Here is a 72,089-nt window from a genome sequence, read left to right on the forward strand (position 1 = left end):
ACCGTGAGGCTCCTCTGAGTGGTAGTAGAGTCAAGACCAGAAATCCACGGTTTCTGATTCTGTGTCTCATGTTCTTACCACAATACCACTAATAGGGATATGAGAAAAAAGCTACCAGGTCATAAAAATACATCACAGTAGCTTAGGGGGTGAGAACTTTGAGGAAGAAGTGACATCTGAATTAGGTTTTGAAAGGGGAACAGATATTCATCAGAAACTGAACAATCATCCGAGAAATATTCTCTCTTCTCCTCACTCTCAACATTTAGTTAAGACACTAAGTGCTGTGAATCTTAACTTCTTAATAAAAATAGTATTTACTGAGTAGTGGTGACTTGCCAGGAACAATACTAAGCTCTCTGCAGGCATTATTTAATTTAAGACCAGGGCAGCCCTGTAAGGGAAGGAAGCATTTAATCCCCTTTGCAGATGAGAAAACTGAGAATATTGATATTAAATAACTTGCCCAACATCACTCAGCCAAGTTGCCCATCCAGGCTTCTAACCACTGTAGTGGAGTTGCATGATTTATATTCAATTACTCTGCTTTTCCACTTTCCTGAATGCACCTGTTGCCCCCACAGCACCTCCCTGCTGGTAGGGGACCCCTCCCCTGTCTAGGGTGGCCTGTGCTCATCCCTCGTGATTCTGCAAGGGCCGCCAATCACGGGCAGACCCCATCAGCCCATCAGTTTTTCAGGTCCCAATGTTCAAATATCGCACTGAACATCCCCTCCCTGAAGGTTGGCTCACACCTTTGCATCCCCATGCGGAGCACACAGGCATTCTCCCAGCCAGGTTTGCACGTGGACACTGCAGGCAGCACCCCCTATTTAGCACATGCTGGAGAGCCAAGTGCTTCCATGGTCCCCACGCCTAGGGGTCACAGATTGGGCTCCCCAGGAAATGGACTCTGACCCCCACAGATTGAGCTTCCTGCCAGGAGTTTATCAAAAGTGCCCCAGAAATCAATGTCTGCTGGAAGCTAGAATAGCAAGAGGAACTTGCCAGGCAAGCTCTCAGGGAGCTTTGGAGCCAGAATGGACTCAGGCTGAGAGGGCCGGGCCTCTTACCCTGAGGCAGAACGGTTGTTGGATGGAGCCCCATGGGAGGGCCTGGTCTTGGTGGCATAGGTCTCTACAGCGGAGGCCATCCCTGGAGAGGCCATGAGAATGCCCACAGCAGCCAACAAAGCCCTTCGCTGAAAGGGATGTGGTGGCACATCACAGGATGGGGCCACCTCTGCATCTGTGGGCAGCGAGGACAGAAGAAATCAGCCAACTGCTTGTTGAAATGTACGGAGTGTTAATTTGCATAAGCAGTTCTAATTTAGAAATTAGGCTAAGAAATTCTGTTTCCAAGCCTGCAGTTTAACTCCAGGAACACACTTTCTGCCAGAACTTACTATGAAGAGGTTTAGGTTTGTAGGAACAAATGGCTTTCTTCTTTCTTTCCCTTCCTTCGTCCTTCCATTCTTCCCTTCCTCCATTCCTTTTCCCTTCCCTTTCTTCCCTCCTCCTTCCCTCCCTCCCTCCCTTCCTTCCTTCCTCTCTCTTTCTAGTGTGATAGATATTTTCTTGGAAATGTATGTTAAATAAGTTGGGGTAGATCAAATAAATGAGCCCCGCAACAAATCATGACAAATAAAAATAGTGGAGAATGTCTTCCATATATACCTAACCTCTATAAGTGTAATTAATATATAATTAATATATTTACACATAATAGTGTATGTTAAAATGTAGAGAGAAAACTAGAGGGAAACGTGAAGTTCCACCACTTACCTGCAGGGGGAGCACCGCCCCTTGGTGGAGCAATGCCTGCAGCAGAGATGAACCCAGGGGAGCTGCTAGAAAAGGCATGGCGCTGGGGCAGTAGGGGTGCTGGGGCAGGAGAGGCGCATGGGCAGGAGGGGCGCTGGAACAGGAGGGGCGGGGAGTAAAAGCGAGGGAAGGACCGCAAAGGCAAATGCAAAGTAAAAGAAGCAGGAACGGGGTCGAGGCATCTGAGACGAATGCCCAGCGCATCAGAAATGTGGAGGAGACTCCCCAGCACAGCTGGAAGTGTGGCTTTCAGGAGCTGCTGTGATACTTTTGCTATGGGGAAAAAGAGTGTTAAATGTTTAGTGCAACTGCTTCCTCTTCTATCAGAAGAGCAAATCCAGAGAGAAGCTCTGTACCTTAAGGCCGTATTCCAAATCTGTAACTGCCTGCAAGAACGGCCAGACATGATGCAAAAAGCTAACCATTTCTGCAAACCTCGAATTCTTGGAGCTTTCAGGGGCAGTTCCTTCACCTCTTACCCTGTTCCACTTTGGCCACTTTGCACTACAAGACAACGGAGAGGACGATGCACTGCTTGTACCTTTATCTAGAGAAGAGTGAATGAACTCTATTACATGCCTGAAAAAAATATTTTCCCAAATCGGATGCTAAGAAATCTGTTGTGAACAGTGCTGACAGTAAGGAGATCAGCACGCCTCGTCCTGCACGTCCGCACCTGATGCAGCACCTTCCGTGAATCACCCTGGGCTTTTTTTGAAATATTGGTAACATTTCTCCCATGACAGGAATGTGCAGGGAGAAAATGAAACAGGTGATGATGACCTGGCATACCCTGGGAACGGAGACAAGTGGCTTTCTCTAACCTGGGCCTTGAGACAGGGGAAAAAGATGAGGAGTTTCCCAGGTTGGGTTAGCTGGGGACGATGGATGGAAGGGCAAAGCGGATAGAGGAAGGTGGGGCACCCCAGGCCCCAGCGACGTGTGCAAGGACCTGTCGCAGCACAGGGCGTCTTCAGGACCCCAAGGTGCAATTCGGTGTGGCTGGAGAATATTGTTCTATCAAAATTTAAAACTTAAGTCAGATAAAAAGGATCAAAAGACACATACCACGTGGACTGAGAAGGATGGGGGAACAATGTTCAGTGTTTTAAGTGAAAAGGGAACTTATTCATTAAAAATCTTCCTTTCAGAAAGCTACTAGTGCTTTATAAAGCACAAAGGATTTCAAACAAAGTATGATTAAGATACATATCCAATAGTCTTGGATATGTAAGATACATATCCAATGAAACATGCCAAAACTGGTTTTTAAAGAAAATACAGGGCTGGGTGCGGTGGCTCATGCATGCCTGTAATCCCAGCACTTTGGGAGGCTGGGGGTGGGGGGGTGGCGGATCACCTTAGGTCAGGAGTTGAAGACCAGCCTGTCCAACATGGTGAAATCCCGTGTCTACTAAAAATACAAAAAATTAACTGGTCTTGGTGAAACACACCTGTGATCCCAGCTACTTGGGAGGCTGAGGCAGGAGAATCGCTTGAACCCAAGAGGCAGTTGCAGTGAGCTGAGATGGTACCACTGCACTCCAGCCTGAGCAACAGAGTGACTCAGTCTCAAAAAGAAAGAAAAAAATGCAAGTGTCTGAAAATTAAACATTTATGGAAAAAAGTTTCATCATCAAATCTGATGATTCTATAAACTACCAAAAGCAAACCTCCAGCGAAAACTGCAGAATGACTGGCCTCTGCATGCCACCGTCCATGCTCCTCCACGCTCCTGCCTCGACCCGGCCCACTAAGCTCAGGCCCTCTCCTGTTCCCCGGTTCTTGGGAAGCAGGTGTGGTGTGCAGAGGGCAAACCTTGCCCGATGCAGCTGTTACACTAGCAGGCAGAGACATGGCCAAGCACAGCGTGTGCTACAAGCAGGGTAGGAGTTAGGAACTCGCCCCTCGTCCCTGGTCTGTAGCAGAGCACACGTTGCCACAGGCAGGGCCACAACACAAAGTCCAATGACACATGCGGGGGGCAGCTCGATCTTACCTTGTTTGGGGGTTCATTTTCTAAGGGCAGCAAGATTCATTTTTGAAAACATGTATCAGGGCATACATTTCACATTCAAAAACACTGTCCCTCCTACCTCAGAGGCCTTGCTGTTTCCTTCTGTCTGCCACTCTTATTTACCCAGTGCACACCCAGGTTTCCTTGAACCTGAGGACACTTTTCCGATCTGACTTCCTCGGGGAAACTTTGTCAGCCTGGAGGTCCTCTGGACAAGTCTCTTGGCTGATCTTGTCATCTTGGTCTTCTTGCTAAACATAGAGATTTCTTTTGAAATTGCCTTTGAGGTTACTGATTTTGAATCATCCCATTATTTAGCCCTGCTACTGAATTATCTTAGGCCAACAATTTTTAAGTCAAAGATCGTTTTAATTATAACCTCTTTCATACAGCCTCTTTTAGGTTCAAATGTTACCTCAAATCTCGGAGTGGCATAATCAGGTTTGTCTGAATCCATTCAGGTTCTTAAAGTACCTTGGACTGGATAATTTATAAAGAATGGAAGTGTAGTACTCACAGCTCAGATAGCTGGAAGTCCAAGGTCAAGGCACCAGCGGGTTCAGCATCTAGGAGGGCCTGTTTCCTCATCAGCAACACCTCCTCACTGTGCCCTCACATGCTGGAAGGGGCAAAGCAGCTCTCCAGGGCCTCCTATAAGGGCACTAGTGACCTCATCAACTTCCAGAGGCCCCACCTGATTCCATCCTATGTGGGATTAGGTTTCGACATACACATTTGGGGGACACATTCAGTGCTTCACAGGTTTTTGTTCTTGAATTACCGTGTTCCCTAATTACATTTTCTTCAAGATCAGTTATGTGTTCATCTGTCTTTCGTGACATGCTATTCACTTTCCTTAAATGTCCGATATCCTTGTTGAACGTGTGCAACTCTGAATGCAGCATTAGGACAACTCACAAAGGTAGCTGCCCTTCCTAGAGCAGGGCGACTAGGCTGGGCGCCGTGGCTCACACCTGTATTCCCAGCACTTTGGGAGGCTGAGGCGGGTGGATCACCTGAGGTCAGGAGTTTGAGACCAGCCTGGCCAACAAGGCGAAATCCTGTCTCTACAAAAAAAATAAAAAATTTAGCTGGGCATGGTGGCAGGCACCTGTAATCCCAGCTATTCAGGAGGCTGAGGCAGAAGAATCAGTTGAACCCAGGAGACGGAGGTTGCAGTGAGCCGAGATCATGCCATGGCACTCCAGCCTGGGCAACAAGAACGAAACTCCACCTCAAAAAAAAAAAAAAAGAAAAAAGAACAGGGACATTGGGAGCATGGACTGCTCGGAGGGCAGGGGTGAGATTAGCACGCATGGACAGAGAACTGATGGGGAATCCCTCCCTACCCTATGCCACAGGAGGGCTCCAACTTGGGCTGGGTGCATTTTTCTCCAGGAAGAGCTGCCTCTCCTCTCCTGCCCCTTTCCCATGTCCTTCATGAACCACCACCACAGCAGAACTGCACAGAGGGTACCCCCTTCAGAGGCCCTGCTCCAGCTGAGCCTGGTGGGTGGGGCAAATTCACAGGACAGCCTTCTCCTGAACCAGATCCCCTTGCTGCAGACTTGAACCTAAGGGTCTCTCCAGGTTTAGGGTAAGGACAGCTTTCCCCCCCGATTGTGTAGATTCTCCCAGCTGCCTAGCCAGAAACCACATTCTCCAGGCCCCATGTCAGTGCTCAAGCCTGTTTACAGCCCCAAAGGTACCAAGCTCATACTAGGGGACAAATGTTGTGCCAGGTACACAGCGGTTTAAAAGAAAATCCCTGTTCTCATGAGCTCATAGTTAATAATAATAATAATAAACACATAATAAGCAAGACCATTTCCGAGTATGCTGAGATGAATAAAATAAAAGGGGTAAATGCAAGTGGGGGGGGGGGCAGGGACAGGGAGGAGAATGGACATCTCCCTTAGGTCTGGAAGCTTCTTTGAACATGAGACCAAAACAAACCAGCTTCATGCAGTTCTAGGGGAAGGACATTCCAGACAAGGAGGGGCAAATATCACATCTTGAGGCAGGAAGGGCTTTGGCAAGCTCAGGTGCAGAGGCTGTGTGGCAGCGGGCTGGCCCAGCTCTGGTGCATGGGCAGGAGAGGGAAGAGAGGAGGGGAGGAAGAGCTGTGGGCAAGCATGAGGCAGGGACTAATGGTGGCATCTACACAACTGCCCACAGGTTGTTATCCAACATAAAGTATAAAAGCACAACTGAATATCAACAAAGAGAGAATAAATGCTTTTTATTCATTTGTAGTTATCAGTAAAAGACCTAGCATTTAAAAAACTCCACTGTAAAACAAAGGTTACCATAAAAATGTATTTCATGGGTTAATATTTCAATATTTATTAACAGAAAACACTCATCACATGCAAAACTTGTCACTTCACATCTTCAAGTTTAATAAGTTGGTAATACATAATCAAAAAGTACATGTGAAAAGAAAGCTTTTTCATAGTTGAACTTGAAGTCATTTAAAATTATTCAATAAAATGGATGTAGTGCTGGCCTGGCACGGTGGCTCATGCCTGTAATCCCAGCACTTTGGGAGGCCAAGGCAGGAGGATCACAAGGTCAGGAGTTCGAGACCAGTCTGATCGAAATGGTGAAACCCCATCTCTACTAAAAATACAAAAATTAGCCGGGCGTGGTGGTATACAGCTGTAATCCCAGTTACTCAGGAGGCTGAGGCAGGAGAATCACTTGAACCCGGGAGGCGGAGGTTGCAGTGAGCCGAGATCACACCACTGCACTCTAGGCTGAGTGACAGAGTGAGACTCCGTACCACCCGCCCCCCGCAAAAAAAAGATGTATGTAGTGCTGACAAAAAAGTTTCATATTTGGCATTTTTCTCTTACCCTCCCAAATATTATCAAAAGGTCTGATTCTCTGGGTAACAGAAAAGTGACAAATTTCAGTTGCTACTGTTCGACAGTTTCATAAATTTAAAAAGCCACATCCTGCTATGCTTTCAAATCATTTCACTGAAACCTAGTTCCTATCAAATATTAAAAATAAATCATACATGTGATCCAGATTCCAGAGGGCCAGAACTATAGTGCTTTTAGAAAGTGACTGTTTACAGAGATGACTTACAAAGAAATGCATTTTATAACAACCACACTGGGGGACTGCAACAAGATTACATCTGCACATGGTGCTGTTTACTAAGACATGAAGAGCTGAAGGAGACTGAGATAGCAGCTCACAGACAGAGGGCAGAAATACACAGGGCTTCCAGGCTGTACCAGCCCAGTTTATGTCCTACTTCCTCTTGATGTTTACAGCTCAGTTTCACTTAAAATTTAAAAAGCCAGATTCTGTTACACAGCCTCAATCCTTACATTTTCATTTTCTCTACATGTTAGAGCCCAAGGAGTAATTTCTATAATATTTAGGCTAATATGAAATGAGAAACTGGCATTGCACAAGTCATGCAGTCTGCTCACTTACCGAGATCAATGAATTAGGTCTAATTTCTCCTTTTACTAATAAAGGTAACTTGTAGTAAAAAGTTGCAAATTAACTGAAATTATAAAGTGCAAAAACAGCATAATCCTAGCTTTACTTATATATAAATATGCATGCATCACTTTCTACTGTTTTTTCTACTTGCACATTTTGAAATATTTTGGTATTATAAATGTCCGTGACCTACATAATAGCAATAATGCTTTAACCGTATAAATGAGACTGCGGAAATTCTATTATTGGCTCTATTTTTAAGGATTACAATGAAATTATGAAATTATGTACAGTATATAAAGCTTGTCAAACTGAACATGGTCTTAGGCCATTACTACTATTTCATTCCAATTTGGATTTTAATACAATTAACTTACAGATCTGAAATAAAAGCACTGCTTAATGGTTTCAGATGCATTTTGGTACTGAATATGTTTCAAAGAATCTTTACAAATAATAAATTATAATGAAGAGAACCTACGACTAAAGCTGCTTACATGGACAACAGAAGGAATGACAATTGCAAATGTTATCTGTTATTGACAATTCTATGAATTAAAACTCATAACCACTTCTAGATTTCTTTAAAACAAGCAAAACTAAATAGCACAGACAAGAGTACTTTAATATAACCTTAATGGTCTAACAAACCTTCCAAATGGAAGGAAATACAAAATAAAGTTGACACATCAAATTTAACTTATACTAATGTACTTCAGTATTACAATTTTACCAAGTCATTTTGCCAACTATGTGTAGAACCACCTAATATCAAAATATACTATGGTGGGTAAGCTCTGATTCCAGAGGGCTAAAGCCAAGGTTTTCAAAGACCACACGTACCAGCAGCCACACACACAAAGGGTTGTGCGATCCTACGGTTTTATTGACACCTTTCATCATGCTCTTAACACTGATGTTTTCATGGGTTCCTTCCCTGTAAAGAAACTGTGTAGATAATCAATTTCCATAAAGAAATGTACAGTTAAATTAAGAATATTAAATCTTCCACACATGGGCTCAAATAGGAAGTATTTTGTTTAGTAAAATGAAAATTACTTTTAAAAAATATCTGCAGTGTTTTTGAAATGCAAGGCACCAATAGAGAGCAGACATTCCAGCTGAGTGATTGTCTGGGGGAAAAAAAAAAATGGAACCGGTCAGTCGTCTGTCCTTGTTGATGAGAATACTTCCTTCTTCATGACTATGCAACATCTTCCAGATAATCCGCAACATCACTGAGCTGGGATACAGTCAGGTCTTGTGTGAGGTCATCAAGCTTTGTTGTTCAAAAGAAAGAAAAGAATTAAGTGTCAGAATGTGAGTAGTCTTAAGTTATTTTAAAAAATCTAAACCACAATGAGATACCACCTTACTCCTGCAAGAATGGCCATAATCAAAAAATCGAAAAATAATATAAATGTTGGTGAGGATGCGGTGAAAAGGGAACACTTTTACACTGTTGGTGGGAATGTAAACTAGTACAACCATTATGGAAAACAGTGTGGAGATTCCTTAAAGAACTAAAAGTAGAACTACCGTTTGATCCACCATTCCCACTACTGGGTAGCTACCCAGAAGAAAATAAGTCATATGAAAAAGATGGCCGGGCGCGGTGGCTCAAGCCTGTAATCCCAGCACTTTGGGAGGCCGAGACGGGCGGATCACGAGGTCAGGAGATCGAGACCATCCTGGCTAACACGGTGAAACCCCGTCTCTACTAAAAATACAAAAACTAGCCGGGCGAAGTGGCGGGCGCCTGTAGTCCCAGCTACTCGGGAGGCTGAGGCAGGAGAATGGCGTAAACTCGGGAGGCGGAGCTTGCAGTGAGCTGAGATCTGGCCACTGCACTCCAGTCCGGGCGACAGAGCGAGACTCCGCCTCAAAAAAAAAAAAAAAGAAAAAGATACTTGCACACGCATGTTTACAGCAGCACAATTCGCAATTGCAAAAACATGAAACCAGCCCAAATGCCCATCGATCAACAAGTGAAGATAAAGACATTGTGGTATATACACACGATGGAATACTACTCAGCCATAAAAAGGAACAAATAGGCCAGGTGCGGTAGATCACGCCTGCAATCCCAACACTTTGGGAAGCTGAGGCAGGCAGATCACCTGAGGTCAGGAGTTCAAGACCAGCCTGGGCAACATGGTGAAACCCTGTACCTACAAAAATACAAAAATTAGCCGGACGATATAGCATGTGCCTGTAGTCCCAGCTAGTTGGGAGGCTGAGGCAGGAGAATCGCTTCAACATGGGAGAATCGCTTGAACCCGGGAGGCAGAGGTTGGAGTGAGCCAAAATTATGCCGTTGTACTCCAGCTTGGGTGACAGAGCGAGACTCTGACTCAAAAAACAAAAAAGTAACAAAATAATGGAATTTGCAGCAACCTGGATGGAATTGGAGACCATTATTCTAAGTGAAGTAACTCAGAAATGGAAAACCAAACATCACATTTTCTCATGTACAAGCAGGAGCTAAGTTATGAGGATGTAATGGCATAAGAATGATACAATGGACTTTGGGGACTCCAGGGAAAGAGTGGGAGGAGGGTTAGGGATAAAAGGCTCAGATTGGGCCCAATGTATACTGCTAGGGTGATGGGTGCACCCAAATCTCATGAATCACCATTCAAGAACTTATTCATGCAACCAAACACCACCTGTTCCCCCAAAACCTATGGAAGTAAGAAATAAAAAACTAAAAATTAAAAAAACTGTTGCTGTAATTAAAGTATTACTTTATACTTCATAAACCAACTCATATTTAAACCTGTGTTGAGAAGTGATTTGCCTAAAATCATGTCTAATAAGTTAGTACAGTCGTTTGGGTTCAATGTTTTATGATTACTCTCAAATATTTCAAGTGAAAATTTAAAATAAAACACATCTTAGACATTATTCCAATTTAATCTAAGAAACAAATTAGTGAAAAATTGTATTAAACTTCTTTACCTGAGCATAGTCCCAATGTATGATTCTGTTCACAGTATCACTCTATGAATTGCTAACTCTAAAACCATAATTTACTCACATTAAATTTCACAAAAAGTTACTAAAATATATACTTTGGAAACTACCCCTTCTTATGTTTTCATATGATGGTACAGAACATTAAGTTTCTAACATCAAGCTCGATATAGTGTGACACACTTTAACACTGTGCCACCTGAAGCCAGATCACGAGTCCTTTTGGAGGCTGAAGTGAAAACAGAAGGGCAGACAGGACGGCCCATGGAGTCTCAGACTCCCAGCCCCGGGTTCACAAAGTGTTGTAAGAAATGACTGATTTTTATTTCTGTTTAAACTACTTGTAAACTAGAAAGTTAACCTATTAGCCAACTTATACCTATTCATTTTATAAACAACTTATGATGATGGAGAAAGGAAATATTAATAGCTATTTAAGCATAATGCAGGCTGAGAAAACATTATTTCTTAAGTAAGGAAAAACCTTACTTCAGTAAGGGTGAGGATACAGGCTCCAGAATATTGAACATACAGCTGGGCAGGTCCCACTGACAGCTGAGCAAGGACAGAACCCAACCTTTCCAGTCCCACCTAGACTCATCAATTGTGGTGACAGACCAGGGGACAGCCACAGCCACACTCTTAGGCATCATCTATGGCTGTCCTATCCCTACAATGGCAGGGTGGAGTAGTTATGGCCTGCAAAGCCTAAAATATTCACTCTGTGGCCTTTTAGAGAACAAGTGTGCCAACACCTGGGCCAGATAGTAACACACAAGAATAAGAACATCTTGTAGAGATGCCACAGTTCCATCCTGATATACTGTGAGATGCTTTTGTCTGTTAATCTGCCCCCCACATATCCTCTCATTTTGTTATTCTTCAGATATTCAGAAATTTAAGTTATAAGTAAAACCCTTTTCAACAAATAAGTCCTTGCCCTTCCTCTTGGTCCAAACATAGTCTTGCTGTAAAACTATCTCACAAAGAAAATTACTAGGAATCTTAACTACAGTTCTTATGCATTCAATTCAAATTCAGTTTACACAAAAACTGAAGGGTCAGAAAAGCTTGCAGACAGATTATAAAACAGACTCTGATACCTTGGAACTGTATTTTCTCCTCCCATCATTATTACAGAGTGAAATCAGTAAGGTATTCCATTTCGTTTACAAAGTAACTGAGTGTTGTATTCACACGAATGCTAAACTACAGACAAGAGTGAATACAGGAAAAATCGTGGATTGAAAAGGATCTTAATCTAGATAATTCAGTTATTGGAGGTCATTAATTTAGTTTTGCTTTAAGGCAAAGAAAAGACCACAGCAACAACCAGAATCTTCCAAGAAGAACAGCTTCATTTAAAGTAGTTACCAAGAAAGAAAACTGAATGAACAAAAGCTAACTAGAAATAAATGGCTATTTAATAAAGCCTTTCCGCCAGGTGCGGTGACTCACACCTGTAATCTCAGCACTCTGAGAGGCCAAGGCAGGGGGATCACATGAGGCCAGGAGTTTGAGACCAGCCTGGCTAACATGGGTGAAACCCCATCTCTACTAAAAATACAAAAATTAGCCAGGCGTGGTGGTATATGCCTGTAGTCCTAGCTACTCAGAAGGCTAAGGTAGAATTGCTTGATCCCAGGAGGCAGAGGCTGAAGTGAGCCAAGATCCAGGCATTGCACTCTAGCCTAGGCAACAGAGTGAGACTCTGTCTCAAAAAAAAAAAAAAAAAAACAAAACTAATAAAGGCGGCTTTCATGCCTCAGTTTTAGAATAAGAACTTAAAGTGGGCAACTCAGTTCAAAACTATAAAAATAGATTTTATATCACAAAATAAAAATATCTAAAAGGTACATTTTGAGTCTTGAAAGGGAAATAAAGGATCCCTGTGATAGCAAGCTTCATACAAATCGACAGGAATTTTTTGTAAGATTTTAAAAAGTTTTATGAAGTGTAAATGTTGACGTTTGCTGAATTAGATTGCTGTGCATTAACAGAAACCTGGGATGCACACTTATGTTCTGTCCCTTACAAACGTGTGGCCCTCTTCCTCCAACGTCTGCCTATGTCTTTGTTCATGCTGGCTCCCGTGCAGAGACTACCCTCCCCAGGGCCTCAGGTTCAAAGTCACCTTCTAACAACCCTGCTCCTCCCAACATTCTGTCTCTTCACACAGCACCCTCCAGTGAAGCTCTGCGTCAGGGCGGCACAGACACGTCCCCGGATCTCCCTTCTGTTCTCATGGCGCTTACCATGTTCCTCCTCAGCCCTCACAGAACCAAGTCAGAGTCATCTTTCAAAATCCCGATCAAATATTAGTTCCTGCTTCTGAATTTTCACGGCCCATGAATGACTGGCATTTTATGGCACTTGTCACTATAAAAAGTGATTACTATAAAAAGTGTCACTATAAAACTTGATTTTCCTGTTTGTGTACATGGCTTTTCTCTCTCTGATCCTGCATAAATTTGAGGGGAGAAGTCTGTATCTGTGCCTACGACAGAAATGTCTATTGTGACCATAATCAATAATAGTATTAGATACTATTTATTGAATGCCTATTCTGCTAAGCACTGAGCTATATGCTTTACACGTTTATCTCTAATTTTCACAACCACCATCTCTCTTGCAAAATAGATGTGAGACCCAAGGACCCAAAAGTTAAACAACTTGGCCAAATTTGTGAGTGGTAAGTAGCAGCTCCAGGACTCAAACCCAGATGTGATGAACTTACAGAACTTACCCATTCCACTGAGCTATCTCCTTCCTCACACCCCCATATCCCCAGCCCTGTGCTTTCTAAATAGTAGGTGCTTAATGGACACTGGTTTTGGTCACCTTGGCTGAAAGGTGACCAAATTGCTGTATTCTTACTGCAAAGAACACAAATGCTTTTGTGTTCCCCAAGTGCCCAGTATCAATTCTCTGCACAGAAGGCTTTAGAAAATGCTTCCTGATGAAGTACACTGACTGTCAAAGTCCATTCTATGTAAAAGGCTGCTAATAAATGGCAAAATTATCTAAATTTAAGCTTTTAAGTGAAAATTCCTAAGAACATTGATATGCTAAACCCAGTGAGTAGGACCCAGTGAGAAGCAGCCTAACAAAGCCCAGACTCCTGGACGCCATCCAAGGCCTTCAATGGCAAAGGGATGCCACGCCTCCTCTTCAACCCACATCATTTCACAAATCCTAGTTTAACAGTCATTTATTCGAGTCCTCTACCTCACATTTAAAAAATTCTTCTATAGTTTCTTTGGTATAACTTTAAAGTAACATTTTTCAGGCCTCTTCAGGATGACGCAGGGTGAAAAGAGAAAGCTAAATTTATAATTATAAGGGTATAATACATCAGGAATTAGAGAAGTGTTTTACATATTATCATTTAACCTTCAAAATAATCCTATCACATAGGTATTAATACTTCCATCTTACAAGTAAAGAAACTGAGGGTCAAAGGTTAAAGCTTAACTAAGAAAATATATGAAAGAATAAGAATGCAAACATGGATGTTGCTGACTTAGATTGTGTGGTTGCATTGTAAACGCTACCTCTCTCAAAGGCCTTCTCCCTGTGTGACGATCACAATGCTTAGAGAATCCCACCTCGTTCTGGAAAGCAAGTCCCCTCCCAGCCATGGCAACCTCTGACCTGACTGATAAACTCATCTGAGCTGGGGACAGCTTGATGTGGGTGCTGACAGGTGACTCTGCAGTGCTACAGATCACCATCGAAGGATCTTCTGTTCTCTGCCTACATAAAAAGGTCAAGTTTGGATCTCAAATACGGACTCATAACTTTATGGTCTACTGTCTTGTCTCCTGTGGTTTTTAGCCCAGCGTGGCTCGCATATTCAGATGTTGCAACTGGCCAAGATGACCACACTCTCTGCACTCCAGGCTCAGCTTCATCCTGTGATCACAGTACCCTATACCGACTTCCATCTATGATACCAGGTGGTTAATTCTCACTAGGCCTGACCCACCCTGATCCCTCTTAATCCACAGCAATTCCAGTGCCCCAGGAATAATCCTCAGGTATTTCAGCAGCGAGACTTGGGTACCAAAGGAAGTGACAACCAAAACCAATCTTACACATTCATCAAAGACATTCTTTATAAACTCGAGCCAGGACTGTGTCATGACTTTTCATAATTTTCAACTGTTTTTCTACTAATTAGTATGAATTTTTGAAGTTTTACAGTAAATCAACAAATAGGTTTAAAAAAAAAAGCACTCTATGGGAAATGCAGAACACCACACCTTATCACTGGTATTGATGTCATCTATTTCCACAGAAAGGTCTTCTTCAATCTCTTCACCAATACTTATCTCACTTTTCTCTGAGCGATGGCTGGTACTAATTTCAGGAGGGGAAAAAAAAATAAGAACTCTTAAAATAAACATTTAAAGAGATTAACTACCATTCTTTAAACATTCAGATATTTCTTTTCATCCTTTAAGTAAAATATAACATTAACTATAATTAATTTCATACATAATGTCTTGCTTGACCCTTAAAATAATGTGGCAAGGGCAGCAGCAGTCAAGTCAATGTAACAGATGAGGAGACGAAGGTTCAAAGCAGTGACTTTGGTCACAATAGCAAGAAAGAAACCAACCCAGATTTTTACAATTTCATCTACTACATCATGCTCTTTCTCAAAAACTGTATAATAAATTATAAAAAATACAGACTTCCAATTGGAAAGATAATCTGTCAACTAAATAAAATTCTCAGGCATCTAATTTAAAATTTCGAATCATATCCACAACAAATATTACTTCTACATTACGTATTATATTTCTGTGTATAAGAAAGGAATCAACGGGCATGGTGGCTCTTGTCTGTAATTCCAGCACTTTGGGAGACCCAGGTGGGTGGATCACTTGAGGTCAGGAGTTCAAGACCAGCCTGGCCAACATGGCAAAACCCTGTCTCTACTAAAAATACAAAAATTAGCCAGGCGTAGTGGCACGTACCTATAATCCCAGCTACATGGGAAGCTGAGGCAGGAGAATGGCTTGAACCCGGGAGAAGGAGGTTGCAGTGAGCCCAGATTGCGCCACTGCACTCCAGCCTGGGCAACAGAGTGAGACTCTGTCTCAAAAAAAAAAAAAAAAAAAGAATGGCAATCTTACTAGGGCAGACCACATATTAAGAAATGTGATCTGAGGCCGGGCGCGGTGGCTCAAGCCTGTAATCCCAGCACTTTGGGAGGCCGAGGCGGGTGGATCACGAGGTCAGGAGATCGAGACCCTCCTGGCTAACACGGTGAAACCCCGTCTCTACTAAAAATACAAAAAACTAGCCGGGTGCGGTGGTGGGCGCCTGTAGTCCCAGCTACTGGGAGGCTGAGGCGGGAGAATGGCGGGAACCCGGGAGGTGGAGCTTGCAGTGAGCCGAGATCGCGCCACTGCACTCCAGCCTGGGCGACAGAGCGAGACTCCGTCTCAAAAAAAAAAAAAAAAAAAAAAGAAATGTGATCTGAATCAAAAACCTAATTTGAGAGCGTCATTATTGTAAGTCAAATGGAGACAATTCCTGCCACAAAAAGGTATGGAAGGAAGAGAAATTCAGCACTTATGACATGGCAACTGTACTGCTTCTAAATGACTTCTCAATTAATTCTTCAATGTTTCTCTTCATCTCATTCTTACCACCAAGTTTCCTGAACATAATGTGTCTACATTCTAATGTAAAATCAAAAACATGCTCTAAAGTCAAATATTTAATTTTGGATTAACTATCTTTTCTTCACCTTCAATCAATATGAACAACAGAATCAAATACACTAAAATAAGCACCAAATGTAATTTTGTCTGGTTTGTGTTTGAAAATTGTTTACAAATATGTATATATTTGCCCAATAGTTTTTCTTACCTGTTAAAATCATCCACATAGTCATCGTCTTCTCCAGTTCCTGATAAGTTTAAGAAAAGATATGTTATATCTAATACACATCACAATTTACCTACCATTAAACACATATTTCCTTTAAAAAAATTAATTATATTGCATCATTTAAAAAGTCCTGGACTAGAAATAACATTTTTAGCATATATAATATGAAGACAAATGACAAATGAAATACCTAAGAAATAATAAACTGTTACAAGTGACTATAAAATGTGGTTAACACCTCATCTTTACTCCAGGTACTCTAAGGCAATTAACATGGGGCACGCTCACGATTAATAAGGTCCCTTGACTTAATGGCATATAGCAATAGCTAGTCATCATCAATCCCCTCTAGGTACTAGAGGAACTACTGAGAGTTTTCAACATGCTAATGGTTTCGTTATAAAAGTTAAAAACACGAAGTGTGAAGAGGCCACGGAGCACAGCAAAAAGGGCACCTTCAGTCAGACAGAGCAGGGCTCAGCTGCCACTCAACAGCTCTGCCACCTGAGAATGTAAGGTGCCTTTTCTTGGCCATGTCCTCAGCTCTGACATACAGCCAAAGCCACACCAATCAGAGTTAACACAAGGATTCAGGTACATGGTGTGCTTAACAGAGACCTTGGTCCACAGTAAGATCTTAATAAAAGGCAACTGAATGAAGGTGGGATGGTGAATGGTGAGGCAGTGTTACCAGTTTCTCAAAGTGCACCACAAGCCTTTGATAGAGAGGGCACCTTCAGATCAACTTAAGGCTATAAAGGACAAATTTGCAGATCAGCAGCCCTTCCCTCCCAGGACTTCTGAGGGCTAGATAAGGAAAAAGCGTTGTCAGCCTCAAAGCAGACTTGGAGGCACAGGAGAGCCAACTTAAAATGTGAATGGATGGCCTACGAAAGACCCGGGAATTATGTACAGCCACATGCAGAAGATGTGGATCACAAAAGAAGACCTGGCGTGACAGAGAGCCGTTCAAAGATCCTGTGGGCCTTGTCCTCGATCCTCCCTCAGGTAAGGCTGGACTGTCTCTAAATCAGTCGGACTGCTGAGGGGATTCAAGCTCTGTCCAGACAGTTAGACAAGGTAATTCTCTTATGGTCAAATCTTATGATTAATTTATCAAGCAGATGAGTGATGACTAGGTCCCCTAGAGGTATAGCAATGACTAAGATGGTATCTCAGATCTCAAGGAGCAAACACTCTAGTGAAGAGAAACAGCGGAACAAACCAAATACTGCTAGTGCAATTGGGAAGAACTCCAAGGATGCAACTGAGTGGAAACCTAGGTTGCAGAGGTACAAATTATTGGGGACAGTGTGTTCCAAGAAAAGGAAACATGTGACAGGCCCTGAGGTGGGGAAGGGTGCGGTGGTTTGAAAAACCACCAGTGCAGCCCAGAGCAGTGACGCACATCTGTAATCCAGCTACTTAGGAGGCCAAGGCGGGAGGATCACTTGCACTCAGGAGTTTGAGACCAGCCTGGCATTGCAAGATCTACCCAAAAATTAAACATTTATTTTATTTTTAAATTTTTAAAATACCGTCTCAAAAAAATTTTTAAAACCACCAGTAAGGGAGTCACACAACCATAAAACAATGAATTTGGGGAACAGAATGGGTGGAGGGAGAAAAAAGGAGTCGTGATCAGAGGGGTTGGCAGAAGCCAGATCATGAGAGCTTGGCTGGTCGCAATAAGGATCTTAGCCTGGATACAAAGGGAAGCTCGTCTGGGGTGGGGTGGGGAAAGACAGGAGTGACAAAGTCCAGGGAAGCACTATCTCACTTCTCTTTTCCCGGAGATAATCTTACCACCGCAAGAAGAAATGTGCTTACAGGACAATGAAAGTACGGAAAGCAGAAGGCAGTCAGAAAGTCCAGGTCAAAGATAACAGGGGTAAAGGCTTGGGTCAAGGCAGGTGTCCCACAGATAAGACAGATGGGTAGATGATACGGGGTGGGAAGAATATCAGCAAACAAAGTAAACATGAATCCTTGTTACTGCTACACTCAAACCTTGCCCAGTAATGAACTGCAAATCCCTGACCATAAGCAGTCAGGAGGGACGTTTCCAGCTTCCTCTCCTCTCATTAGCTCTTGAGAGCCTCACTTAGCCTCAAAGGTTAAAGGGCTGCAAGTGCTTGACAGAAACTAGGCACTGTCAGGGCAAACTAGGCACTGTCAGGGCTGAGCAGGAGAGGTGGAAATCTGATTAAACAAACTGCGTATGTGGCTGGTTTGCAAGTGCTAAATAAAACCAGCAGTGGCAGCTACTAAAATGTCAGCCTGCAAGGACCCATCATGGTGTTCCTATGTATGAAGGCCAGTGAGGAGAGCAGAGGTGGACACCGCGCTGAGACAGCGAGGACAGCTGTGGCTGCAATGTGGATTTAAAGGAAGCTAACTGGATTCCCCACCTGCTAGCATTTGTAGTCAATTCAAAACACAAGGTATTTACTGCATAATGTGCTATAACACATTAGATTCTGACTTCTTGGTTATGTATTGTTTAGTATTAACAATAATTTAAGCCAGTGTCAAAATGATTAACAGAATACATATAGGTTGAGCATCCCAAATGCAAAAATTTGAAATCCAAACTTGAATGAAATCCAAAACTTTCTGAGTGCCAATGTGATGCTCAAAGAAACTGCTCATGGGAGCATTTCAGACTTTCAGATTTTCGGATTTGGGAGGCTCATCTGGTAACAAAAACGCAAACATTTCAAAATCCAAAAAAATCCAGATTCCGAAACACTTCTGGTCCCAAGCATTTGCGTTAAGGGATACTCAACCTGTACTACATTACTTTAAGGGTCAGCAAATTTTGGACCTCAGGCCAAGGATTCTTGTTTTCTTCATTTTTTGACAGTCTCTCCTCCCCATCCCATACCCTCTGTCTTATCTGCCCTTACCCCAGTTATCTTTGGCCCGGACTTCCTGACAGCCTTCTGCTTTCCTTACTTTCATTCTTGCCTCTGGCTGATGACCTGCTTTTTTTCAGCCTGTAAACTAAGAATGGCTTTCACATTTTTAAAGATTGTTTAAAAAAAAAAAAAAAAAAAGACCATATGAGACACAGTACCTGCCGTCAGCAAAGCCTAAAACATAGACTATTTGGCCCTTTACAGAAAAAGTTTAGTAACTCTTGCTTTAAACATACAAAGTACCTATCTATAAACACTCCATTTGGGCACTTTTAATTAATATTTGTCTGCCAAACTAAAATAGATTGTGCTCTAAAGCTTTATTTGTAGATTATTTCTTTGGAACTCAGAATTTATGTTCCCATTGAAACGATTATTTCAGTACTGTCTAAATAACATACAGGCAGTAAAACACAATGGTGAGGGCTCTGTGTGATGCAGCAGGACTCTAAAAGCAGCATGACCGTGGGCAAGTTACTTAACCTAGATTCTTCATCTGTAAAAATGGAGATAGTAATAAAACCTACCTCATAGGATATGAATTAAATAAAATAATTCCTTAGTACAGCACCAGGCACTTATCACTAACATCATTATTATCCTAGGCTAGTCCACTAGCATCTCTCTATGTATTACTCAAAATACCTAGAGTACTGTATATTTAAAATGTGAAAAACCCAGACAGAACACAACATTGTTGCAAAACTAAATAAATCTTTATTTCTACTGAATCCTAATGCCTAGCTAAATGACAAACATCCAGCTAGTGAACTGGTAGTTCTCACCTGCATAACCACCCCAATTCCAACCCGAGGTAAGCCTAAGTCCCGAGAGAGTGAAGTGAAGGAGCACACCACCCTCCTGCCTGTACCCAGCAACTCTGCAGCCCCAGCAACCACATTCCCTTCTAAGGATGAGAATTCTCAGCAGCTCCCCACTCAGAAACAGGCGGGAAAACCCTCACTTTGGTAAGAGAACAGAGCAGTCAAGAGAAAAAAGCTAAAAGGTTTGGCAACAGAGTGAAACACCATAAAAGTGAAAAAAACAACACAAAGGGGACAGGGCAGCCATCACGGTGCAGAGATCAGGAGTAAAGTCTCCAGTGGCAGTTAGCCATTGAGGTCGAGTGGAAAAGAACATCTAATGGCAACCACAACCACAGCTGACAGGAAAAGCACAAGGGAGGGAAAGGGGGCAGGCCCACCTAGCTGGCCAGCCAGCAACCAGGACGCACAAAGAGCAGAGGGCAGCACAACCAGCAACTCAGTTACCAGGACTCCAGGGCACTGTGTGAACAAGAATCCAGGCGGCTCAGGGAACACTTACTCTTCTGCAAATGGGGGAACAAAGTAACATAAAAAGAAAACTAACATTTACTAGGCACCTACCATGCCAGGCACTGTACTTTAATTTACGTATGAAGAGATATTTAAATCCTATTTACTCTTTAAAACAAGGCAGATGTTACCAGTTCCACTTAACAGATGAGGAAGTAGCAGTTTAGTTTATCTCCCTACGCTACCCATCAATCAGTGCCACATCTGAGATGTCACTTCCATCCAACTCCAAACCCAAGTTCTTTGCACTATCCAAAATGTCTCTCCAGAAGAGGGAAGGGCATTCTTGGAGCTGCCCCTCCGACAGGGCTGGGTTTTAAAAGCACATGGGACACAGTTTTCTTTCTCCTCAACCTGCCTGTGCAGCTGTCTTTCAATGCTTCCATGTGTGAGTGATTACAGACCAGGAAGCGATGCCAGCACATCCACAGAGAGCATAGGAAGTGGCCATTGAGAACCTGGCTGCACCGATTCCTTCAGGTCAGCAAGTTTGCCTTTACATAAATGAGTTTGCCTAAAGTATGCCTGTCACCCTGCTACAGTCTTATACAGAACAGAACACTCAACGAGAACTGTGCTCTCAGCATATTGTCCAGGGCTCAGTAATGTTCACACTGACACTCTTACTTCCATAGGAATGAATGTACTTACATGGCAGGCTTACCAACTTCTGCTCCATAGAACAGAACTGAACACATCTCACAATTTTTCTTTCAGTAAGTCTGTTTCCCCATTAGACTGAATTCTCCGAGGCCTGGACCATGTACTACCAGCATCTAGCAAATGGCTCTGCCTCTGCACAAATTTTTCTATCTGAACTGAAATATCTTCCCTTCTCTCTTATACATCTACTTAACCATGAAGCTTCTGCACAGAAGTCACTTCTTATAAAAGGTCTTCCCTGAATGCCAAGACTGGACAAAGGTAACCTACTAGCCATTTCCATACAAATATATACTGACCCTTTTATACTCAAATATCTGTAGATGCCCATTTAATGTTCATATTCCTGACCAGAATTCAAACTCCATGAAGACAGAGGTTCATGAGGACATGATGGCTATTGCTGTAGCCATCTCTCGCATAGGGTGTAATCCTGAACACGTAAAAGCCATTCAAACACCTGCTGAATAAGCAGCGGCAGGATGGTGTTCAGCGTAGGCAGACTGAGTCACTTCTTTTACAACCTTACCGTACTAAAAATAATCACTTTAAAACGATCAACACAAAAACTGGAAATCTAGTTACCTAATCCAAGTGATCCAATTTTATCACTGATCAATTTCAGATCTTTCAAAACTGTATTTCCCCTTTTACCTGTGAACAGGAGAAAATTTTAGCATTAGAGTGACTTTTAGAATACAACAGTCTCTAAACCACATCAATGTTTGTTGTTGTTCAATAAGAGGGCTTCTATATGACAGGAGCATAATAACCTAAAACTAAGGAAAAAATAAACTGTGATTAATGATGCTTAAACTATGCATTACAACCCTTTTTTTGAGACGGAGTCTCACTCTGTCACTCAGGCTGGAGTGCAATGGCGCAGCCTCGGCTCACTGCAACCTCCGCCTCCCAGGTTCAAGCGATTCTCCCGCCTCAACCTCCCGAGTAGCTGGGACTACAGGCGCGTGCTACCACACCTGACTAATTTTTGTATTTTTAGTAGAGACAGGGTTTCCCTATGTTAGATAGGCTGGTTTCAAACTCCTGACCTTGTGATCCACCTGCCTTGGCCTCCCAAAGTGCTGGGATTAAAGGCGTGAGCCACTGCGCCCGGCTACAACCCTTTTTAAACCACAAACAATACTACTTTATTGGAACACAACCACCAAAAAATATTTTTGTCTAATTATAAGACATCACTTTCCATAAACAGCCCTGTTAGGTATGAATTCATAGACTACTGTTAATTATTTTCATGAATTTTATTTTTCCTTTGAACTTCTAAATTTTTCCTCAATGCAACTGCTATTTCATTTACTAAAGTGACAATCCTCACTGGTTTTTGGTCCTTCGTTCTCAACGTCCTCTCTAAATGATCATTCTCTAATCAGTGTCAGAATGACACGTTCATGATATCCTGGATTCCTTTCTTAAAGGTGGCAGTAACCACAGGAAAGAAGCAAATGGGAAGGGATACGAACCTTATAAATACACGGCTGGTTTAAGAGAAGCAACAGGTCGGCTGTCTTATGTGCCCTAGGAAGTCCCACAGTATATCGAGCAATACAAAAAGATTCGGAAGGACAATTATGCAAAACTCATCCTGCAAATTCCTAGTGAATCTACTTTTGGAAACTTTCCAAAAGAGGTACACGTGCTCTGAAACACTATGCTAATTAAATACAACATTTACTATGGGTTTCCAAAGGACCTCTGCCCATCCTACCTGTTTAGAGCTATGCTTTTTAAATTCCTATCACTGTGTGTGGGGAGAGATGGGAAAGTAACTGGTGCCAGAGCTAGACTATTCCACATGTAATCAGTGCTCTTTAGCTCTGCTGCATTTATAATGACATGTCAGGTCATTCTTCCTGAAAATGATCTGCAGAATAGTTTTTTATTTAACATTTTATGATACTTACTGTGGTATCACTGAACAAATTTTTAAAAATTAATTGAAAGCAAATCCGACTCAAGTCACTGTAAATGTCCAAAAAAGGAGAGATGATTTAAAAATTATATTTCTATAGATAATACAAATCAGCTAAAAAATCAACTAAAAAGTATTCCAATGGTATGCAGGTATAGGAAGGGGCAGAATACAAAACAACATATAAAATATGACCACATTAGAAGTAACAAAATATTAACAGGAAAGATTTCCGAGTGATAAAATTATAGGTTATTTCAGTGATTTTCCTGGAAAAAAAAAAATCAACAATAATCATATAGTGCTTAATTAGACAAAAAGTATCCCGAGTATTCAAGCCCACATCTTTGGGTACTTACTCTCAGAGTCTTTTAAGGAAGGGGCTCCTGCGAGGGAGCTGAGTCCACTTTTTAAGGGGGGTGCATCCGAGAGCGAGGCCAGGCTTCCTGGTTGCTTCCTAGGCTCATTCCTCCTAGCAAGAAGCAAAGACAGTTAATCGGTGCACTTATGTTCTGCCACTAAACACTTTTATTCTGCCACTGAAACAAAAGCAACTTAAAGATACTTTATATGCACAGTGGCTGGAAATCAAGAATATAGACTTTAAAAATTCAAAACCATAAAGTATACCAAGGGAGTGCAAACTACAGATCAACCACAATCAGCACAGCCAGGGTATAAGAAATCAGCTCACCTCTCTTTAGAATTCTGTTTGATAATCTTATAAACTAAATTGACCTCTGCATTGTGATTTTTTTCAGAAGCCCTTTTCCATCACCCAGACATGCAGCCAAGGGACAATACAGGAGTTTACTAGCAAATAAGTGCCATCTCTCAGATTAAATATTGTTTACAGAAGCCACAAACAGCCATGCTGAAGAACTCCCCTTAAAGTCATGACCACTAACCTCAAGGGTGCCTTTAAAACTGCCCAACAACCCCCGGGTTTCCACAGTCCCCTCTCGCCTTCCTTTGTTATAGAAAGATTTCACACTTTCTCCACTCTCTCCAAATCTCCAACCTCCGTCCTCCATCCTCACTCAACTATGAACTAAGGTGACAGGTGCACAGGTGCCACCGTCATATCCACCCCCTGCCTACAATGGGACCCACACGCTCTCCACTTTTCCAGCAAACACAAGCCCCTGCATGGGATTCCACTGCTGTGCAGCCCTCCAGGAGTTCTCCTCTCACTCCCTTACATCATTAATTCTTCCATCTTTAAAGCTGAGCAGTTCTCGTCTGCATACAAGCTGTTCTTTCTCCCACCTAAACACGCTTTTCAGCCCTAAATCCTACCCCTCCAGCCACCATCCTGTTCCTCTGCACACGTTTACAACTCATCAGAAAACTATTTGTCATCTACAATCCTTTCCTGTCTTGAATGCACTCTAATTCTCTCACCTGCCTCACACCCCCATTCCAACAAAACTGTGTCAAGGTCATCACTGACCTCCAGATGGCTAAATCCAATGGCATCACACAGCTACTCCTCCCTACCGCCACCTCCAAAGACACCACTCTCCTGGTTCCATCTCCTCCACTGCTTCCAGCTCCCTACTCTGGCCTCAAGGTGTGCAGGACCTGCTTCCTTGGTGATCCTCTGTAGTCTCCCACACCCACATTATCTACAAACTGAAGACGCCTAATTTACATCTCCAGCCCAGACCTCTCCATCAATCCGAATTCATATACTCAATAGCCTACTTCGGATTTCCACTAGCAATCTTCTCTAACTTAGCACAGCGACAGGGGCCTTCAGGCTTTCATGCCACCTGTCTGTGCAATCCACTCTTCCTCTTGCCATTCTTCATCTAATGGGTTTCCAACCTTCTAGTTTTGCAGGCTAAAAACCATGATGCCACTCTGGATATTACTTTTTTCTCTAGCACTTACTGGTAAATCCTTTTCCATCTAACCTCAAAATACTTCCAAAATCCACCTATTTCTCCCCACCACTTCTATCACTTCTCACCTGAATAATCATTAATGGCCTCCTACCTGGAAACTCCAAGTCCAACCTTCCCCAGCAACCCTGGGATCCTTCTGTAATGGACGCCGGATCAAGATCCTCAGGGCTTCCAGTCTCAAAGGAAAGCCATCCAGCCCCTCATCTCTGAGTCCACCTCATCTGATCCCCATCTTGCTCTCTCTGCTACCCCCCCACTCACCTCCCTGCTTTCTGCTGTTTCCTCTCCCCAGAGCTCCATCAACCCATGGCAACTCCCTCATCTCCTCTAGTTCTTTGCTCACTGGGCAGCTCCAAGTGAGGCCCCCTCCAAATTGGACAGCTGACATGCACCTGCCCTGACCACACACTTGGGCTTCCATCACTGCTCTGCTCTCATCACATGACACACCGCAGCATAACCCTCATTGCCTGACTCCGTTGCCAGAGTGGGAGCTTCCTGAGGGCAGGAGTCTTCCCTCTTCTATCATTGCTGTACCCCACCCTGGAACAGCCCTGGCAAGTGGCTGACAATCTACATTTACCTGTTAGAATAAATCATGTCTAGGTTTTTCTAAAATCTGGGGTTGTTTTACAACATGAAAGGCATTAACAATGCATAATCAGATTTATGGTTCCAATAATTATAAACCATCCATAGTTCATTATTTTTTAACTACAAAATGAAAACATTTATTTTTAAACCCCCAGTCTCGTAGTTCAAAAACTATTTACTCACAAACCATAAGTTTTCTCTGGCTTGGGAATGGGATCATCAAAGAAAGAATCTCCTTCCATATCATCTTCATCTGGACAAAGGCCAGCTTTGTCTTTGCCATCTAAAGTTTTGTTGCTTAGAAAAGATCCAATTTTTGTTTCATGGGACAGTAAGTGAAGGTTGCTTTTGCTCTTGGGTTCTGACAGGGAGACACTTGTATCACTCTGATTGGCCTCATTGTTGGCTTTCTAGAAAGAAAGAGAAAAGGCCTCCTTGGTGAGATAAAACTTTAAGATATTTTAAATAATAAAAGAAGTCTCATGAGCATAAGGAAACCTGTGTTTGTGTGTGTTCAACCTCTGTGTGTGTGTGTATGTGTGTGTGTGTGTGTGCGTTGGGGGCAGCTCCCAGCAGTGTGAACTGCAGAGCAATGCCATGATTCATCACTCCATCCCCAGGATTCCTAACATGGCAAACTTTCAAAGGGGGAAAAATATTAGAGAAATATATTAATACCATTCCTTTCCTCTTTCCCTAAATGGAAATACCTTTAGTATACCTATCCCATTTATAAACACTTTCCCATTGAGAAACAATTTCCCATCTCCTCTTCCATATGTCATTGCTTCATAAACTATCTTAAATTAATACATTTTTCAACTTGAAAACAGGAGAGACCATTACTATTAAAGGAGAAAAGAAAGATTACATATGAATGAACCAAGCATTAAAGTAGTCATCCATAAAAATAGCCATTTTCCATCCAGTGCTAAACACAACAGGCATCAAGGTGAAAGACACCTGCCTTCAACCACTAGTGTTTCTGACATAAACATTTGCTGATTAAAATAATTATCTCAATTCTGACTTCCAGGGTAACTTCCTAACCTATACTTATTTTGATGTCCATGGACATATATATCTGTGTGTGTGTACGTGTATATTTCTCTATGTATCTTAACATCAACATTATAAAAAAAATTCTGAATCATCCTTATCCATGCCCTTGGATATAGAGTGATGTTACCACTTTTCTTGTTTTCAGGGAGTCTTAACCTTCACAGCTGACTTTCACTCCATTCTTGGTCAGATTTCTTTCTGCCCTTAGACGGGTCTATGTTAATAATAATAATGAAAAAATAAATAATGCTAGCAATAATAAAAAACAGCTAACATTTATGGTGAACATTCAAATGCTTCACTTTATCTCATTTAATCTTCAAAATGGCCCTATGATCTGGAAATAGCTTTATCTCTGTGGATATAAATAAGGAAACACAGAGACAGACATTTATGTCACTTGTCAAAGTCTCCAGGTAGTTAAGTGGTAAGGTCAATATCAAAGTCAAAGCCTGATTCCAGAGGTTAACCCAATATTTATGCTATTAGGCTAAATTATAATGAATTTGTGGGCTTTATGGGTTAAAAATGGCAATTTCCCAAAATTCAGTCTTGCGTACTAAAGAGAGCAGTATTGTGTAAAATACCTGTGGAGTACTAGAAAAAGCACTCAACTGAAACAAAGAATCTGGAATGTAGTCCAAAATTATTAACTGCATTTTTTTTTTTTTTAAGAAACAGGGTCTCACTATGTCACCCAGGCTGGTCTTAAAACTCCTGGGCTCAAGCAATCCTCCTGCCTCAGTCTCCCAAGTAGCCGAGTTTATGAGATTACAGGCACAAACTACACCCAGTCGTATAATCTTTTTTTTTTTTTGAGACAGAGTCTTGCTCTGTCACCCAGGCTGGAGTACAGTGGGGCGATTTGGGCTAACTGCAACCTCTGCCTGCCAGGTTCAAGCAATTCTCCTGCCTCAGCCTCCTGAGTAGCTGGGATTTCAGGCGTGTGCTACTACGCTCGGCTAATTTTTATATTTTTAGTAGAAATGGGGTTTCGACGTGTTGGCCAGGCTGGTCTCGAACTCCTGACCTCAAGTGATTCACTTGCCTTGGCCTCCCAAAGTGCTGGGATTATAGGCATGAGCCGTGAGCCACCATGCCTGGCCCATATAATCTTAAGTAAATTAATTTCCTAGGCATGAGTTTCCTCAAGAATTGAACTAGATTCGTATTTTTCAGACCAAATTATATCTAGGAGTTAAGAAAGAAGGGATGGATGGCTGAGAAAGAATTAAAGAGTAGTAACTACTGAACCATGGTGACCAAAGTCTGGGTTAGACATCATTAAACAAGACGCTCTTGAAGGATGGTTTCACTTTCCATATGGGTACAGACAGAATGCATTATGCATGTCTTATGATATATGTTTACATCTTTACACCAGGTAGAGGTCTTGACTAGTTGACGGTAGGCAAGATACATGCTGTGCAAATTTAGTGCCTTCTAGAGAGCTATACATTCCATTTTATTACTATAAATTAATGATTATAAAGAGATGTCTGAAAAAATAAATACCAAGTTATAATTTTAGACAACATATTTTCAAAGAGGCAGAAACTTTCAAAAATTTCCTAACAACTTTCTTGATGTTTTCCTGGTATTATCAAATATAGAAAAGTATTATGTAATTCACACCAGTTGTAATTTCTGATTTTCACATTGTTTTAATAATGGATTTATTTAAAAGAATATGCATTTGGAAATAAATACTCTGATGTGACATTTGTACAATGACATATGTACAATGACAGAGCCTGTGGCTATGACAGATTCCCCTTCTAAACACTCATGAGAAAGTGCCAAAGAATAACTGGCATGAAAGAAACTGAAAAATGTAAATGTAAAGCAACATTATGAGAAACAATAATTATTCTGATTTCCCCAAGAATTCACACTGCCAACGTAACTTAAATCCACATAATGAACTATCTAACATCAAAGCTGAACAACTAATAGGTATCCATGATTATTTTTTGACAGGTTTGACCAATATTCCTGCTATAGACAGAAAGACCAGTTTTAGGAAGACAAGTTTTACAGAGAATTACTGTATTACACAACACATACTTGTAAACATAACACAATTATTTTGTTTTAAAAATATAGTTCTCTTAATCCAGGAAGTAAAAATAAATTCTGAAACAATCTGCTTTGGAACTGCTCTCAAAATCAAGTTCTCAATCACACAGGAACATGTTACTGCTTTATAACTATGGCTCATTTTTGCCAAAAGATCATTACCCAACTAGGTTATTAATGAATTCACTAAACTTAATTCCAAATAAACTTCACTACTTAAAAAATCTACACAAAGAGGAGAAATATTTGTCATCAACACATTTTGCAGATTAAAACCAAAGTACTGAAAACGTTGAGAGCAGTTTCAATGGGTCCTCCAAGTATACAGCAGATGTATGTGTGTACACAGATGTGCAACCCACAAAAGGCCTTACCTGATAAACCGTCAAGTGAAAATATCACAAAGTTGAAAATGGGCACTTCATAGACATGATGAAGTGCAAAAACACAACATCCAAAAAATGTTGGATATTCATCCCCTGGCATCAGACTGCCTCATGACCATGTGGCTGACTGGAAGCCATGGCTCAACGTCACTGCCCGGCCCCAAGAGAGAATCGTACTACCGATTACTGTCCTGGGAAAAGATCAAAACTCAACGTATGGTATCTATTTAATGTATATCACTTTTGTATCATCATAAAGTCGAAAAAGCATAAATCAAACTGTTGTAACATCGGGGACCATCTGTATACGTATGTATACCCTGGAATCTGCTTTAAAAACCCTTACCCTTATCATGAGTTAAGACGAACTTATATTACATACACAAACTTCAGTTACTTGGGTTTTATATCACCTGGATTTAGCTAAGTTGAAGATTCAAAATGAAGCTAAATAACTAAGGTTAAGTATTGTTTAAAAACTAAAAAATATGATTTAAAAACAGGTGTGAGCCGCCAAGGCCAGGCATGGCAGCTCACACCTGTAATCCCAGCACTTTGGGAGGCCGAGGCAGGCACGAGGTCAATAGATTGAGACCATCCTGGCCAACATGGTGAAACTTGTCTCTACTAAAAATACAAAAAAAAAAAAAAAAAAAAAATTAGCTGGGTATGGTGGCACACACCTGTATTCCCAGCTACTCAGGAGGCTGAGGCAGGAGAATCATTTCAACCCAGGAGGCAGAGGCTGCAGTGAGCCGAGATCACACCACTGCACTCCAACCTGGTGACACAGTGAGACTCCATCTCAAAAAAATAAATAAATAGAAATAAATAAATAAATAAAAAGTATATACACTGGCTGGGCCCGGTGGCTCATGCCTGTAATCCCAGCACTTTAGGAGGCTGAGGTAGGCAGATCACAAGGTCAGGAGATCCAAAACCATCCTGGCCAACATAGTGAAACCCCGTCTCTACTAAAAATACAAAAATTAGCTGGGTGTGGTGGCAGTGCTGTAATCCCAGCTACTCAGGAGGCTGAGGCAGGAGAATCGCTTGAACCAGGAAGTTGGAGGTTGCAGTGAGCCGTGATTGCACCACTGCACTGCAGCCTGGCAACAGAGAGAGAATCCATCTCAAACACACACACACACACACACACACACACACACACACACACACACACACACACACATATCATGGCAATGCCTTAGAATTCATTCTCTGGACAAGCACAGAAGTTATGGGTCAAACCGTATCCCACAAATGAAATACGTTGAAACCCCTAACTCCCAGTACTTCAGACTGTGACCTTATTTGGAAAGTGTCACTGCAGATGTATTTAGTTAAGATGAGCCCATTCAGGAGTAGGGTGGGCCTAGGTCCTAACCCAGTGACTGGTATCCTTGTTAGGGGGAAGAGACACAGAGAAACACAGGGAGAAGTCCATGTGAAGATGGAGGCAAAGACTGAAGTAATCCATCTACAAGCCAAACAGCATGTGAGTCTAGCAGCCACCAGAAGCTGGGAACCACACCCCTCCTGGCACCTTGATTTCACATTTTTAAGCCTCTAGAACTGTGACACAATACATGTGTTGTTTTAAGCCACCCAGTATTGGTACTTATATTACATCAGCCCTAGGAAACAAATCAACTTATTTATAACAAAAAACTAAAACAAGTTTTGTCTTTTCACAAAAGTGAAGGACCTATTGCACAGCACTACAACGGTCATTAAGTTCTCTTGGCTGGAGCTCAAGACTACTAATAAGCTCTATCAGAAATTACAGTGCAGCCATAAGAAAGCTTTAGTATATATTTAAATCATCCAACAGTACACTCATATAATAAAGAAGCCAATCATTTCTGGACTAACAAAAAGGCAGCACTACAGAAGTTTCACAGTGAAAAACCTTAATTTTTCAGTAGTCAAAAACTGAATTGTATCACCAGACTGTCTTAAGAACCTGAAAAAAAAAAAGAATTTTTTTTTTTTTTTTTTTTTGAGACGGAGTCTCGCTCTGTCGCCCAGGCTGGAGTGCAATGGCCAGATCTCAGCTCACTGCAAGCCCCGCCTCCTGGGTTTACCCCATTCTCCTGCCTCAGCCTCCCAAGTAGCTGGGACTACAGGTGCCCACCACGTCACCCGGCTAGTTTTTTGTATTTTTTAGTAGAGACGGGGTTTCACCGTGTTAGCCAGGATGGTCTCGATCTCCTGACCTCGTGATCCGCCCGTCTCGGCCTCCCAAAGTGCTGGGATTACAGGCTTGAGCCACCGCGCCCGGCAAGAATTTTTTCCAAACTGTTCATGTAGGAAACATCAGTCAAGGAAATACTATGGTGTTGCAAAAGTATTCAAAAAATTCATGCAATACAGTTGTCCGTCAGTACCCAGGACCCCTGCAGACACCAAAGTCTGAGGATGCTCAAGTCCCTCATATAAAATGCTATAGTATTTGCATATAGCCTACACACATCCTCCCATATGCTTTAAATCATCTCTAGATTACTTGTAATATCTAATAAATGTAATGTTATGTAGAAAGCTGTATACCATTATTTTAAAATGTGTATTATTGTTGGCCAGGTGCGGTGCCTCACACCTGTAATCCCAGCACTTTGGGAGGCCAGGGCAGGTAGATCACGAGGTCAGGAGATCAAGACCATCCTGGCTAACAGGATGAAACCCCATCTCTACTAAAAATACAAAAAATTAGCCAGGCGTGGTGGCGGGCGCCTGTAGTCCCAGCTACTCCGGAGGGTGAGGCAGGAGAAGGGCGTGAACCCGGGACGCGGAGCTGGCAGCGAGCTGAGATCACACCACTGCACTCCAGTCTGGGCAACAGAGAGAGACTCCATCTCAAAAACAAAATAAATAAAAATAAATAAATAAATAAGTAAAATTTGTATTATTATTTTTTAACCATTTTCCATCCACACATGGTTGAATCTGCAGGTGTGAAAGCAATGGATGTGAAACCTGCAGATATGAGGACTGCCTGTATTTAATTCTCTTCCCCACCCATGCCTCTGTCCCCCACCTCCCTCCCTGCCAATGACAGTTTCTGATCCATGACTTACTAATGAATTATTTAGGGAAGTAATTTTACTACAGTTCTAACAGACATATATTTTGAAAGTTTAATTTGCTCACCTAGAAAAGTAAATACTGCAAAATTCCAGGACCACAAAACAAACCTTTCTAAAAACTCAACTGCTTCTAGAGAAACTCTATCCTTTCCATCTATAAACAATCTGTAATTCCTACAGATCACAATAGAACCATGATTTTCTAGCTTTAGGAGTAAGACTTAAAGAGGACCCTACAAATAGCTTTTCTACTTTCTACATCCTCAGCCCTCCCACCCTACCCAACCAGCAGCTCATGGAGTTCAGTTAACAAGTGGTGCCAAGATGTCAAGTCTAGAGTCTCTAATGGTTAGGATTACAGAGCTGACCAGGCAGAAATGGAAGGGCTAAGTGTGGGAACATTCATGTATCCATGTATCCATTCATTAAGGATGGTGTGGGCGTGTGATAGGGAATGATAACATCTGGTTTGGAAAATCCTGAGGTGAGTGCCAAAGATACAAAAACATATGCTCCAAAACCTACATGTAATGTGAAAAAGCATCTCAATACATATTAGTTTTAAAACATCTGCAAACTGGGCCAGGCACGGTGGCTCATGCCTGTAATCCCAGCACTTTGGGAGGCCGAGGCAGGAGCATCACTTGAGCCCCACAGTTGAGGATCAGAATGCGCAACCAGAGCAAGACTCCTGCCTCTACAGAAAAACATTTTTTAAAAAATTAGCCAGGTGTGCTGGCATGCACCTGTTGTCCTAGCTACCCAAGAGGCTGAAGTGGGCACCTGACCCCAGGAGGACAAGACTGTGGTAAGCCATGATCACACCAATGCACTCCAGCCTAGGCAACAGAGTGAGACCTTGTCTCTAAAAAGAAAAAGACACCTGAAAACTATTTGTAAGAAGAAAGGATGATCTTTCATATTACATTTGGTATAATGATGAAGAGCAACTAATTCTAAATATTAAAAACAAAAAAAATATAAATCTTACTCAACATTTCCAAATGGTAAAAACCTAAGCTAGTAGGGCCTATCAAAAGTCTGTTATAATTTTCTGATACTTTTTTTTTTTCAAACAATTACGATGTTTGGTACAATGAAATGGTATACAATGAGATAAATTATCACAGATGATACTTTGGAAGTCAACAAGTGTTAATATATATTTCAAAATTATTAATTCATCTAAAAATTGCCCTCCCATTTCGTATTTATACTCCTTGTATGCCAAATCTTTTATCTGTAACCTTTATTTTTATCTTTATTGTCTCTCAGCAACAACAAAAATAAGAACTTCAGTTTTGCCCAAGTTACATCAGTCCAAAAACCCTACAAATCAATTCTAACTATACATATTAATGATTTTTTAAAGTTTATTTATAATATGAATATAGCTTCCCTGAAGAAAGTGCCCAGGGTCTCTGAATGAACCACTAGTACTTGCCCCCTCCTGCATTCGAAAGCAATTGGACACATGCGACACTCCTGATCAGTGCTCCAGAGTTCCGGGAGCAGTGGTACCCTTGGCCCTCCTGCATCGCATGCCCAGTTCACGTCTGCAGGACAAGCGGGGCTCCCACGATGGCTTTGCACACCTTGGGAGGTGCCACTCACCTACCATGTGAATGGCTCCATCTGGAGTCTTGCTGTGTACAACCTCAACCACATGCAACACAGCATCTGGATGATGAAGATGTTGAGAATGTTAAGGCTGCTAGGAACTTACTGCATGCACAAGGCAAAGCAGAAAGGCAGGGGAACAAAGAGCTAAGGGCTTACCCATATAAGTAAGACTGGCAATAGGCCACACAGGGTACAATACAGACTTCTCACAAGGCAGTTCAGAAACAAGATCAGAAATGTACAGGGAAAAAGATTTCCAAGTAATTGAGGAAGCATCCTGGCCTCCAGGAACATAACAATGAAATAGAAGAGACCCAAATTACGGACTAAATCCTGGGATATGGGCCCATCTAGGTTCTTCAATCCCCTCTCAAATCAGGGCACACACTACACTCTGCCCAAAATACAGCGAAAGCAAAATCTGGCCCATCACAGTTATATCACATCACACAAAGTGAAAACCACATCTCTTAGCATGCCTAGGCTCTATGTATAAACTTCTTGAAAATGTTTCAGTTGTTTAAAACCCACAACAGCAATAAGATTATAAAGGCTTAATACTATAAAATATGCTTTTAAATTTTAGAAAAGTCCAAGAAACTGATTTTTTAAATCTATTAAGAAGTTTTACATCTTACTTAAGGTATGTCTCATCTCTCCAATTAAACTATAAACTCCTTAAGTGAGAACTGTTACATGTGTTGCCCAAAGCACTGACACACAATAACTTTCACTATGTAAATGTTAAAAAAAAAAAACAACTTAATCATTATTTTAGAGCATCTTCTTGTTTAATAATGCATAAAGAACAGTGTGAACAAAGAGAATACAATAATAGGAATTTACCTTTGAAACTACTAGAACTAAAGCCAGCTAACACAACAGGTGGAATTTTTAAAAAGCTTTAATGTTGAAGATTTTCAACTTAGTGAAAATATCTATACATAACCGAAGCTCAACACAGGACTAATGAATCTCACAGAACTGAAAATTAAACATTTTGTCTTATCCTAAGTAGATGTAAAAACTGTACTGATAATGTTTCTAAAACTTCTAATATTTAAATTTCATAAGCAGCTAATCTATCAGATTAGTCAATTTTTGCAATCTTTAGGGGAGGAGGAAAAAGCAGCCAAGGCCTTGGTGGTATGCAGCACTGGCCCCCAGCAGTCTACTGTGAGCAGGGGCCCTGAATAAAGGGTCACGAAAGTGCAATTGTCTGAAAAATGACAGAACACAAAAATGTCTTGGAGGAAATAAGTTTATTTTTAATTTATCAATGGGAACTTATCCAAAAAATAGTTTGATGTTCTATTTTCCTCAGATAAAAATCAATGTTAATAATATGTGCTTAATCATCCATTCAAAAGAAAAATCCTTATTTTCAACTTTTTTAATTGCCAACAAAACAGAAATTTTCAAAGTAAAACTGAGAGCATGGTTTTAAGATTCGACAGTATGATTTTCACCTGGATAAAAGCTGACAGTGAAATTTACTTTTTATTTCATGCCATCCTTATTTTTTTGTGTTTTTAGACAGAGTCTCACTCTGTCACCCATGCTAGAGTGCAATGGCACGATTTCAGCTCACTGCAACCTCGCTTTCTAGGTTAAAGCGATTCTCCTGCCTCGGCCTCCCGAGTAGCTGGGATTACAGGCATGTGCCACCACCGCCAGCTAATTTTTGTATTTTAGTAGAGGCGGGGTTTCACCATGTTGGCCAGGATGGTCTCGAACTCCTAACCTTAAGTGATCCACCCGCCTTGGCCTCCCAAAGTGCTGGGATTACAGGCGTGAGCCACCGTGTCCAGCCTCAAGTGACATTTCGTAAGAAAACTGAGAACCCAACCTGACAGGAGCCCAGCGCTCCAGGAGGCCCCAGAGTCGAGACCTGATGCCCACAGGCTGCTTTTCTCCTCTGCCCTCATGCGTGTTACCTTGTCACCAGCCTTCTGCCCGCTTGTCTTCTTCTTACCTTGTCCTTTATACCTTGGTATCTGAGCATGAGAATAAAATGAGATTTTACCACAAAATAGAAATCTTTAAAAATAAATTAACTCATTAGCAAACAAAGATGCCTATTGAAAAATGTCTCAGAAGTGCAACATCTAGTGAATATGTTCTGTGAGGCCTGCTTTTTTGGTCCTTTCTTAACTCTATTCCTAAAGTGATCTACGTCATGTTTACTATTTCCAATAGTTACTAGGTCAAACACAGATAGTGTAGCCTCCACCTGCTCAGCTTCTACTGGGAGGAGAATCACCTCTTTCATGCTACATTTTAGCAGCATACTAAATAAGACTCACTTGAGTTCCTAGGAAACTTCCTTGAAGACTTGTCCTGACCTCATCTGATCTTTCTCAGGAACACACAAAGCTGGTTCCTAAAGGCTGGGTGGACGCTACTCTTGGAGAGTTTCTAGCATTTCCCATGGGCCCTCAAGGCTGATTAGGTGCCAGTAGGAGGTAGCTAGCAAGAAGAGGGTAGGGAAAGTACTGGATCCCAAATCCAGGTCCTTTAGTACTACAGAAATTGCATTTTACGTGTCAAAATAAGGGTTTATCTTAGAACAGATGCAACCCTACACAAGGACTATCTAGGGTGTTTCTGAAGCGGGTTTATGAGGTCAACTGAGAAATGGGGATTCAACTAGAATAACGGGATGGCAGCAGGAGAAGCAGAGACAGCTGTTAGGACAAACGCTGTTCTCGAAAGCAGCCTCAGGACAGTCCCCGCTTCTCTGGAAAAACTCACAGCATCATTTCCTGACTGACCTAAAACACTGAGATTCTCATTTTAATTCTTAGATCTCATTTTAATTCTTAGATCTTTAATTCACTTAGATCTCATTTTAATTCTTAGATCTCTCTACATACTTAAAATGTATGTAGAGAGAATAAGAGTACATAAAACAGACTTTAATATTTTACCCAGAAGACATACTCTATATGTAGAAGGTTAGGATTGCTAATTTGCTTTAAACATAGTAATAATTTGCTAAAAAGAGCTTCCAAATAGTCAAATGCTATAGGTACTGATAAGTATTTTGGAATATTCATTAATTTTAATTTTTCTAAAGCCAGATATTTTCATGAAAAGTAAAGCTTACTTACATAGGCTGTTTTATTTGCAATTAATTTAAAGAAATTTTAAAAACTTACTCATGACCTTATTCTGTCTTTGGGGTTATAGCCTCCTACGAGTATTTAGGAAAAAAAAAATTTTAAAAAAGGCCTTCCCTACACCAACTAGAAATCTCAGAAGGAGCAACTATAAACAATACAATAGTTGTTCCCTTGGTTAGAAATAAAGTATAAAATTCCTTTAGTTTTCCAAACTTAAATAAAAGGAGCAACAACATCAAAGAACAAGCAAAAAATAACAGCAATTGTTCAGCAATGTTCTGTGCCTAGACATTTAAAAAAGAAAGGAATCTTGTAGTATAATCACTACGTTCTGGAATTTCATCTATTTAAAAAGATGCAACTATATCTGAGGGTCGATCCAGCACCATAAACCCACATGGGGCCTCATCTTTTGGAATGGACTGCACGGCATCACTCTGTTCTTATGGAATGAAAATCAAAGGGAAAGTCAAAGAATACAAACCTGACCTGTCATGGACTGCAGGTTTGTGTAGTCTACAAACCCCCAGCTCCTATGTTGAAATCCTAACCCTCGATGTGATGGTATCAGAAGGTCGAGCCTTTGAGGGGTGAGCAGATCATGAGGGTGAAGCCTTTGTGAATGGGATTAGGGCCCTGACCCCAGAGAGCTCTCTCACCCTCTTTCCACCACATGAGGACACAATGAGAAGGCAGCTCTCTGTAACCTAGAAGAGGGACCTCACCAGACCTAACCACAGTGATGCTGTGATCTTGGACTTCCAGCCTCCAGAACTCCAGAGGAAAAATGTGTTGTTTGTAAGCTGCCCAATCTATGGTACTTGGCAGCCTGAACAGACTACGACAGACCCAAACCTATCCTTTGATAAGACCGCCCGGGACTACCAATTCAAGCTATACTCTTGAGAAAACAAATTTCCTGACAATCATCTTTCTATCCATTCCTACATATCCTGGATCTTAAATTCAAAGTGTACAGCTCATTTTTTTTCTTTATGCTTAACTTCTGAAATCAAGTCTTACCTTTAACAACTCATAAACACACAAACAGATGCACACATGCATACACACATAAATGTAACCAAAGTACATATATTTTCTTAGAAATTCTATCAAAACAGCCCATGTATATTAAAAGCCATCATGATTTACAATTCTGAATCCCATCACCCATCTAGAAGTCTAAAATATTCATTCAATATTATATCCTGTAATACATATTCCCAGCTTAATATTCTCAAGGTAGGAATTTATAAATGAAAAGTAAGTAAATCTCCTTGTTAATAGGAGAAAAACGTCCAAAGTACCAAATAAATCCAAATATTCTGATTCTGTTACTTACCAGCACATTCCTTTCTACGATACAAATGTCAAACCACCACCAACAAAGCAAAAAAAAAAATTTTTTTAATGTATACTTAATGGAAAAAAAGCACCTTCAAGAAACTAAAGAGCCCATGTGTTATAAAAAACAATACAACTTGTAACAAGAAAGACTAGAGAGAGAAGAGCAGAGCCCTCTGGAGTTGAGTCCAGACATGACTTCTGGGTTCTGCAGCTCACTCACCTTACTTGGTATTGTCTGTGCACTTGTTTTTCCCTCTGGTGACTTTGGCGGAGGATGTGCATCAGATAGATCTAGTGCACCCTAAAATATTTTAGTTTAAAATTAAAATACATTTAAAAATAAAACACGAATATACCAACTACACTCCAATAGAATTTTAGCATTTAGAAACACTATACAATGTTGGTATTTTATTTCTTCTTTATTAAAGTAACCATTCTTTTTAGATTTTCCTCTAATTTTACCCCCTCAAAAACCTTCTACACATCCCTAGATTCTAATTACCTGCAAAATATTTCATTCATTCACTTTGAACAGGATACTGTCTCCACTGAAATCTGTCCCAGGTCTACCATTCCAGCATTTACTTCCTCACTTCCCTTCTCCCTAGTCTCCAGATAAATAATATCCTGTAATTCTCTAAGATCTACTTTTTGCCCTCCTTGAATTTGTTTCCCTACTTCATTTTATCTCAAGAAAAAATACCAAATAACAATTTTCTTTTTTTTTTTTTTTTTTTTTTTTTTTTTTTTTTTTTTTTTTTGAGACGGAGTCTCGCTCTGTCGCCCAGGCTGGAGTGCAGTGGCCGGATCTCAGCTCACTGCAAGCTCCGCCTCCCGGGTTCACGCCATTCTCCTGCCTCAGCCTCCCGAGTAGCTGGGACTACAGGCGCCCGCCAGGTCGCCCGGCTAGTTTTTTGTATTTTTAGTAGAGACGGGGTTTCACCATGTTAGCCAGGATGGTCTCGATCTCCTGACCTCGTGATCCGCCCGTCTCGGCCTCCCAAAGTGCTGGGATTACAGGCTTGAGCCACCGCGCCCGGCGTAACAATTTTCATTAAAAATACTTTACCCCTTCAAATAGTAGTATACTCTTCCACTTTTCTACTTCCACACCTGTTCTAGCCCAGCTTCCACAGGAGTCATCTGTGTCTGCTGCCTAGTGCCTTGTCACCACAGGGTTCTGAGCACTGTGGTTAAATCACTTCCTACAATTCATCCACGACCAGAACAAGCTCTATGACACTGTGTACATATTAAATATTGGCTGTTTGTTACAAAAATCCTTTTATGACTGACAGTAACTTTTTAAATAGGAAAACGTGCTGCTCTTCATAACTTCAGTTCTCCCTCTTCAGTCCCATTATTTCTGATGGTAATACTATCTTCTTCTAGGCTAAAATCCTTAAACTGGCCTTTGAGAGCTTTTCTTTTCTCATATTGCCTTCTATGACCCTGCCCCAGGCCAAAATATTAGTTTACCAAGTCTTCTTGATTCTTAAAAGGTCATCTTAATCTATCCATTTCTTTTTCTTTCTTTCTTAATCTTTCTTTTTTTTTTGAAACAGGGTCTCAGTCACCCAGGCTGGAATGCAGTGGTGGATCTCGGCTCACTGCAATCTCCACCTCCCAGATTCAAGTGGTCCTCCCACCTCAGCCTCTCAAGTAGCTGGGATTACAGGAAGGCACCACCACATCTGACTTTTTTTTTTTTTTTTTTGAGACGGAGTTTCATTCTTGTTGCCCAGGTTAGAGTGCAATGGCGAGATCTTGGCTCACTGCAACCTCCGACTGCCAGGTTCAAGCGATTCTCTTGCCTCAGCCTCCAAGTACCCAGTTAATTTCTTGTATTATTAATTAATTAATTTATTTTTTGAGACAATCTTGCTCTGTGGAGTGCAGTGGCGTGATCTCGGCTCACCACAACCTCCATCTCCCAGGTTCACGCAATTCTCCTGCCTCGCCCTCCTGAGGAGCTGGGACTACAGGTGCACGCCACCATGCGGGTGGATCACCTGAGGTCAGGAGTTCGAGACCAGCCTGGCCAACGTGGTGGAACTCCATCTCTACTAAAATACAACCTCGGCTCACCTACGGCTGGGGAGCATCCAATAAAATCAAACCAAAGTCACATTAAAGCGGGTGGGGCATAGCAACTTAATTCTTGAGGTGGTTAAAATGCAGTTGTGGTAAAAAAAAAAAAAGTATCAGTAATTTAGTTCAGTGAACTTAACCTATAGCTACTTTTCTACAGCCAAAGTCAAAAGCTAATAAAAGCTCTAATTTTTTATTTCATTATAAATGACAGGTTTTCTTCCAAAGTAATAGAAAACACTAATAAATAATGAAGAGCCAAAACATACATCTTTGAGGTCTCTATTTTAAGTATTTTATCTATCTGTTTATATACATACACACAAACTATTAAAATTAAATACCCAGATATTAGGAAGGGAAAACTAGCAAAAAATGGAGATGAGATGCCCAACTTAGTGGTTCAGCAACTTGGGGGAGTAAAACAACTACCTTTTGAGGATACAGAATTCCTATCGTGGGTCTATTTGACAGAATCACAGCTACAAAAAAGTCCAGACAAACTTCAGGGGAGGCCTCAAATCCACAAGTCAGAATGGAGTACTGAAGAACAGCAATTCTGTGTCCATTTTCACATCACACCCACTACACAGGAATGCTACTGGGTGTCATTTTGAGGTATACATCTTATCCAGCAGAGAACAGAAAGCCCTCCAGCAATTACTCCTTCTTCCACAGCCTGTTACCAAAGCTACTGGGTGCAAGGTGGAGAGTGAATCCTTCCTGACAGAATAACTGAATCTAGAGCACATGTGAACAGTCGGTGCTTGGGATGAAACCAAGGAGTCACAGGAATAGAATCAATGAAAACAGAGAAGCGAGCAGGAAGAACTGGAAGAGGGTTATTTGCAGGGAGTAAGGTGGGATTTGCTTTTGTCTTTATGTTTTTACTTTTTTAGCAGTAAAGAGAAGAAAGTAAGTTTTTCCACACAGGATTCGAATGTACTATTGGGTTATCCAGGGAGGTATGTTTTGTGAAGAGCTGGAAATTCTAGTTTGGAGCTAGGATAAAGGACTGAGCTGGACTTAGGCAGACTGCACTGAACTTAAACAGTCATCCATACAATAACAAGAAACAGTAATACTAATACAGTCGTCCCTCAGTATCCACAGGGGATTGGTTGTAGGACTCCACTGTGGACACCAAAATCCAAGGATGCTCAAGTCCCTTATGTGAAATGACATATTTGCATATAACTTATGTACTTCAAATCATGTCTAAATAACTTATATCTAATACAATGTAAATGCTATAAAAATAATTTTATACTAGATTTGCATTCTTTTGTTGTACTGTATCTGAACATTTTTCTTTGAGATGGGAGTCTCGCTCTGTCGCCAGGCTGGAGTGCAGTGGCACAACCTCAGCTCACTGCAACCTCCACCTCCTGGGTTCAAGCAATTCTGCCTCAGCCTCCCAAGTAGCTGGGACTACAGGTGCACACCACTACGCCCAGCTAATTTTTCTATTTTTAGTAGAGACAGGGTCTCACCATGTTGGCCAGGATGGTCTCCATCTCTTGATGTCATAATTTGCCCACCTCGGCCTCCCAAAGTGCTGGGATTACAGGCATGAGCCACCGCGCTCAGCTAATCCGAATATTTTCAATTCACAGTAAATTGAATCCACTGATGCCTACTATAATGACACACAGAGTCCTCCGTGCCAAGCACTGTGCTCAAAGCTTCACACATCTTGCTTCCTTAGACCCCCTCCAGACCTGCAGGCATGATACTTCTGTGACCTCCATGTTGCAGATAAGGAACCTGGGCACACAGAGGCTGAGTGACTGCAGGCTCACAGAGCTAGAATGTAGCAGAGCTGGGGTTTCACCCAAGTAACCTGGTTCCAGAGTCCACGCTAGTGGTATGTTAAGGAAGAAAGATCAATCCAGACACAAAAATGTGCATAAACACCACTGCAATGAGGTGAGCCAAAGCACAACTACTAAACAGAAAAGAAAATGAAAGGGCAGTTAGAAAGAGAAGAGAGTTCTTCAAGGACACAGAAGCCAAGAGGGGAGAGCCAATAGAGGTCATCATGACCTACAGATTGCTGGCCCCAGGAGACTGGGTTCTTTAGTTTGTTTTTGATTGCCTAGTCCCCAGCACAGTATCTATCAAATAAGCACACAATAAAAGCTTGCTGAATATTGATAAATGAAGGAATGAAATTATATGCACAAGCTGAAGTGATAACTTGTGCTCTGGGCGAGCCACCTCACTCCCAGCCAGCCCGGGATCTGGCTATGCTCTCCTGCTCCCACACTTGACTGGCACTGTTCCAACTTCTCGGAACACCCTTCCCAATCCTCGCCCCACAACTGACATCCTACTCTCACTTTAAAATTGACTCCAATAAAATTTTGGCATGTGACAATCGCTTCCTCTTCTAAACTATTCATAACATGTTTGCAAATAATGTGTTAAATGACAATTCCTCCATAATCTTAAACTGTTATTTAAATGTTAATTTCCTTATTTGAGCACATTTTATCTAAAATAGCTATGCGCTCTTCAGAGACATAGAAGTTTCTTATATTTTATCTTATGGTACCCACAAAGTCTATTTACCATGCCTTATATATATTAGTACTCAGGCAAGCTTTATCAATTTTCAAAAATTCTAATAGAAAGTATCCTCTGAGATTCACCAAAGAAAATAAGTAGGAAACCTATATAGCCCTCCACATTCTTACCTATAAATTGGACTAAAAGATCACATTTAATCAAATATCTGTAACAGTTACAGATGTTACCTATGTCTATAAAACAGAGTATCTTTATGTAAAATTAATGTATGAAAATAAAAATTAGATCATTCATCTCATTAGCACAATTTCTAAAAAAAAGGTTGAGTATGGGCCGGGCGCGGTGGCTCAAGCCTGTAATCCCAGCACTTTGGGAGGCCGAGACGGGCGGATCACAAGGTCAGGAGATCGAGACCATCCTGGCTAACACGGTGAAACCCCGTCTCTACTAAAAATACAAAAACTAGCCGGGCGAGGTGGCGGGCGCCTGTAGTCCCAGCTACTCGGGAGGCTGAGGCAGGAGAATGGCGTAAACCCGGGAGGCGGAGCTTGCAGTGAGCTGAGATCCGGCCACTGCACTCCAGCCCGGGTGACAGAGCAAGACTCCGCCTCAAAAAAAAAAAAAAAAAAAAAAAGGTTGAGTATGAAAAGTACTACTAATCAAAAAAGTATAAGTTTGAACTGTTTCTAAACAGTTTAAAGCAAAATCAACAGCTTAGTTTTAAGCTTAAAGAGGTCTTTAAGTCCAAAAATTTATTAACTAGCCTATAAATCAGCCCTTTTATATTTAACTAAGATGTTTTAATAAAAATACTAGCAAGTTGAGTGCTTCTGCTGGCTTATGCAGAGAAGTCTCAGAACACTGAGGTAGGGCCTGGTAGAGCCCACTTCATACACAGTATGAAATGAATGGAGGATCAAGCGAGGCAACGAGGAGTTGGGATTTGTTCCAGACAGTTTAGTTCATGACCCGACACTCTTGAGGATCAAAAACCAGAACAGATATGCCACAGAATCAAGAGTCAGTACATTCCTAATTTTCATTAAAATTTGCATTGATACAATCTGAATGCATTTCATTTCGTTTTTAAGGAATATCTTCCAGTATGAAAACCTTAATTTACTATATATGCACTAATCTGCATGGCTAAACTAAGTAGCCAATAATTAAAATAGAAAAAGATAACACAGAATTCTACTTACTTCCCCAGTGGTTGGCCCTTTTTCTTTCTGTTGACAGCGCCTGATCACTTCTAATAATAAGGGTCCACCCACAGTACCTTCTGCTTCAATTATACCTAAATCTCGAGCTAAATTCTCTCGACCTTCGAGACCTTGCAGCTAGAAAAGATGCAAGTGCACAAAAAAATAGCAGAAGTTATTTTCAAAGAGTAAAGAAAACATTTTCAGAGTTTAAAAACATCTTTAAACTCAAAGAGACCGTCTTAGTAATGAATTAAATGTCTATTTTAAAAAATTATGCCTATTTCTTTTACAGAGCCTCTACCTTCAAAGTTTCCATTAACAGGTGCAATCTAACATCATACCAAAATTAACTCTACAGTAACACTTTTATTAGCAAGCTTTCAAGTAACACAAAGCAGCAACACTTGTGCCAGCTATCTGAAAGCTCATATGGCTTTTAAGAAAAACAGATAATCGGCCGGGCGCGGTGGCTCAAGCCTGTAATCCCAGCACTTTGGGAGGCTGAGACGGGTGGATCACGAGGTCAGGAGATCGAGACCATCCTGGCTAACACGGTGAAACCCTGTCTCTACTAAAAAATACAAAAAACTAGCCGGGCGAGGTGGCGGGCGCCTGTAGTCCCAGCTACTCGGGAGGCTGAGGCAGGAGAATGGCATGAACCCAAGAGGAGGAGCTTGCAGTGAGCTGAGATCCAGCCACTGCACTCCAGCCTGGGTGACAGAGCAAGACTCCGTCTCAAAAAAAAAAAAAAAAAAAAAAAAAAAGAAAAACAGATAATCAACTACCAAAAATAATCTAAATGTAAAAAACTATCAGTTGTCAAATTCTATTAACTTTCAGCTTAATATTAACTCATTTGTATCAAAGAAGGTTTCAAAGGATAGATGTAAAAATCATTATTCTTACTGTGCTAGTTTCAGGTTGAAAAACAGCCAAAGTAAAGTCAAGGTTAAAAAACTGAAGAAATTCTGCAACAAGACTAGCCACTAAACGACCTATAAAGATCAAGAAAAAGGTAAGTAAGCAAACCTTTAAAAACCAAATTTTTTTAATTACCATTATGAAATAGATACACTAAATTATGGAAGAAAGGTTTCTAAATTTTTTAAGTTACAAATTTCTTCTTTGAATAACATGATTAAGTAATGAAAATCTCAATCTCCTAATTTTTTCACTGGGATCATCAGTCTGTAACTAACTGTAAGACAATCATCTCATAGATTTCAGTGTTTCGCTTTTTAATAGTTAATATTGGCTTTTTGTAGTAAAACTGGCTTTAAGCAACATCCCAAGTATGAAAATATGTAATAGCAACACAATTGTTGTACAATGAAATATTATTTTAAAATGAGGACCTATAAGAATTGCAGACTTAAAGAAACTCCCTGAAATTTCTGATTTCTCCCAAATGGTATCAAGATTCAAAAATTCAGAGATAGATAAACAAGAACAAGCTGAACATCTTACCGTCTTTGGTATTTAAAAACTTTTTCAGGCTCTCATTGACTAAAGGAGTTTTGTTCTGTTAAAAAAAAAAAAAAGTTAAGTGTCCTGTGTTTACCCTAAAAACAACTACAAAATATAAAGTTTAACGTTTTCATCGATAAAATTATGGTATTACAAAATCCATTCTATAACTGTTAATTACTACAGGACTTACTTTGTACTATTTAGTAATTTCTCAAAGTTAATATAACAAAACCATATATGAAGATTTGTATTTATTTTTAATTTTAAATGTTTTATAAACTGCTTTTGAAAATATTTTCAAATACCTGTGTGAAATAAAATTAAATGTCAACAACTGTTTATTATTTCAAATATATGAAGTTTGATATTTTGTCATCTCAGGTATCTACCATTTATAGCATACTTATTATGAACAGGAATTTAATTATACACTTGTAATTCCCAGTTTATCCATGAAATGTGAGATGATCTTATGTGGCCCATAGGCCAACGTATTTTTGTAATTATACATTTATTTGAATAAGTATGGAAAAAATACTTCTAGACCATCAAGCCTCTGATTGTTGCTGAGAACAGGCTACAATAGGTAGCACATGGTAGGGTTCCTTAAGACCACATTAATTGCTGCTACAGTGGCAGCCTCATACACTGCTGATGGGAATACAAAATGGCATAACGAGTTTGGACAGCAATTTGGTTGTGTTTCTTAAAAGTCACAAATATTCCTAGTATGTGACCTAGTCACTTCACCCCTACTGATTTTCTCAAGAGAAATCGCAGATCCAAGCAAAGACTTGTACATGACTGTTCACAGAAGCCTTACTTGTAATACTCAAAAACTGGAAACAGCCTAAATGTCTGTCAATAGCTAATGGCTAAACTGTCATATCTATACAATGTATTAATGAAATGATTTATTAATACATATTACAGTATGAATGAATTTCAAATGCATTATGTTGAAGAAACCAGACCAAAAAAAAGAGCACATACTACATGATTCCACTTATATAATTCTTAAAAAGGTTTGGGGTAGGGGAGAGGGTTACAAAAGGGGCACAAGGAAAACTTTTGAAGGTCATGGATATGTGCAGTACCTTGATTGTGGTGATCATTTCACAGCTGCATAAATTAACTATTAAAAAATCAAACTGTACATATTAAATACTTTAACTTTATTGTAGGTCAATTATACCTCAATAAAGTTGTTAAAATAAAAGACAAGGAGAGGAGAGATCATAAAGGTAGTTGGTAGGCTGGTTTAGGGAATTCTAAGATATTAAGTCAACTGAAATATTTAAAGAGAATGGAGGGACAAGATCAGATGTGTACTATAAACAGCCAATCTAGGAGCAATGTGGAAAAATGACTTCAGGGAGATGGTGAGGGACACCACGGAAAGGGAGGCTGGCACGTAGGAAGGAGATAAAGCAATCTGGAAAAGAAAAAACAAGCACAAAGGAGGGAGCAGAGCACTCCCTTGGGGCCACTTCAGATACACACCTGACAGACACAGAGCCAGGTGATGACTGAGCAGGAAGTAAGAAGAGCAAGGCTTAAGAAACACTTAGATTTCTTGCCAGATAAATGATGGTCCCACTAAGGGCATAAAATAGTGGGCAGTTTAACACACAGGTCTGAAGCTCAGGAGAGAAATATGCATGCAAGTTACAGGACTGGAGTTATTGGATGAATAAGGTTAGTCTGTGAGAGAGTACAGAATGACAACTGTGGATAAGTCTCAGTCAGGTGTACAGGAAAAAGATCATGCTAAACAAACCAAGGAGTGTTCAAAAAAAGAAAAACAGAACAGAAAAAGGTCTCAAAGGTCAAGGACATTTTCAAGAAGGAAGAATCAAGAATGTCAATTACAGGCCTAGCGTGGTGGCTTACACCTGTAATCCCAGCACTTTCGGAGTTTGAGGTGGGAGGAATGCTTGAGCCAGGAGTTCGAGACCAGCCTGGGTAAAAGGAGAGACCCCATCTATATGAAAAAAATTTTTTTTAAAAACTAGCTGGGAGTGATGGTGCATGCTTGTAGTTCCAGTGAGGCAGGAGGAACTCAGAAAGCTGAGGCAGGAGGTTGAGGTTTCAGTGAGCCATGATCATGCCACTCACTCCAGTCTGGGTGACAGGGTGAAACTTTGTCTCAAAAAAAGAATGTCAAATGCCACAATCATCAACTAGGATAGGTAGGAACTAAAATATGCTCACAATTAGGAGACTCCTCTTGACTGCAGCATAAGAAATTACTTAGGGTGGTAGTGGTAGATTTAAGATTTTTTTTTTTTTTTTTTTGAGGCGGAGTCTCGCTCTGTCGCCCGGACTGGAGTGCAGTGGCCAGATCTCAGCTCACTGCAAGCTCCGCCTCCCAGGTTTACGCCATTCTCCTGCCTCAGCCTCCCGAGTAGCTGGGATTACAGGCGCCCGCCACCTCGCCCGGCTAGTTTTTGTATTTTTAGTAGAGACGGGGTTTCACCGTGTTAGCCAGGATGGTCTCGATCTCCTGACCTCGTGGTCTGCCCGTCTCGGCCTCCCAAAGTGCTGGGATTACAGGCTTGAGCCACCGCGCCCAGCCAGATTTAAGATTTTAAGGGATTGGCCGGGCACGGTGGCTCACGCCTGTAATCCCAGCACTTTGGGAGGCTGACGTGGGTGGATCACGAGGTTAGGAGTTCAAGACCAGCCTGGCCAAGATGGTGAAACCCCATCTCTACTAAAAATACCAAAAACATTAGCCAGACACGATAGCAGGTGCCTGTAATCCTAGCTACTCGGGAGGCTGAGGCAGGAGAATCGCTTGAACCCCACCCAGGGGACAGAAGGTCCAGTGAGCCAAGATCGCACCACTGCACTCCAGCCTGGGTGACTGAGTGAGACTCTGTTTCAAAAAAAAAAAAAAAAAAGATTTTAAGGGACTAAGGGGAGGCCAGGACGTAATAAATGGAATAAGCTTGCATATTCTTTTAAAATGTGGTTGTGCACGCCTGTAGTTCCAGCTACTCCAGAGGCTGAGGTGGAAAAATCAAGCCCAGGGAGTTGAGGCTGCAGTGAGCTATGACTGCACCACTGCACTCCTGCCTAGGCAAAGGAGTAAGACCTTGTCTCAAAAAAACCAAAGCAAAGCAAACCAAACCAGGTTTTGAAGGAAAAAAACCACAGTGGTATTAAAAGCAGAATGTGAGTAAAGGAAAACAGTTTACTCCTAATAGTTACTTAAACACGTTTTCATGCTCAAAAGAAAAGCCACCAGAAAAGGATAGAGTCAAAGATACAGTAAATAATTAAAGACTTGAAAGTATACAGAAGACAGAATGATTATTCTTAGGACAGAGCCTCTTCTAAAGCAGTAAGGAAAGAGGTACAGATCAATATAGACACAGGTAAGCATTTCCACAGGTGAGCAATAGATTGAGGGACAGGAGAGGAGGACATAAAGTTAGGATCTAATGGCTTCTACCTTCCCTGTGGAGGATGCGACAAGACCAAGTGTTCAGAGAGAAGGAAGCAGGGGTGACACAGAAGGCTACTGCACAGGTAGGGTGAAGAAGAGAGCTGCTGGGCCTGCTCAGGACCTAACCAGGTTGGTACCTGCCAATTTGCAACATCAGCAATCCACATGGTTGACTGACTCTTCTCCAGGAGCACATATGTGTAACATGGGAAGAGAGTTAGTTTGCTGGGTTAAATGATCATTGAGATTTCTTCCAGACCCCGTATGACTGTAAGGCAAGGTAATTAGGGGTCCAGACCCATAGGATCCAGAACAAAACGCCGCCAAGAGAAGACTGATGCCTGCACAGACATGGAAAGGGCAAATAACTGAAGATTTGATGAAATTCGAGATTAGGTATACAGGTCTAACGAAGTGAGAGGACAGGAGACTGATATGTCATAAAGCAAGAGTTTAAGACTTTGATGATGGTTCTATTCTTGTTGACAAATTCCAGAATATTTACTCAGGATGGTTGGTGGGACTCAGAAAAAGTTAAATTACCCACGTAAACACAGAGAAGTGGTTGCACTTTTAAAATAATCACTGTCTTTTTCATTGTCAAAATAATTGAGTGGTCAGATAATTTTGGGAAAAGTTGCATACTACATACCCCGTTTCATAGGAATTAATAACATATTAGCTTATTAAAAGATCTGAGTGGCCGGGCGCGGTGGCTCAAGCCTGTAATCCCAGCACTTTGGGAGGCCAAGACGGGCGGATCACAAGGTCAGGAGATCGAGACCATCCTGGCTAACATGGTGAAACCCCGTCTCTACTAAAACATACAAAAATCTAGCCGGGCGAGGTGGCGGGCGCCTGTAGTCCCAGCTACTCGGGAGGCTGAGGCAGGAGAATGGCGTAAACCCGGGAGGCGGAGCTTGCAGTGAGCTGAGATCCGGCCATTGCACTCCAGCCCAGGCGACAGAGCGAGACTCCGTCTCAAAAAAAAAAAAAAAAAAAAAAAAGATCTGAGTGAACCTGCACTTAACACATTGATAATGAAACCATTTCTTCAAGAAACTCCTATGAACTTTTGTTTCAGATTTAGCATTGGTATCAGTTACTGTGGTACCTTAACTTTAAGATTACCCCCAAATTCAAAAGCTATACAAAAAAAGAATAATTTTGGCTCTCTTTCAATATAATATAATCCTTAACAGTTCAAAATTATCCCTAGCTATACATTACTATAAACTATTTTTAAGACAGTTTTTAATGAACGAGAAATTAAGTTTTCTTTTGTTTTTTTTTTTTTTTTTGAGACGGAGTCTTTTTTTTTTTTTTTTTTTTTTTTTTTGAGACGGAGTCTCGCTCTGTCACCCGGGCTGGAGTGCTGTGGCTGGATCTCAGCTCACTGCAAGCTCCGCCTCCCGGGTTTACGCCATTCTCCTGCCTCAGCCTCCCGAGTAGCTGGGACTACAGGCGCCGCTACCTCGCCCGGCTAGTTTTTTGTATTTTTTTTTTTTTAGTAGAGACGGGGTTTCACTGTGTTAGCCAGGATGGTCTCGATCTCCTGACCTCGTGATCCGCCCACCTCGGCCTCCCAAAGTGCTGGGATTACAGGCTTGAGCCACCGCGCCCGGTCTTGCTCTGTCGCCCAGGCTGGAGTACGGTGGCCGGATCTCAGCTCACTGCAAGCTCCGCCTCCCGGGTTCACGCCATTCTCCCGCCTCAGCCTCCCGAGTAGCTGGGACTACAGGCGCCCGCCACCTCGCCCGGCTAGTTTTTTGTATTTTTAGTAGAGACGGGGTTTCACCGTGTTCGCCAGGATGGTCTCGATCTCCTGACCTCGTGATCCGCCCGTCTCGGCCTCCCAAAGTGCTGGGATTACAGGCTTGAGCCACCGCGCCCGGCCGAGAAATTAAGTATTAACGAATACAGCCATGTTAAAATCTGGAAACTTCATACCTCTACTTTTTCTTGCTCCTCTAGGGCTAAAAACACAGCTGCTCGGAGTTCAGCCTTAAAAAAAAAAGTTAAGAAACAAGAAATTACCATTTCAAGACAATTTTCACAACAAGCTCACATTTAGCCAGCAACAAACACGAGCAAGCCAACGAGCTGGGCGGGCAGGTGCAAAGGCCAGAAACGCCTTCCAAAACGTTCTCAGTCACACAAGCTCTGTGACCCCCAGGCTTCGACTGGACGCGCTGCTTTCCCGCCGCGGATCATGCCCGAGTCTGAGGAAGAGACGCTGGGGCCACGCTCCAGGGCCGAGTTGCGAGCCGCCCGTGTGGCCCCCAGGCCCCACGGTCCCGCCCCCACGGAACGCAGCAGGGGACGGACCAGGCGCCCCGAGTCCGCGGTGCCCTCCGGGACCACACGAACGAACGAGCCGACCTCTTCTGTGGGGCTGGCAGGACGGAGGCCCTGCCGGGGCGCGCCCCCAGTGCCCCCCGGCCCCGGTCCCTCGCCAGGGAGGCGGCCTCCTTGCCGCGACCGTTGTGACGACCGCTGTCCACGCAGGCCCTGCAGATCCGCCAGACCCGGCCCCAGCCTCCGGCCTCACCTTGATGCGGTTCAGGACCCCGCTGTTCTCCAGCGTCTGCACCAGAAGGTCCCGCAGCTCCGTGTCCTCCTCGGCCACCACTGCGGCCGCCGTCGCCGCCATCTTGCTTCTCCAAGACAACCGCCCAAGCCACGCTAACGGCCAACGGCCGCAGCAAGGTCCGATCGGCGCGCGCGCTACGCAGCCGACGCAGCCAAGGCCCCGCCCCGTCGCCCAGCGCGCTATCCCCGCCCCCTGACGACGGGAGGCGGGGCATGAAGACCTCGGGGTTGACGCTGGGCACCCGGCCTTGGTGAGCGCCGGACCACTGAACCGTGAAACTTACGGTGGGCGCTGGGGGCGGGGCTTTGGGGCGTGGGTGGGCACGAAAGGGGCGGGGCGGCGAGGCGTGCGGGGCGGGGCGTCGGCGGGGCCTTCAGCGGCGAACCCGTTGGCCGCCGTCGCCTGAGGCGCGAGGTTTGAACTCGGCGAGAGGTGAGGAGGAGGCGGCCTCGCGCGTGGAGAGCCGACTCCGCCGCCCACGGCCGCATTCCCTAGCAGCACAGGATCACCGGAGTCATATTATTGACGTAATTAAAGCGTACTAGCCTAGAGCCGGGCGGACTGCGGAAAGGAGGCCCCGAGACCGAACCTGCGGCCCCTGCAGCCCCGCGGGCGTCGGGAAGGGACTCCCGAGAGGTCGCGAGAGGCGGAAGGCCCTGCAGGTTGTCACCCAGAAATAATGTCCTGAGGCCCCCCAGCCAGGCGAACGGACACTGCTCGGCCAGGGTCTCCGAGGCTAACCGGAGAGGCACTAGGCCCTGGTGCAGGGGCGGGACGGCCCCAGGAAGAGCCGAGGGCCGAGGAGGGCGTTGGGTGGGCTCCGCGCTGCCCGAGCTGGGGCAGCAATCTCCACTCCCTCCTGCCTCGCGGCCCTCCGCCGACCTCCGGGCGCCGGCGGAGAGTCCTGGACCCCTTCCGGGCCCTGGAAGCTCCGTCCCGCCGGAGACTACGCGCTCTCCTGGTATCCATCCGGCCGCCTGGACTGCCCCGCGCCCCTCGCCTTGGCAAAACCAGCTCCCCAGACCGAGTCCTGCCTTGGAGAGTGCGGGTGCGCAAGGTCAGCCGAGTTGTCGGTTTCAGGGTGCTCTACTGTATGGCAGCCTAGGCCGAGAAGTGCCCGAGGCCAGGCTCCAGCAATTGAGAGGCTGATTTAGCCACGGTGAAGGACGCGTCCGGAGGAAGGAAACGGGAATCAGAAACGGGCGGTGGCCGCGCCTCTCCCGAGGGCTTCAGCGCCTCAGGGTGGGCGGGAGGGGAAGGTGGCGGAAAGGAGCAGCGGGAGCCGCCGCCTTAGGGAAGCCACGGGAAGAGAGCTGGCCGTGCTGCGATGCGCAACCCTCTCCCTGAAGCCCTTGGCTCAGGCGCCAAAGGAAAGGCTCCTTCGGGCAGGACTCAGCTTTCAGCTTAGGTTTTTCTCCTTTGGCTGAGTCAATTGCGGTGCCGAGTTGTATTTTCCTTTCACAGAGGTGTGTCCAAGAACCATTCTTGGGAGACCCCTGCCGGCCGCTTTGGGATGGGGCCTGTCTGCCCATACTGCCTTCCAAACGCCTCTGTGTGTTCCTGTATGTGGGTGTGCACAGACCACAGGATGTCCACACTGGCTTCCAAATGCATCTCTGTGTTTCTGTCTGTGGGTGTGTATGCACGTGTCACGTGTACACACAGATCACAGGGAATCCACACTGGCTTCCAAAAGTGTCTCCGTGTTCCTGTCTGTGGGTGTGCACGCACGTGTCACGTGTACGCACAGATCACGGGGCATCCACACTGGCTTCCAAATGTGTCTCTGTGTTCCTGTCTGTGTGTGTGTGTACACATGTGTCACGTGTATGCATAGATCACAGGCGTCCACACTGGCTTCCAAATGTGTCTGTGTTCCTGTCTGTGGGTGTGCACGCACGTGTCACATGTGTACGCACAGATCACAGGGCATCCACACTGGCTTCCAAATGTGTCTCTGTGTTCTTGTCAGTGGGTGTGCATGCATGTGTCACGTGTGTGCACACAGATTACAGGGCATCCACACTGGCTTCCAAACACCTCTGTGTTCTTGTCAGTGGGTGTGTATGCATCTGTCACATGTGTATGCACAGATCATGGGTTGTCCACACTGGCTTCCAAATGTGTTTCTGTGTTCCTGTCTGTGGATGTGCACACACATGTCACGTGTATGCACAGATCAGAGGGTGTCCACATTGGCTTCCAAATGTGTCTCTGTGTTCCTGTATGTGGGTGTGTATGCACATGTCTTATGTACACACAGATGACAGGTCATCCACAGTGACTTCCAAATGCATCTCTGCGTTTCTGTCTGTAGGTGTATATGCCCATGTCACGTGTACACACAGATCACAGGGCATCCACACTGGCTTTCAAATGTGTCTCTCTGTTCTTGTCAGTGGGTGTGGATGCACGTGTCACATGTGTACACACAGATCACAGGGCACCTGCACTGGCTTCCAAATGCATCTCCATGTTCCTGTATGTGGGTGTGCTTGCCTGTGTCACATGTGTATGCACAGATCACAGGGATTCCACACTGGCTTCCAAACATGTCTCTGTGTTTCTGTCTGTGAATGTGTATGCAGGTATCAAATGTGTACGCGCAGATCACAGGGCATCCACACTGGCTTCCAAACACATCTCTGTGTTTCCGTCTGTGGGTATGTACACATGTATTGCATGTGGACATTGCAGCCTACCTAGGAAGAGGCTGAAAGAGGTAAGGGTCGTGAAGGTGCAGTGCACTGTTGTACTGTTTGCGCTTTGTGTGTGTTTGGTTAGTTTTGCAAGAACATGTTGGTGAAGGAGAGAGAACCCCAAACAACTGATGAGCAGTGCTACTGAAACTCAAATATACACAGGAATAACAAGGAAACATCCATGAAAAAAAAAAAAAGCAGATTCTGGAACTCCATCCCCCTGAGATTGTCACTTATGGGGTCTGCAGGAAGTTTCAGGAATCCGCATTTTCTTCTAATAAACGTGATCTACAGGTTATAATTTGAGATACAAATAGAACATATACAGTAAAAATTTGAAGTTTCCTGCCTAGCCCAACTCTTCTCACTGGTAGTGTCTGTTAAATTGGAAAGATATCTCTTTCCAGACATATTAATACCTTTTATACAGTTGACTTGAACAACATTAGTTTGAACTGCTTGGGTACACTTATATGTGGATTTTTTCAGTAAATGGAAAATTTTTGGCAAAGGCAACAATTTTGTGAAAAACCTCACAGATGAATCTCTTAGCCAAGAAATATAGGAAAAAAAGAAAAGAAAAAGCTAGATATGTCATGAATGCATAAAGTATGTGTAGATACGAGGCTATTTTATTATTTACTACCATAAAATATATACAAGCCTGTTATAAAAAGTTAAAATTTATCAAAACTTGCACATACAAACACACAGTTACATGGCACCCATTAGGTTCAAGAGAAGTGTAAACAGTTGTAAAGATGCAATATTAAATCATAACTGCATCAAATTCACTGTAGTACATAGTGTACTACTGTAATGATTTTGTAGCCACTTCCTGTTGCTATTCCAGTGAGCATCAGTGTTGCTGGTATTGGGTAAAAATTCCAAGTAACATAATCATCTCTGAGTGAGCAGTTGATCTCTCCAGTACATTGCATATCACAGTAAAAGGTAAGCTCTTGAGGTTCTCACGTATTTCTCATTGTGGTTAGTGCAGTACTGTAAACCTTGAGTAACACCATGGGACCCTTATGAAGTGCCATTAGTGATGCTAGAAATGCTCCCAAGAATCAGAGAAAAGTTAATGACATTACAGAAAAAGTTGAATTGCTTGCTATGTATTGTAGATTGAGGTCTGCAGCTAAGGTCGCCTGCTGTTTAAGATAAATGAACCCAGTATAAGGACTGTTGTATAAAAACCAAAGGAAGTTTATGAAGCCATCATTGCAGCTACACCAACAGGCATGAAAACCTTGCACTTTTGGGGAAATAACTTTTTACTTCATATTGCAAATGTAACTTTTTGTGGGTGCAGGATTGCTATGAGAAAGGCATACCTATATAATCTAATATTCAAGAAGTGGTGAAGTCATTATCTGACAAAGCAAAAGGAAGATGAAGGATGGTATGATAACTTTAAAAAGAGGTTTGGCTTTCAAAAAATGTCAAGATAACAGGAGAAGCAGCTTCTGCTGACCCAGATGCAGCCGACGAGTTCCCAGACACCATTAAGAAAATCATTGAGGACAAAAGGCCAAGCTTGGTGGCTCACACCTGTAATCCCAGCACTTTGGAAGGCTGAGAAATTCAAGGGCTAAGAGACACCATACCAGAGGAATTAACAGAAGACCACTTGATGGAGATTACTCCTTCTGAACCCAGTGCAGATTATGAGGAAGAAGACGCAGTGCCAGAAAACAAATTGACATTAGACAATCTGGAAGAAGGGTTCCTCTTATTCAATATGGCTTTTGACTTCTCTTATAACACGGACTTTTCTATGAAACAGGCACTGAATCTAAAGCAAATGGTGGAAGAAAGATTGTTGCTAAATGGAAACATATTTAGAGAAATGGAAAAGCAAAAAAGTCAGACAAATTATGATGTTATCTCCATCAGGTTACACTTATTGTGCCTGCCTCTCCTGCCTCCTCTTTCACCCTTTCTACTTCTGCCACCCCTGAGACAGCAAGGCCAACCCCTGCTCCTTCTCAGCCTATTCAAGGTGAAAATTACGAGGATGGAGATATTTATGATGATTCACTTACACTTAATGAATAGTAAATATATTTTCTCCTCATGATTTCCTTAAAACGTTTTCTTTAGCTTACTTTGTTATAAGAATACAGTATAAGGCCGGGCGCGGTGGCCCAAGCCTGTAATCCCAGCACTTTGGGAGGCCGAGACGAGCGAATCACGAGGTCAGGAGATCGAGACCATCCTGGCTAACACGGTGAAACCCCGTCTCTACTAAAAAAAATACAAAAAACTAGCCGGGCGAGGTGGCGGGCGCCTGTAGTCCCAGCTATTCGGGAGGCTGAGGCAGGAGAATGGCGTAAACCCGGGAGGCAAAGCTTGCAGTGAGCTGAGATCCGGCCACTGCACTCCAGCCTGGGTGACAGAGCGAGACTCCGTCTCAAAAAAAAAAAAAAGAATACAGTATATAACACATGTAACATACAAAATTGCCAGGTGCAGTGGCTCACATCTGTAATCCCAGCACTTTGGGAGGCTGAGGCAGGCAGATCACTTGAGACCAGGGGTTTGAGACCAGCCTGGCCAACATGGCAAAACCCTATCTCTATTAAAAATATAAAAATTAGCCAGATGTGATGGTGCGTGCCTGTAATCGCAGCTACTCGGGAGGCTGACTCAGGAGAATCCCTTGAACCCAGGAGGCGGAGGTTGCAGTAAGCCGAGATTGCATCACTGCACTCCTACCTGGGTGACAGAGCAAGACTCCATCTCAAAAAAAAAAGTGTTAGTTGTTTATGTTGTTGGTAAGACTTCCAATTAACAGTAGGCTGTTAGTACAGTTTTGGGGAGTGGAATTTCAACTGTGAGGGTCTGTGCCCCTAACCTCATGTTGCTTAAGGGTCAGCTGTACATAGAATAATGTTACATACGCACACATACTTCCTCCCACTCCGTAATTTGGATCCTATGCCTATTGTCTTTTAGTTTACTAAAGAAGTCCTGATCATTTTTTGATGTTCATACATACTGTATAGATCCTACCTCATTTGATTTGACTCCTGCAAAATATTTGTTAAGGGTGTTCTAAAAGTTACTTTTTGTAGTTAAGCTACACTTTATTTCCATTTGTTTGTTATGGAAATAATGCATAATAAAAGTTAAAAATCCAAACAAAAGCGGGGAACATATTAAAAGAGTCTCCCGCCTACCCTTCCTACCTACCCACCTACCTTATCTGTTACCATATCCTAGACCCAACTGCAATTAACAATTTCTGGTTTTAGTTCTTCTGGTTCTTTTCATTATAACCTCAAATACCGCACATATACATCTTGATTCACCAGCTGAAAATCCTTCAAAGGGACAAAAACTTATTCTTAGCTCCTAATTTAAAAAATTGTATTTTAGTTTTGCTAGAAGCTTTCATGACTTTAGGTTGTTTACCTAAATCATTATTTATAAATTTTACACACTGTGTATTGGCTGCCTACTAGGGGAGGTGAGGAATTGGTGCATTCTTACTTTCTCTTGTCTTTTCTTCCCCTCCTAATTTTGTTAGTTTCATTGTTATTTTTAGTCTGTCAAGAATTTGCATTCTTTTTGTAAGTAAAATTACAGACATCCCTTGATATCCATGGGAGATTCGTTCCAGGACCTCTCGTGTACACCAAAATCCACACATACTCAAGTTCCACAGTTGGCCCTGTGGAACCTGTGGATATGACCATTGGCATCCCAAGAATACTGTATTTTCCACCTACTCTTGGTTTCAGTTGTGGAACCCACTGATATGGAGAGCCAACTGTATATATTGAAAAAAATTTGCATATAAGTGGACCCACACTGGTTCAGACCCCTGTTGTTCAGGGTCAGCTGTATGTCTTTCCAGCTTTGTGCATTGATTGAAAAACCAACAACAGCATAATATTAGGGCTATAACAGATCTGTTAGGCCAAGCCCATATGCCCCTGAACAGAACTTTCTGCACATTGAGCCAACTTCTAACTGCTAGCACCTGAAGTTATTTGCATATCAGCTTTCTTTGTCCGCCAGAACCTGCTTTGCCTGCATTTTGGGAAGACCTAAAGTGCCAAGGAATTAACACACCCTGAGAGTATGCTCAATTGAAGGCAATGAATAGAAAAAGACCTCCAACTGCTTCACCCCTGGAGTTCAGGGAGGTAAATCCAAGGTGTGTGCTAAGGAGGTGACAATGTCAGACACACACCTGTTATGAGAGTTTCCTGATTGAAGAAGAAAGAGGCATTCCAGGCAGAAGTAACCAAACATATAAAAGTGCAAGACCAAGAGGCTAAGGCAGATTTCTCTGGCAAGAAGTGGCAGGTAGTGTGATGTGGCTGGAGATGAAGAAATGACTGGATTGGGAAGGACTTTATCCACCAGTCTAATGAATTTGACTTTCATCCTGAAGATGTGAAATAGTGTGCTAAACAAGTTTAAAAGCAGTTTGTCATTAGCCTATTTGTATTTAGAAAGAGCACTCCTGAAGCAAGGAGGGGACGAATGAATTGGATGTACTGACACTGGAACAAGGAAATTATTCCAATAGTCCAGAGAAGAATTAAGGACATCAACTAAGATTGCACAAGTGAGCACGGAAAAAAAGAGGATGCATTTGAGAAATATAAATATTGGCCAGGCGTGGTGGCTTACACCTGTAATCCCAACACTTTGAGAGGCTGAGGGGGCGGATTGCTTGAGCTCAGGAGTTTGAAACCAGCCTGGGTAACAGGGCAAAACCCCGCTCTACAAAAAATACAAAAATAAGCCAAGCTTGATGGCGTGGCCTGGGATGGAGTAGTCCCAGCTACTCAGGAGGCTGAGGTGGAAGGATCACTTGAGCCTGGGAGGTTGAGGCTACAGTGAGCCATGATCTTGCCATTGCACTCCCACCTGGGAGACAGAGTGAGACCATGTCTGAAAACAAAAACAAAGCAATATAAATATTGTATTAGGGTTTACCAAAGAAACAGAACCAATACGATATATGTATGTGTATGGGTGTATATATATAAGGAGATTCGTAAAAGAAATTGACTCACAAGATCATTGAGGCTGGCAAGTCTACAGGATGAGCCAGCAAGCGGGAGACCCAGGAGAACTGATGGCTTGGTTCCTGTCCAAAGGATAGCAGGCTTGAAATCCAGGAAGAGTCAATGTTTCAATCTGAGTCTGAAGACAAGAAACAAGCTGATGACCTAGTCAAAAGACCAGAAGGACCGGGCGCGGTGGCTCAAGCCTGTAATCCCAGCACTTTGGGAGGCCGAGACGGGCGGATCACGAGGTCAGGAGATCGAGACCATCCTGGCTAACACGGTGAAACCCCGTCTCTACTAAAAAATACAAAAAACTAGCCGGGCGAGGTGGCGGGCGCCTGTAGTCCCAGCTACTCCGGAGGCTGAGGCAGGAGAATGGCCTAAACCCGGGAGGCGGAGCTTGCAGTGAGCTGAGATCCGACCACTGGGCTCCAGCCTGGGCGACAAAGCCAGACTCCGTGTCAAAAAAAAAAAAAAAAGACCAGAAGGCAGGAGAGATTCTTTCTTAGGGAAGATCATCAGTCTTTTTGTTTTATTCAGGCCTCCAACTGTTTGGATGAGACTCACTCGAATGTTAGGGAGGTCAATTTGCTTTACTCAGGCTATCCATTTAAATGTTAATCTAATCCCCAGACACCTCACACATACACCCATGATAATGTTTCAGCAAGTATCTGGGCACTCTATGGCCCAGTCAAGTTGACACATAAAATTAATCACAAATATGTTCCAGTAACTTAGTTTTTAAATAACTAGATTCTTATGAGAATAAACTCAGGATAGGATAGGGGAAATGCTTTCTGGCTTTCCACTTGCTTATTCTTGGAATGTCACTTTTTCTTAAATTTAAAAATTTAAGGCCGGGCATGGTGGCTCATGCCTGTCATCCCAGCACTTTGGGAGACTGAGGCGGGTGGTTCACGAGGTCAGGAGTTCGAGACCAGCCTGACCATCATGGTGAAACCCTATCTCTACTAAAAATACAAAAAATTAGCTGGATGTGGTGGCACGTGCCTGTAATCCCAACTACTCAGGAGGCTGAGGCAGGAGAATCACTTGAAACCTGGGAGATGGAGGTTCCTGTGAGCCAAGATCGTGCCACTGCACTGCAGCCTGGGCAACAAGAATGAGACTCCATCTCAAAAAAAAAAAAAATTGGAAATGTGTCTTTAATCATTGAGATAGTCTTTCAGTCTGCACTCAGTAATATTAATGCTTTCATTAATATTGAAAGTCATCTATCCTGTTCCCATAAAGATCAGGATAGTTTAGGTAGTCGAGAACAAATAAGGTTCTCAATGGCCTATTAGTTTTTTTGAATGTTTTATAGATTGTTGAAAAGACAGTAGCAGGTTGGGAAAAAGAGATGAATTCCACATTTTTCTGGTACAGTACAACTTACTGAAATTGCTTTCTTATTTCAACAAGGATTTACCAGGTTGTGTGTAGTGGTTAAAAGCATAGACTTTAGACCCACATTACATGGTTTCAAATCCACTTACTAGTTATGTTAACCACAGCAAGTTAGCTAATGTCTCTCTGCCTCAGTTTTCTGTTTGTAAATTAGGATAAAAATCTCTGTAGATGTGAATATGTGTAGCTAGATAGTAGATTGTATTCAAAATCTCAATCGTAACACAATAATAATATTAGCTATTATTAGCTGTTTTGAATATACAACCTAATTTCATTTTCTCCATGATCTGAGCTTGTTATTTATTTTTATTTATTTATTTATTTATTTATTTATTTATTTTTGAGACGGAGTCTCGCTCTGTCACCCAGGCTGGAGTGCAGTGGCCGGATCTCAGCTCACTGCAAGCTCCGCCTCCCGGGTTCACGCCATTCTCCCGCCTCAGCCTCCTGAGTAGCTGGGACCACAGGCGCCCGCCACCTCGCCCGGCTAGTTTTTTGTATTTTTTTTTTTTAGTAGAGACGGGGTTTCACCGTGTTAGCCAGGATGGTCTTGATCTCCTGACCTCGTGATCCGCCCGTCTCGGCCTCCCAAAGTGCTGGGATTACAGGCTTGAGCCACCGTGCCCGGCCGAGCTTGTTATTTTTAAATAACTCCATTTAACAGATGAGACAGTGTTCCAATAAGCTAGGTAGTATGCCCACAGACACATAGCTAGCAGCTGAGATGAACCACCCAAGTCTATTTGGTTTTCAACTCATGCTCTTTCCATGATATTTTGCTTTCTCTCAATATTTATAGAATTTAATTTAATTGACAAGAATTAAATAATTTATTTTAGTTTTATTTTATTTTAGAGGAAATGATTGAATGAAGAGATACAGAAGTCAAGAGATAGAAAAGGTCATTCTAGGCCGGGCATGGTGACTCACACCTGTAATCCCAGCATTTTGGGAGGCCTAGGCAGGTGGATCACCTGAGGTCGGGAGTTCGAGACCACCCTGGCCAGCATGGTGAAACCCCGTCTCTACTAAAAATACAAAAATTAGCTGGGTGTGGTGGCAGGCGCCTGTAATCCCAACTACTCGGGAGGCTGAGGCAGAATCGCTTGAACTGGGGAGGTGGAGGTTGCAGTGAGCCGCGATGCGCCATTGCACTCCAGCCTGGGCCATAAAAGTGAAACTCCCTCTCAAAGCAAAAAAAAATAAAAGCTACCTTACCAAAGACAGTCAAAATGAAGGCCACCAGGGGGCAGTGTGCAGCAGGTCAATGGGCAGAGAAGGTGGCTTTTTAAATTATTTTTCACTGTCTGCTGAGACAAAGCTGTTACACCAGAATATGCCACCCTAACATATGCTTCTTTGGTATAAGGATTATTTTGAGCTGAAGACAATTGAGAAGAAACAAATATAAGAAAAACTCTGCCTTCCCCTTCTTTGCCTAAAGGCAGGACATAAATTGATAAAAGTTCACCACCTGCCCCCACTAGAAAGGACAGAAGTAAATTTCCAGAGACAACTCTGGACCCCATATCAACCTGGGGAAGGCACCAGAATACCCACACAACAAACGTTACTAACTAGCCTTCATCTTCCATTAGTTTCCCATTGTATTAGTCTGTTCTCAGACTGCTGTGAAGAAGTACCCAAGACTGGCTATTTTATAAAGAAAAGAGGTTTAACTGACAGTTCCACGTGGCTGGGGAGGCCTCAGGAAACTTACAGTCATGGCGGAAGGTACTTCTTCACAGGAACGCAGAGAGAGAAAGTTCCAGCAGGGTAAATGCCAGATGCTTATAAAACCATCAGATCTCATGAGGATTCACTATCAATCAGGAGAACAGCATGGAGGAAACTGCCCCATGATTCAGTCACCTCCCACCGGGTCTCTCCCATGATACATGGGGATTATGGAGATTCAAAATGGGGGTTACAATTCAAGATGAGATTTGGGTGGTGACACGGCCAAACCATATCACCCATATACTTACTTTCCCACAGCTTGCTGCTCTAGAAACTCAGTCCTTTTCCTTTTTCTTCTTCTCTAAAATGTATTGGTCTTTTGTTAAAATGTTGTATACGCCCAACTTCTAACAACCCCTTGGAGTTACTCATGGCTGAGTGCTCCTGTGTGTATATGGGATGCATGTGTGAATAACTTCTGTTTGTTTTTCTCTTGTTAACCTAAGGGAGGCGACTACCCCTCATATTATCTTATTCCCAATTTCTGCCTCCAAAGAAAGAAGAAGTAAAAACTAAAAGGCAAAAATGAAAGCCACAGGCAGACAATCCGGCACCACACCCTGGGCCTGGTAGTTAAAGATCGACCCCTGACCTAAATGGTTGTTATCTATAGATTACAGATATTGTATAGAAAAAAAATCCCTGTCCTGTTCTGTTCGGTTCTAATTACCAGCGCATGCAGCCCCAGTCACATACCCCCGGCTTGCTCAATCGATTACGACCCTCTCACGTGGACCCCCTTAGAGTTGTAAGCCCTTAAGAGCCCTTAAGAGGGACTTGGGGAGCTCAGTTTTTGGAGACATGAGTCTGCCGATGCTTCCAGCTGAATAAAGCCCTTCCTTCTACAACTCGGTGTCTGAGGGGTTTTGTCTGTGGCTCATCCTGCTACAAACCTGTCTTTGGCCAGTCTAATTTACAGGACGTCAGCCAGAGAACTAAGATGGGTAGAGGCGATACAGGAGATAGAAATAATTTAGGTAGGTAGATAGGGTGAAAGAGTCCCTGGCAAAAGCTTTCCTTCTGACAAAAAACAGAAGGTCAGAAATTACTTCCTTTCTAACCACAGGCAGTTCACATAAATCACTTCTAACAAAGAGCAGCCTCAAACATTGGACTATATAATGTAGATAAGCATCTCCGACACAGGGGGAGAGTTTCCTGGGTAATCATCAAACTTACATAAATGGGTCCCAGTAAAAACAGTAGGCTTTAGTGAGCACATTCCTTTCCCCTTTTTTGGACAGGGACACACTAAGGTTAGCTAGAAGCTTGCATGGTGGGGTAGGGGGAATGCCTGCAGCTGCAGGGAGATACCTGGGACCAGGCATGGAAACTCCCCCTCTTCTTGTTAGCACATACAAGGTGGAAGGAGATAGGCAGTGTGGAGTAGCCCAAGCTAAGAGCCTGCCTGCATGGTAAAAGAATGGCAGTGGGGGCTGCCAGAGATTCCACTCTATACAGATGACACACCTGGTCCTAACCAGGTTTTCATGCCCTGTGTAGATAAGATACTCACTCCCTAGTAGCTCATTTATAAAAACCCTTGCATTTTACTGCAGTACAGCAACCTGTTTGGGACCCCTCTCTGTGACAGAGAGCTGTCCTTTTCCTTTTGCCTATTAAACTTCTCTAACTTCACCCTTTGTGTGTCTGCGTTCTTGATTTCTATGGCCATGAGACAAAGAACCTCAGCTGATATCCCAGACAACAAGGCTGCTTTAGAGGGAAAATGGATAGCTAATATTATCAGTTAATTGGCTATGTTAATTGATACCTTCAAATTAGATGTTTTAAAATAAATGCTGAGAACAATATGAAAGTGTTTTTCTTCTACTAGTTCTCTGAGGATTTTGTTGTTTATTTAGCTTTACAATGCCTAGCCCTCTTTATAAATGTAATTGTTGTGTTGCTAAGTGCATGTATACAAAAAATACGTTGGTTCAAAAGCCATAGGCCTAGTACCATAGCCATATATGGTACATTCAAACCTTAGAAATGCACAATTCTCAGTGTGCCGGAAGCTCTGTACTGCTCCTTTTTGAAGAACGATTTTGATTTGAGGTTAACTCACTGTTTTGGCTCACTATTTTGACTCCCATTACTTCAATATCTGACATTCAGGCTCAGAATCTGGCCGGTATATCAGGACTGGAATTAATTGATTAACGCCATTAGATGGCAGTATTATTTTAATTCCAAAAATGGTTATAAATTCATTCTCTAAAATGTGTATGAAACAGAATATTGGAATGATTTAATTGATGACTCTAAGAGCACAAAAAGATTAAACAAACACACACAACACAAAGTTTGGGATATAGCCATTGGAAAAACCCTTGTTCTCTTTAAATTTTTTTCATATGTATGTATATTGCACATATTGCCAACCTCTTTACCTCTTTTTCTGTTTTTGTTTTTGTTTTTGTTTTTGTTTTTGTTTTTTTTGAGACAGAGTCTCGCTCTGTCACCCAGGCTGGAGTGCAGTGGCGCGATCTCAGCTTACTACAAACTCCACCTCCTGGGTTCACGCCATTCTCCTGCCTCAGCCTCCCGAGTAGCTGTGACTACAGGCCCCCGCCACCACGCCTGGCTAATTTTTTGTGGAGACGGGGTTTCACCGTGTTAGACAGGATGGTCTCAATCTCCTGACCTCGTGATCTGCCTGCCTCAGCTTCCTACAGTGCTGGGATTACAGGAGTGAGCCACCGCACCCAGCCATTTTTTCTTTTTCTTTTTTTTCTTTCCTTGAGAAGGAGTCTTGCTCTGTCACCCAGGCTGGAACACAGTAGTGCAAACATGGCTCACTGCAGCCTTGAACTCCTAGGCTCAAGCAACCTTCCCACCTTAGCCACTGTGCCCAGCCTTCTTTTCCCTTTTGACTTTGTTCTATCACACTGACTCTAGAACTGTGCTTCTTTATTGGGGCGATTTTGCCCTCCCCCTGGGACATCTGACAAGGTCTGGAGACATTTTGGTTGTAGGTAGGGGGAGGGACACTCTGCTACTGGCATTTAGTGGGCAGAGCCCGGAGATACTGCTAAACACCCTGCACTGCCCAGAACAGCCCCTACCGCAAGGAATTATCAGGCCCAAACAAATACCAAGTTAGTTTTTAATTTCAAAGTTTATGTGTAACACTTTTTAGGTATAAAAAATATTCACATATTAATTTGAGATACAAAAAATATTCACACATTAATTTGATCACAGGAAATTTTAAAGAAATTTAAACATTTTCAGAAAAGGCTACTTCAAGGTGTCATGATAGCTTTGAACCAAACATTAATGTTCTATATGACTTTGGGCAAGTCAGTCATATTTACTAGACTTAATAACCCATGTAACTGTTTGGACGAAGGGAGGCAAGATGGCGCAGTTCCGGGTTCTTCACTGTCAGCTTTCCTGCGCCCGGGAAAGACACAGGTGGACTGCTGCAGGTGCAACCCGACCTCCGACGGAGAAAAACCGGAACCCGCCTAGCCACGCCCACTGCCCTCCCACTCCCAGGCCCAGGACATAAAAGCCGCTCCCAGCTGGCGCGCTGCGCGCACTTCCTCAGCCCTCAGTCCTGTTGGGACTGTAGGAACTCCGCCGGAGAGCTCCACCAGGCGACTCCCCCAGCCTCCCCTGCCAGAGACCGACGGACCTCACCCCTCCCCCACACCTTCTTTCCTGAAGCTGGGGGACCAAAAATAAATGTGCAGTTTTGCTCCTAGCCTTGCCTACTCGCTGGTCATTTAATACTCGCCCTGGTTTCCTGGAAAGCAAATCAGCTTCCTAGAAAGCAAATCAGCTTCCTGGAAAGCAAATCAGCTTCCTAGAAAGCAAATCAGTTTCCTGGAAAGCAAATCAGTGACGTTAACTGTTGGGGTTTTTTTTAAAAAACGTTTTATTTTGAAAAAACTTCAAACTTACAGGAAAAATGGCAAGAATACTATAAATACTACCTATTTATTCAGATACACAAGTTGTCACAATTTTGCCATGTTAGCTTTATCTATTGATCAGTTTCTCTTTCAGTCTATTGACTTATCTATCTTGAACTATTTGGGATTAAGTTGTAGACATCAGATCCCCTTACCCTTAAACACTTTACATGTCTTCCTAAGAATAAGACCATTACTCCGCACAGTACAGTTATCTAAACCAGGAGACAGCATTGTTATAAAACTGTTACCAAGTGGCAAGCTGGTGCACTGTCCAGAGAGGGTGAGAGGGAGAGAGGACCTGATTTGTAACATTTGCCAATTCCCATGTGTGATGTTTTACTTTGATTCATAACTACCATAGCCCTTGTTACAGTCTTTTATTAAAACTTGGGGTGTGTTAGGCTGCAGGGGCAAGTCTCAAGAAACAGAATCTGTCTCCTGCCCTCCTTTCACCTGCCCCAAGGCAGGACTCCATCTTCTCCCACCTTTCCAACTATGGGTCTTAAGACTTTTCAGAGAGGGTCCTGCCCTACACACTGGTGGAAGGAATGCTGATGTCATGAAGCTTCCAAGAAAACTCAAGAGGACTGAGTTCAGAGAGCTTCTGGATAGCTGAAAGCATGGAGGTTCCTGATTCCTGGAGAGTGGTGCCCCAGGCATGGAAGCTCTGAGCCCCTTCCTCCGCACCTCATCTCTTCATCTGTATCCTTAGTAACATCCTTTATCATAAAACAGCAAATGTGTTTCCCTGAGTTCTGTGAGCCACTCCAGCAAATCAATCAAACTCAAAGAGGGGGTCGTGGGAACCCCAACCTAAAGCTCAATCAGAAGTTCCTGAGGCCCAGATTTGCAACTGGTATCTGGGGGTGAGGGCAGTCTTGGGGTCTGAGCCCTCAATCTGTGGGATCTGATGCTACCCCCAGAGAAATAGTGAAGGAACTGGGGTGGAGGTCCCAGCTTTGTCTGCCGCTTGGTGGTGGGAAGAAGTTCCCACACATATGGTCACAGGAGTCTTCTGTGTTAATGATTGCTATTGTAGTGTGAGAGCAGAGGAAAAACACAGTTTGAGAAAGTTTTCCCAAAATACCATGGTAAGTGGCTCATGATGGCTGATTTCAGGTTATCAACCACTTAACAACCAGCTCAAAACATGCTTTGCTGTTTAACAATCAGCTCTCAGGGAATCAGTGAACTGGTGAGCACAAAGCTACTGTTAACGAATCCATGATTCATATGCAAAAGTTACCAGCTGCTCCAATAATGTCATTAATAGTCAGGTTTTTTCCAAGTTCATGATTCAGTCTGTATCATCATCTGTCACATCTCTTTAGTATCCTTTAACCTGGAGGGGTTCCGGCCTCTTTTTGTCTACTGGGGCATTGCTGTTCTTAAAAGAGAACAGGTCAAGGCCGGGCGCGGTGGCTCAAGCCTGTAATCCCAGCACTTTGGGAGGCCGAGACGGGTGGATCACGAGGTCAGGAGATCGAGACCATCCTGGCTAACAAGGTGAAACCCCGTCTCTACTAAAAATACAAAAAACTAGCCGGGCGAGGTGGCGGGCGCCTGTAGTCCCAGCTACTCGGAGGCTGAGGCAGGAGAATGGCATAAACCCGGGAGGCGGAGCTTGCAGTGAGCTGAGAACCGGCCACTGCACTCCAGCCTGGGCAACAGAGCGAGACTCCGTCTCAAAAATAAAATAAAAAAAAAAAATAAAAAAAAAAAAAAGAAAAATGTCTTTTTAGCCTTTCAGTAATCATTTTGGGTGATAGTGATGGCATCGTTATTCTGAGAACGGAGTGTGTGCAAGGTCAATTAAAGCAAATAAATAATCATATGATATATTCAGTTGTGTTATCCTCTCTGTTTTGAAAACCAGGACTCGGCTGCGGATGGTGGCTCACACTTGTAATCTCAACAATTTGGGAGGCTGAGGCAGGTAGATCACTTGAGGTCAGGAGTTCTAGATCAGCCTGACCAACATGGAGAAAACCCTGTCTCTACTAAAAAATACAAAAATTAGCCAGGCGTGGTGGCGGGCGCCTGTAATTCCAGCTACTTGGGAGGCTGAGGCGGTAGAATTGCTTGAAGCCAAGAGGCAGAGGTTGCAGTTAGCCAAAATCATGCCACTGCACTCCAGCCCAGGCAACAGAGCAAGACTCCATCTCAGAAAAAGAAAACCAGGACTCTTGGTGTTGGAAAAAGAGGACACCAGATATAAGACAAATTAATTAAATACCCTGTGTCTTGAATTTTAATTACAAATATCAGTTTAAACTCATGAGGTATATCTTTAAGTGTGTGTGCCCATGCATTTCTTTTTTTTTTTTTTTTTTTTTTTTTTTTTTGAGACGGAGTCTCGCTCTGTGGCCCAAGCTGGAGTGCAGTGGCTGGATCTCAGCTCACTGCAAGCTCCGCCTCCCGGGTTCACGCCATTCCCCTGCCTCAGCCTCCTGAATAGCTGGGACTACAGGCGCCCGCCACCTCGCCCGGCTAGTTTTTTGTACTTTTTAGTAGAGACGGGGTTTCACCTTGTTAGCCAGGATGGTCTCGATCTCCTGACCTCGTGATCCACCCGTCTCGGCCTCCCAAAGTGCTGGGATTACAGGCTTGAGCCACCGCGCCCGGCCATGCATTTCAATTCATCAGCTATGTGCATATATACACACCTATACACATGAATAAATGAATGTATACTTATAGATAGATGTAGATATATGATAGATGAATGTGTTCAATGGAAAAACTCAAAAACAATGATCAATCCAATAGAAGTGAATATTCCTCATTCTCATATTTTTCTCTTAGAATAACATTTCTCACTAAAAAAAAAAAAAAAAAAAAAAAAAGTAAACAAATTCCAAAGGCCAGGCGTGGTGGCTCACACCTGTAATCCCAGCACTTTGAGAGGCTGAGGTGGGCAGATCACAAGGTCAGGAGTTCGAGACCAGACTGACCAACATGGTGAAACCCCATCTCTACTAAAAACACAAAAATTAGCCGGGCATGGTGGCGGGAGCCTGTAATCCCAGCTACTCAGGAGGCTGAGGCAGGAGAATTGCTTGAACCCAGGAGGCGGAGGTTGCAGCAAGCCGAGATCACGCCATTGCACTCCAGCCTGGGTGACAGAGCAAGACTCTGTCTCAAAAAAAAAAAAAAAAGGAAATTCCAAGAGTTTTTGGAGAAGTAGCTGATTCCAGGTCTGAGGCATAATATGTACAAAATGAGCCTGGAACATTGTATTAGAGAGGCAGAAAGCTAGCAAAGACTACAAGCGTCACACCCATAGGATTCAGAAGTCAACTTGAAGATGTTCCACCTGCCAAAATGGGACAATTTGAGCATCAATAAAGATGTTAACTGCAATGGATTGAAAACACCTTCAAAATTACTAAAGCCTCTAAAACATACAAACATACACATACACACACACACACACACGTGTCTGGCCACCTGCAAAAGATGCTAGGTGCTGAGCACATTGGCTCATACCCGGAATCCCAGCACTTTGCAAGGCCATGACAAGATGGCTTGAGGCCAGGAGTTTGAGACCAGCCAGGGTAACATAGCAAGATCCTGTCTCTACAAAAAGTAATACACAAATTAGCCAGGTATGATGGCCCATGCCTGTAGTCCCAGCCATGTGGGAGGATGGCTTGAGCCCAGGAGTCCAAGGCTGCAGTGAGCTATGACTGTGCCACTGCTTTCCAGCCTGGCAACAGAGTGAGATACCATCTCATAAGAAGAAGAAAAAAAGATACTAGAGAATCAACTCTTTATTTTGAAAATTAAAAGAAAGAGAATTGAGACAAAATTTATTGTGCCTTTTTATTCAGACTGTACTATTCAGTTCGAAAAGAGTATATGTGGGAAAGTTTCACTTTATAGAAATATTTTGACAGGCCGGGCGCGGTGGCTCAAGCCTGTAATCCCAGCACTTTGGGAGGCCAAGACGGGCGGATCACAAGGTCAGGAGATCGAGACCATCCTGGCTAACACGGTGAAACCCCGTCTCTACTAAAAAAAAAATACAAAAAAACTAGCCGGGCGTGGTGGGCGCCTGTAGTCCCAGCTACTCTGGAGGCTGAGGCAGGAGAATGGCGTGAACCCGGGAGGCGGAGCTTGCAGTGAGCTGAGATCCGGCCACTGCACTCCAGCCCGGGCAACAGAGCAAGACTCCGTCTCAAAAAAAAAAAAAAAAAAAAAAAAAAGAAATATTTTGACAAATAAAGAATGACAGAATTGGGATAGTACTATTGTTCAACCCCCAAGGGTCTAGTCATTGAGCAGTAAAGACTGCAACACACACACATACACACACACACACACACACACACACACACACAAAGATACAAGGCAATATGTTCCTCTTGAAGATGAATAGAATGCCACCCATGAAGTAGTTTTGTCAAAAGAATCAAACCTGCCGGGCACGGTAGCTCTCTCCTGTAATCCCAACACTTTGGGAGGCTGAGGTGGGTGGATCACTTGAGGCCAGGAGTTAAAGACAAGCCTGGCCATCATGGTGAAACCATGTCTCTACTAAAAATACAAAAATTAACTGGGCATGATGGTGCATACCCGCAGTCCCAGCTACTCGGGAGACTGAGGCAGGAGAATCGCTTTAACCCAGGAGGCAGAGGTTGCAGTGAGCCAAGATCATGCCATTGCACTCCAGCCTGGGTGACAGAGTCAGACTTCGTTTCCAAAAAAAAAAAGAAGGATAATAAAATAAGTACTTTCTATATTAGATACAAAAATATGCTCCACTTTCATCTAAGATTTTGTTTTGCTTTAAAAATATTTCCTCAGCCAGGTGTGGTGGCTCATGCCTGTAATCCCAGCATTTGGGAGGCTGAGGCAGGCTGATCACCTGAAGAGTTCGAGACCAGCCTGGCCAACATAGTGAAACCCCATCTCTACTAAAAATGCAAAAAAAAAAAAAAAAAAAAAAAAAAAAAAAGCTGGGCGTGGTGGCATGCGCCTGTAATCCCAGCTACTTGGGAGGCTGAGGCAGGAGAATCACTTGAACCTGGGAGGCAGAGGTTGCAGTGAGTCAAGATCATGCCATTGCACTCCAGCCTTGTCAACAGGGCGAGACTCTGTCTCAAAAAAGTAAATAAAATAAAATAAAATAATAACATAAAAATGTTTCCTTATCAAGTTACAATGTATAAAGTGAAATAAATATTATACTTACCCTCTTAAGTTTTTGCTAGCTTCTTAGGTTTAATATGTATATTTTATAGTAGTTTCCATGTGACAAAGATACTGACTTCCCAAATGTCATGACAAAGGAACTAACTTTGCAGTCAATTAAAGCATTATTATTATTATTTTGAGACAGAATTTTGCTCTTGGTGCCCAGGCTGCAGTGCAATGGCACGATCTCGGCTCACTGCAGCTTCCACCTCCCACGTTCAAGCGATTCTCCTGCCTCAGCCTCCCAAGTAGCTGGGATTACAGGCGCATGCCACCACACCCGGCTAATTTTTGTGTTTTTAGTGGAGATGGGGTTTCACCATGTTTGCCAGGCTTGTCTCAAACTCCTGACCTCAAGCAATTCATCTGCCTCGGCCTCCCAAAATGCTGGGATTACAGGCGTAAGCCACGTCACCCAGCCAAAAGCATTATTTTGATAGATAATCAGCCATTTCATACAGC

General features: G+C 42.7%; 1 protein-coding gene across 4 annotated transcripts; it reads right to left on the reverse strand.

Moving 5' to 3' along the window:
- Nucleotides 1-6,067: 6,067 nt before the first annotated feature.
- On the reverse strand, nucleotides 6,068-51,781 carry FGFR1OP (FGFR1 oncogene partner). 4 transcript variants are annotated; one of them, XM_010356577.2, is made up of 13 exons: nucleotides 51,564-51,777; nucleotides 50,963-51,016; nucleotides 45,556-45,610; nucleotides 44,995-45,083; nucleotides 44,086-44,223; nucleotides 38,478-38,558; nucleotides 35,723-35,782; nucleotides 25,730-25,956; nucleotides 23,402-23,511; nucleotides 21,695-21,763; nucleotides 16,168-16,207; nucleotides 14,547-14,643; nucleotides 6,695-8,584 (listed from the first exon to the last, which is right to left on the reverse strand). In XM_010356577.2, exons 1-13 carry the CDS (start codon nucleotides 51,663-51,665, stop codon nucleotides 8,510-8,512), a joined length of 1,197 nt encoding a protein of 398 aa, XP_010354879.1. In that variant the 5' UTR covers nucleotides 51,666-51,777; the 3' UTR covers nucleotides 6,695-8,509. The 4 variants fall into 4 exon arrangements, with proteins under 4 accessions (XP_030784457.1, XP_010354879.1, XP_010354878.1 ...); XM_010356576.2 differs by having other exon boundaries at nucleotides 23,402-23,514; nucleotides 51,564-51,769; XM_010356578.2 differs by lacking the exon at nucleotides 35,723-35,782 and having other exon boundaries at nucleotides 23,402-23,514; nucleotides 51,564-51,766.
- Nucleotides 51,782-72,089: the final 20,308 nt, after the last annotated feature.

The sequence above is a fragment of the Rhinopithecus roxellana genome, chromosome 4, assembly GCF_007565055.1.
Source record: "Rhinopithecus roxellana isolate Shanxi Qingling chromosome 4, ASM756505v1, whole genome shotgun sequence".
Lineage (NCBI taxonomy): Eukaryota > Metazoa > Chordata > Mammalia > Primates > Cercopithecidae > Rhinopithecus > Rhinopithecus roxellana.

Excerpts from the sequence above, each read along its gene's own strand:
- FGFR1OP (XM_010356576.2), bottom strand. The coding sequence starts at position 51,665 with ATGGCGGCGACGGCGGCCGCAGTGGTGGCCGAGGAGGACACGGAGCTG. Across the intron at positions 23,515-25,729 it reads CCAGAGAAAACTTATGGTTT|GAGGAATGAGCCTAGGAAGC; the intron begins GTGAGTAAATAG and ends GCTTCTTGCTAG. Across the intron at positions 21,764-23,401 it reads TTCCTTAAAAGACTCTGAGA|GTAAAAGGGGAAATACAGTT; the intron begins GTAAGTACCCAA and ends TCCTGTTCACAG.